Raw genomic sequence first — 72,089 nt, 5'->3', positions numbered from 1 at the left:
CGTCCCTGTTCCAAAGATATCAAGTGTGATTACGATAATAGAGGACTGCTAATGAAACAATAAACACACAAATAGAAGCCGGTCACCTTTGCAGTCTCTCTTAAGACTAACTAGTTGGAGAAGATTAGGCTCGGAGTTGGATGAGGAGGATAGAGCAAAACCAATCTCCCTTTCTGCAGTCGCACTGAAATGTAGAGACGTTTCCCGTGTGACATTTTAGTTCAACTGCACAAAACACTCTTAAGAAAAAAGTGATTTGTGCAGTTCACCAAAAGGTCGCAATAGCAACGAGGTGAAATGGATAGCCCTGTTTGCAAAAAAGAGGTAGAAAGGAAACAATTACTGGCCAGTAACAGTTGATGACACATGCGACGACAAAAAAGAAGCATATTCCTTGTCCTAAGGGAAGACAACAACACGGTTGTGTTTGTCTAAAATGGTGTGAGGACGAGAATGCAATATGGAAAGTACGCTGGACGAGCTACATTTTGGGCAAAGAACTATGGAAGATCCACATGCAGCGATGTGGGAAAATGGGCAGTGGAGCAAGGCCGGAGGGGATACCTGGAGGTCGTCGGGATGTAACTAGGTGAGCGGCGGTGGGTGGAATCTGCGAGCAGGTGGCGTAGGCCCTGCCGCGCCGGAGCTTGGTCAGAGACTATGGCGTGTACCACAGATCGGGACGTGCTACCTCGGCACCGTCGAACGGAGAAACGATGCACTTCCTTCCTTTCCCCCGGCGGACGGGATGCGTCCGAATCAGTGACCAACGGTGAGAGAGAGAGAGAGGCCACCGCACTCCCTTTCCCCCGGCAGACGGGATGCGGCCGGATCAGTGACCAATGGTGAGAGAGAGAGAGAGGCCACCGCACTCCCTTTCCCCCGGCGGACGGGATGCGGTCGGATCAGTGACCAATAGTGAGAGAGAGAGGCCACCGGAGCCTTGTGTGAGATAGTCTAAAGAGCGGACTACCTTTTCCTCCATAAAAATCATTTTATATTCTGTGTACATGCCATTGAGCGCTATAACTTTATTTAAAAATAACGCGGCAACGCGTCAAGTCGAACTTTGTTTCGTGTACGCGTGGTACACGACCTCCCTAGGTAAACAACCGCTACAGGCGTTCAAATTAGCATGTGGGCTGCCATTTCGTAAAGAAATGAGCTCCACCGCGTACCCGTGCGGGTGTGGCTGGGCACGAAGCATGAGTACGTGCACAGTGCACCTATTCTCTTCTTGTATATGTACACCACCTACGTGGGGTTGTGTGAGAGAGATACAAACCTAGAGAGATATAGTGTGTGGGTTCTTGAGAGTTTTTTTTGGGGGGGGGGTCAATCAAAAAATTTAACATATGCAATGTGTGTGAAATAGAGTCCTGGATATAACATATATATAGAGGGGGCGATCCACGAGAAGAGAGTGGAGGTATCATCGGCTTGAGGTGTCTATAGAATCGAAGAGAGGGATGATGTGTGTGTTTGTGTGTGCACGCACGATCGATAAAGAGTGCCATAGAATTTGTGTGTGCCCACGTCAAAGATATAGAGTGGCTGGCCTACTGGAATGTGAGATGGGACATGTGCAGTTTGTCTCTGTGGCATGGATACCTACCTGCAGCGCTCGACTATCGGTGTGTGGTGGGGGAAGAGGGAGGCCCAATTAACTATAGAGGTACAATGGCTGGTATATGTGTGGAGGAGGAGAGAGGCCTACCTCATGTATTAAGGAGATCGATCTGCCTCATGTATTAAGGGAGATCGATCGGCATCCATGCATATGTGCAGGAGATGAATAAGGTTGGGAGAGAGACAGAGCTAGAGTGTTGGAGGGGGTGGTAGTGGAGTTGCTTCTAACAAATGGTGGGATAGGCTTGCTAGACAAACGGAGGGCACGCCCGCAATATCAATAAGAGAGGAGATGGTTGCTTGTTGTCTGTGCACGTGCGTGTGAGAGACGGGTCAGGAGGCATGCACGAATGATGAGGGGGACGATGTGGCTGTGGTAAGCAGACGTAACTACATAGGAAGATCAATCGCCCTTTGTAAGAGAAAGGAGAGACATAACTTGTGAGGTACGTCGATCGATGGGGGGGTAGTTAAAGTCGATCTAGGTATATGTTGGGAGATCGATCGGTATACATGCATGTGTGTGTTAGAAGCAAATGAGGCACGAGGAGAAGGATAGAGAGAGAGGGATGCATGTAGGAGGTGGTACGAGAGGCATACTATATCGAGGGGGAGGAGTGTGCGAGTACGAGAACGATGAAAAGAGTGGTGGGAGTGAGGCATGGACGGTGACAAGAGAAGAGGGGAAGCTTGTGTTTGTGCTAGGCACACCTGGCTAGAGAGGCATATCGATCGATGTGTGCCGTAAAGAAGGAGCTGGGGGGCCTACACACACCGTGGGTGAACGACCTAAAGTGAAAACACGAATTTGCGCGATGGAGCTAGAGAATGCTGAGGGAGGGTGAGAGGGATGCGGGCGTGTGCATGCACAAGAGAAAGTTAGCGCTAGCTACAAAGATAAGAGGGTTGTGTGGGTGTAAAAGACGAATAGAGATCATATATACTTCATTATAAAAAGCGAATTCGGATATTTGAAGAATTTATCATAGTGTTTAAAACCGACGGATGTGTGAATATATATAACGGTGATAAACATGGTGTGGTTATGAACATGGTATACTACATTTAATATATTTTATCTCTACTCTTATAAAAAACGGAGTTGTTGATGATGGTGTGCCTGCCATCCTGCATTATAGGCCGTCTGATTTATATCTGGCGGATAGCAAGGAAACTTTGATGGTTGAAGTTGGCAACAATCATGATTGTAGATTCTTATTGAAATAGAGAAACGAATTCAAATTTAGTTCGAATTGCAGCGGTAGTATAGACATTTGGAATGCACTAAAATGTTGGTATGAGTAGGTTACATGCATTATACAGCAAGCGAAAAAATTTAATCGGACATAACATGGATTCATACTCCCTCCTTCCATCTATATAGGGCGTAATGAGATTTTTAAGACCGCCTTTGACTATTGACAAGATTAATAGTACATGACATGCACAATATGAAAATTATATCATTGAAAGAACCTTTCATAGACGAATTTAATGGTGTGCTTTGTGTAAGTTGCATGTCATATATCATTGCTCTAATATTTGGTCAAAGTTAGCATCGAAAAACCCATTAGGCTCTATATAGATGGAAGGAGGGAGTAGCTTTGAATAGCATTTGTATAGTAAAACGGGGCAAGACTCTCTCTTTGTGTGGTGTGAATAGTTCTATTTTTTCGTTTTCTTTTTGGTTGAGGGAAGTCCGAATTGATTTGGTATGTACAAGTACAATATTACGACACGTTAGGCTTGTCCCTGAAATTCAACCCGCATCTTGTTATATCCCGAAAATTCAGATATCGTGCTCCCAAAACTGGCGCCTTCACAACCCGCGCCTAGCTATCCTGAAATTACAACGCGCGCGAAAACTCCCTCCAGCTACCAAATCCCGACATGCGAAATCCCCCTTCTAACCCTGAGCCGAAAGCGCCGCTAGTTCAAATCGGTGGGGGGTAGTTTTGTAACACACCCTACATTCTGGACAAGCGCGTTCCTAAGTCATGCTTCACCCCCTCCCATCACCCCCTTTTCGCCATTCGAAATCCCAGGCTGCCGTAACCTCTCCGCTCCAGCCGCGAAACCCCACCCTCCTCCGTCCGCCACGTCACCGCTGCCCAGCTGGAGCCTCTTCTCCGACGACGTCGTCCACCGCAACAGCTCGACATCCCTCGTCCACCTCCCCGGATGAGGATCCGTCGCCCATCTCACCGTCCCGCTGGTTCAGCCGCCCCGTCCTCCACCTCCAAGGAGCTGCTCCGATGATCGCCTCATCTATCGTGGCTGCTCCATCCCCACAGCGCCGCCTTAACCTGCTCCACCGGAACCGCAGCATCCTCACCGACTCCTCGGACGAAGCCGAGGCCTACTCGGCGCCACCAAAGAGGTTGTACACTCATCGCATCGCACCTTCTCCTTAACTCGACCTCCCGGCGCCGACGGTGCTCCATCCCGCACCCCCATGGAGCGGCTACCTTGAAGCCGGCGCCGCGGGCGAAATCTCCACGGCGGCTCTCCCCCAGTGCGAGGCCCCTTCGGCGGTGGCGGCCATACTAGCCGGATCTGCTGCTGCTGCTCTGGCTCTCGCTCGATCGCTCGCTCGCCCAGCTGCTGCTGCTGCTCTCCCCCTCGCTCGTGTTGCTGCTCTGCTCCAATTAAGCCACACTTCAGTCAACTGAATCGACTTTTGGGTCAGTCGATTTTCAGGGGTTGGGGGGCTCGCCGGAGTTAAGGAAGAACCACCCGCAGCGGGGACGGGGGCTCTCCGGAGAGGTACCCCACTATCTATCTTAGGGTTCAGGGTGGGGGCGGGCGGCCTGGAGGGCTGGCCGGGGCGGCGGTGGCGAGTTGTTTCGGGGCGGCGAGGCGGCGCTCGGGCCGGCGGTTCGGCCGATGGTGGCTGGCGGCTCAGGGGGGTGCAGGTTGAAGATGAACTGCAGGCCCTCCCTAAGCTACATGTCAAGTGCCTCTCTGCTACCATTGCGTTCAGTTTCGACAGTAGCATTCAGATTCCACGGTAAATTTCAGTTTCGACAGTTAAGTTCAGAGTCAACAGTTTTTACCTCATCTGTTGTAGTCAGGTGGTTTTTGGTGATGTTAATTTTACATCCATTTTACATCATCTATTGGAAATGCTATTAGAATCCCACTTGAGATTGACGATGTCTATCTTGTGCTGCTTCAGCCTTGACGTCTTACGGCTCACCAGAGCTGCTCCAACGACAGAGCCATCCATCACAACAGAGCAGTGCCCTGGACGCCGTCTACAGATTCCTTAGATCTTCCTCCACACCTCCGACAGCCACCTCTGCCTCAACTGCTTCAGCAACCAACCAAATGATGCTGAGGTCAACACGGCTACGGCAAAGAGGTTGTACACTTGTTGCATCACTTATTACTATACATTCACATCGATCCATTAGGGCTATTTTGGTTCAACGGAAAAACATCGATCCACTGGTTGTTACCATCACTCTAAATTTCTGCATGCTCTCCTTACATAATCTCACCATATTTTTTTCGTATGCATGTCAGATATTGTACATAGTCATGCTGAACATGTAGAGAAAAAGAGAAGAGTTTTGCGCGGCAATACAATGTCATGCAGACGTCGCTCCATGGTGGGTTCAATGGCAAACCCTCCCCACCCCTCTCCAGATTGTAATCCAGAGGAAGATATCTGTTCTGAGGCGGATTCGGACGCCGCTGACCACTCCTATTTATCCCCCAAGGTGTTTGCTCTACCTTGGCATGATGATGTTAGTCATATCATGCATATGTTGCCTTGCAGTGCCTACTTTTGACATCATATATGTCATCTGCTTAGTTTAGACATGTTCTGTAATGCCACCTGTTTAGTTTCTATATCATATATGGGAATTATGCAGTCTCATGTCTTTTAGCCAGCCATAATATATGTGAAATGTGCAATGCCATCCTGTTTAACCAGGCATCATATATTTGAATGATATCTTGCCCATCCTTTTCTTCATTACATTTCCATTTGTCGACAATGTTTGTACATTAAACTACTCTTCCTGTGAATCAGCCATTTGGGTGGGAGATGGAAAAATCTGGAGTGAAAACAAGGCCTTCAGAGCAGACAGTGCTACCTGTCGAAGCAGATCTCTTGTTGGGTCCCGATAGCTCCTCAGAGATGGATTCAGAGACAGATGACCAGTCCTATTCCCCCACTGAGGTGTATGCTCTAACTTGGCACGGTTATACTGCTCATATCATGCATACGGTGTCTTGCATTGCATAGTTTAGACATCATATACACAATATTCAACACCATGTTCTTAGTTCAGACATCATATCGAATGCCCTCTATTTAGCATATAAATCATATATGTGAATTAAATGATGCGATCCTGATTACTTAGATAACATGTAGGTGAATTATGTCAGGCAATCCTGTTTAGTTATTCATCATATCTTTGAATTATGTTATGCTATGCTATCCATTTTAGATAGACATCATATATGTGAAATTATGTTATGCTATCCATTTTAGTTAAACAATATACATGTCAACTATTTCATGCCCTCTTTTTTCCACACTATCTATTGCATCTGTCTCTCATACAATGTCTGTACATTCAACTATGTTTCCTATTTATCAGCCATTTGAATTGGAGCGGGTGATGCCAGTATCTAGCAAACTAAAAACATGGTCTTCAAATAAAACAGTGCTACCTCTTGGTGGAGATAGCACCCCGGTTGTACATGCACAAGAACCAGCCCTACCACACATAACCCAAACTCCCGCAGATTGTACCCCTACTATGATGGACAGAGAACCAGCTTCACCCAATCTAACCCCAACCCCAGCCGATAGTAACCCAGTTCCTGTTGACACAGCACCATCTCCACCACAGAGCTCCCAAACAAGAGCAGTTAGTAAGGCAGCTCCAGTGCCCAAAGGGCCAGTACTATCACGGCGAACCCCAACTCCACCAGTTAGTACTCCTATTTCTGTGGAGGAAGCACAACCAGCTAGTCATAGTTTAGCATCTATCGCATTTGATGTTGTGAAATCTTATGTGCATATCTTCCCATCTTGGAAATATTACACTGAAGATTAAGGAAAATGCCAGTTGCATGTGTTTGTCCAGGAGTTATGTGTAAGTAATGTTATTCACGGCAATTACTTTGCTTTGTCCCATACATCCTACCTCCATGATGGTTATAATACATCAAATTTCCCCCTTTTTCTCTATAGAGAAGGACTGATTTGGAAACTCAGGATGAGGTAACCTGTGCTAATACCTCTACTATCTTCAAGAATGCTTGGTGGCAGTATCAGAATTACCTGAAGAAAACGTACTTCACCGGCAAAGAAACTCATCAAATTCCCTTACGTTCTCCTGAGACACATTTACTGGACAATGATTGGGAACACCTTGTTCTGTACTGGTCCTGAACCAAGAATGTGGTAAGGTCTATGAGCTCATTTTCTATTTTTAAGTATTATATTCTTGCGTCTTACTGTACTCTGTTCATGTAGAACAAGTGCCTAAACCTGAAGAACAACTGTTCTAATTTAAGATTCCATTGCTACCATAGGACATAGATATATGTTTGTTTGATGCTTTTATTATGTACTAGTACTTGGCAATAGAAGACTTGGTAGTTTAATCCTGTCCACCTTACTAATGAACTGGTTCACCGAAATGAGTTTCATATACTAGTACATGCTAAATTTGTTATGTGTCTGCTTGTTTCTTCTTTTAGAATGCTGACAGAATATTGGGGAAGAGTGCCTTATTAAGCAACGATAAAGGAAGTAATGCAGATAAGGTTTAGGATAGTGACACATCCTGTCTTGGTTTAGTGTTGGAGTTACTGGCCACTACTGCTTGCACAAGCTATTCAAACTCACTGTCTGAATCAGTTCGGTTTGTTTAGTCTCAACTACAAGATGAAAGACATCGATCAGCTATGCTGCGACAAGAAGCGGAAGGACTGCAGAAGTCCCTGGAGCATTCAGATGCATACTTTCTGGTGCAACATCAAGCGTTGGAGGATTTTAGCGCCAAACAGGACAAAGCTAATCAGCTTGCTAAGCTTATTGCTAGCATGGTGGATACCCAGGATAACGTTTCTTGAGCTCTTCTGAAGTTGTTTCAGTTATGCTCTTGTTTTGCTGCCACGTTTATTTGCACTGGTGGCCAATTTTGACGGCCAGTGTATATGATATGCTGCTTTGTTCCCTATATTTGCACTGGTGGCGAACTTTGATGCCCAGTGGATGTAATATGTGTAATAGCCGTGATAGCCTAGCGTTAGTTGCTGGCTTATTTATTTCCTTGTTGTCTTGTTTATTTGTTTGCTTGTAGTCATTGCAGTTCTTTTTCCGCGGTTAACTAGTGGCTGCAATAACCTATTTTTAAAACTAGGCCACAATAACCATGGGCTAATATTTACTGTAGTGACATTGGGCCTCCTACGGGCCGTAGAAACAGTGGGCCTTTTACGGGTCGTAGAAACAGTAGGGCTTCTACGGGCCGTAGAAACAGTAGGCCTTCTACGGGCCGTAGCAACAATGGGCCTTCTACGGGCCGTATCATCAATGGGCCTTATACGGGTCGTATGATCGATTGGCCAAACATGGGCCAATAATAGGCCGCATTATGGTCGTAAATGGTCTAGAGTTGGAATCGTCCGTTCATGGGCCAACCGTAATGGGCCATCGTTAATAGGCCGTATTTAATGATGCTATGAAAACGGCCCAACGTATTAACGGACCACAAACGGGCCGACTGTAACCACGGGCTGAATTTGGCCCACAAGCAGAAAATGGCAGTAACGAGCCGTAAGTAAACGAATGCTGGAAATGAGCCCAAGAATAAATGGGCTCTAAGAAGGCCGAAAGGTAACATGGGCTGGAAATGGCCCAACGGAATAACGGGCCGTTAATGGGTATAAAGTGATACACTATTCATTACGGGCCAGTTTCACCATGGGCGTTAATGGGTGTAAAGTGATACACTGTTCATTACGAGCCAGTTTCACCACGGGCCGTTAATAGGCCAAGAGTTCCATAGGGCCTCATATGGGCCGAAAGACGTCATGGGCCATACATGGGCCAGAAGTGAAAACAGGCTGGAATCATATTGGATGGCCCAGATGACGCTACTGGGCCTAATTCGGATAGGGCGTAACGAGCCTTGGGTTAGCGGGCTATAAATGGGCTATATGCGAACATGCCGTTAACAGGCTTTCCATGGGCCGGCCCGCCATCTTTTGACCAAGTCAAACGGGCCGGCCATTTCACAGGAATGGGCCTCTGTTGGGCCGTGCCACGTGTCGACGTATCATAGGCGCCTATCTGACCAACTGACGAGCTGACACGTGTTTCGTCCGGCCAATAAGAATTTTACATGTGGAAATTTCCCATTGGTCGGGGGTGTTAACGGGTTATCGGATCCAAAACCCAACTCGATAGCTTAACGGCGTTCCGTTACGGTGGATGCCACGTGTCGGTCACCCTTGACGAAAGCACTTCTGTGACGCGCGATTCATCGTCATGAAAGTGGACACTTTCCATGATGATAATTTTGGTAATGTCATGGAACACTTCTACGACAGCACAGGTATGACTATCTTGGTTTTGTCATAAATTTGTCATGGATGTACATGCATGACAAAAAAAGCGACCTACTGTGACAAACACGTATCATCACGGAAGTGTATTTTTTTGTAGTGCATCTTCACCTCTAAGTTCTGGGATTCCTTTCAGAAGGCCATGGGCACCAGCATTCACTTCAGCACAGCCTTTCATCCTCAAATCAGTGGCCAAGTCGAGCGAGTCAATCAAATTCTTGAAGATATGCTCAGGGCTTGTGTCATTTCTTTCGGTATGAAGTGGGAAGATTGCCTTCCATATGCCGAGTTCTCCTACAACAACAGCTTCCAAGCGAGTTCGGGCAAGGCCCCATTCAAGATTCTCTATGGCAGGAAGTGCCGTACTCCTATTAACTGGTCAGAGACTGGTGAACGTCAACTTCTTGGAAATGACTTGATCACAGAGGCTGAAGAAATGTGCAAAGTCATTCGTGATAATCTCAAAACCGCGCAATCGCGCCAGAAGAGTTACTATGATAGCAAGCATCATGACTTGGCTTTCGAGATCAAAGACCATGTCTACCTCCGCGTCTCTCCAATGAAAGGTACTCGTCGCTTCAGTATCAAAGGGAAGCTTGCCCCTAGATACGTGGGTCCTTTCAAGATCATTGGAAAAAGAGGCGATCTCGCCTATCAACTTGAGCTTCCATCCAACTTTGCAAACATGCACGACGTGTTTCATGTGTCTCAGCTTCGCAAGTGTTTCAAGACTCCTGACCGCACCATCAACTTCGAAGAGATTGATCTCCAAGAAGCCATGTCTTATCATGAGCATCCCATTGCTATTCTTGAAGAAACCGAGCGCAAGACTCGCAACAAGTCTATCAAATTCCTGAAAGTCAAGTGGTCACATCATTCCAACCGTGAAGCCACCTTGGAACGCAAAGACCACCTTTGTTCTGAGTACCCGGAGTTTTTCCAGTCCTAGATCTCGGGACGAGATCCTTTCGTAGTGGTGGAGTGTTGTAACACCCCGTATGTAACTTACCATATTTGTGTTCCAACTCTTGCCATTTCCGGCACTAAGTTATGATATTTCCTCGTCGTCGGGTTTTTGTCTTCGTCTTGTTTTTGTCTTTGTCATGCATCTCATATCATGTCATCATGTGCATCGCTTTTGCATACCTGTTCGTCTCATGCATCCGAGCATTTTCCCCGTTGTCCGTTTTGCATTCGGGCGCTCCTATCTCCTCCGGTGTCCCTTTCTACCGCTTTTCGTGTGCGGGTGTTAAACATTCTCACATTGGACCGAGACTTTCCAAGCGGCCTTGGGTTACTACCGGTAGACCACCTGTCAAGTTTCGTGCCATTTGGACTTCGTTTGATACTCCAACGGTTAACCGAGGAACCGAGAAGGACTCGTGTGTGTTGCAGCCCAACACCTCTCCAAAGTGGCCCAAATCCCACCTAAACCCCCTCCATCATCTAGGTCATTCGATCATGATCGCGTGGCCGAAAACCGTGCTCAATTTGGAGCCTCCTAGCTCCTACCTATAAAAAGGCATCTCCCCCGAAATTTTCGGATCAAACCCTAGTCTCTTCCTCTCCTCGCGCCGCCGGATGCGTCCGTCCGGGTCGGACGCGTCCGCCGCCGTCACCTCCAGCCAATCCGCATGCGCCACGTCACCATCGCCGACCCGCCGCTGCCGAGGCCCGCGGGGCCCAGATCCAGCCCCCGCGGCCCGTCCCTCCGCGCCGCCGCCCGAGGCTCGCGCCCGCGCCCGCCGCCTTCCTCCTCCTCGCCGCGCCGCCGCGCCCTTACCTCGCCGGCGACCGCCACCTCGCCGCGCCTCCTCCGCCATCCGCCGCCCGCCGCCTCGCCCCTGCTCGCCGCCGTCGTCTGTCGCGGCCAGGCAGGCCCGAGGATGCCGCCCCGCCGTCTCCCGCCTCCCCGACGAGCTCCGGCGAGCCCCGACTGAAGCTCTTCCTCAACTCTGGCGAGGGACCCGGCGAACCTCATTTTCCACACCTGCCCGATCCAGATCCAGATTCGGATTAGGGTTGACTTTTTGCCCTAACCCTAGTATTTTTTATGCATTGTTCATCATGCCATATCTCTGCATCTGTGACTCCGTTTTGGGTGTGTAGCATATCAAATTGTTCATCTCGACGAGTACTTCATTTCATCTCATTGCACCATGTTCATTTGAGATCATCTTGATGCCCTAAATGTTGTTGCAAGAGTGCTAGTTTATATTAGTTTCAGATTCTTATCAGAGATTGGACATTTGTCATTTTTTCCATGATTGCTGTGTGCCTTCTATGAACTTGAGCCCTACATGTGTTCTGAAGTATGCCATGCTCTCTTTATAGGGGTGTATGCCATGTATTTTTGCGATCTCTGTGGTGACTAGCACAAGCATGCAAAGCAGCCCTCGTAATGTTGCCAATTTCAGGGACTTAGAAATCTTCTAAGTCATTTTCCTGAGTATATTTTTATGTCATGTATTCATGTTGCTACAGAGTGATCCATGCCTCTTTTGAGCATGATCAGTAAGGATGTTTTGTAGATATTGTTGTGCTCTATCCATCCATGCCTTTGTTTGCAATTATGGAGCACCCTAGCTTGACTCAATCGAGCTCTACTTTTGCTATAAAATGTTCCTGTCAGAATGTTTACGTGTTAAGCATTTTTGCCGAGGTTGTTGTAGTTGATCCATGCATGCTATGATGTTGTTCTTGCCATGTTTAGCTTCTATGCCATGTCTACTTGCTGGGTGCATGCTTAGTTTGTCATGCAATGCCTTGTGGTGAGTGCATCAAGCTCGTAAATATGCCTACTTAATATTTGTTTTTCCAGTTTTCTACTAAGTCTGAATCTGTTAACGATAATTGCTATGTTCACATGGTTGCCATTGTATTTTCTGATCCCTTTTAGCTTAAGGTCAGTAAGGGACTTTTTTGTATGCTTTGAGTAGCTTCCAGCCATGCCTTGCTTTTCCATGATATGTTCCTGAAGCATGTTGTTATTGTGCTCTAAACTTTGCTTCCTGATGTTAAATTCCTGACATGTTATTTTCTCTAAGTCTGTAACCTGATATCTTTTGCACTTTTGCCATGCTTGTTTGAACCTGCTATTGAGTGGATTAGCCATAGCTTAGTGTTCATATTTTGTCAAGCATCTTGAGTGGATCCCTGCCATGTATATTTTTGCTATGTTAGAGTGTTGTAGCTTGTTGTTCTTGATGCATTTAGATGGCCTCGTGCTATTAATCGCAGACCGGTGTCATATTTGTTTTGCTTGCCATTTGCAATCCGTGCATCCGATTCCGGTGATCTTTATATCGATTTCGACCGAAATCAAGTCCTCTTTCCAGTGGCACTCTTGGATTTACAAGTTGAGTCTAGGTTCAATCTTTTATTTCCGAAACATGCATATGCATCACATGTCGCATCCCGCATATCATACCATGTTTTGCATCATGTTGTTTGTGCATTGCACGTGGTTGATTGTGTCTCCCTTTGCTTGTGTTCTTGCTTTGGGTAGAGACGGGAGACGAGTACGTGATCGAGGAACCCATTGAGTATGCTTACGAGGATCAAGCTAACGTCAACTCGGAGAACTTTGCAGGCAAAATGACCATACCCTCGAAATCACTTCTATCTTTGCTTGCTAGATGCTCGCTATTTTGCTATGCCTATGCTACGGTACCTACCACTTGCTTATCATGCCTCCCATATTGCCATGTCAAAACTCTAACCCACCTTGCCCTAGCAAACCGTTGTTTGGCTATGTTACCGCTTTGCTCAGTCCCTCTTATAGCATTGCTAGTTGCAGGTGAAGATTGGAGTTTGTTCCATGTTGGAACATGCTTATTTTTGGGATATCATTATTATATCTTGTCTACTTTAATGCATCTATAGACTTGGTAAAGGGTGGAAGGCTCGGCCTTATGCCTGGTGTTTTGTTCCACTCTTGCCGCCCTAGTTTCCGTCATACCGGTGTTATGTTCCTTGATTTTGCGTTCCTTACACGGTTGGGTTATAATGGGAACCCCTTGACAGTTCGCCTTGAATAAAACTCCTCCAGCAAGGCCTAGCCTTGGTTTTACCATTCACCACCTAGCCTCTTTTCCCTTGGGTTTCCAGAGCCTGAGGGTCTTTATTTTAAACCCCCGTGCCAGTGCTCCTCTGAGTGTTGGTCCAAAACAGAGCCACTTGCAGCGCCACCTCGGGGATACTTGAGGGTTGGTTTTAGTTGTACGTAGTGTTCATCCGATGTGCCCTGAGAACGAGATATGTGCAGCTCCTATCGAGATTTGTCGGCACATCGGGTGGTCTTGCTGGACTTTTATTACCATTGTCGAGATGTCTTGTAACCGGGATTCCGAGTCTGATCGGATTGTCTTGGGAGAAGGAATATCCTTCGTTGACTGTGAGAGCTTGTGATGGGCTAAGTTGGGACACCCCTACAGGGATTTGAACTTTCGAAAGTCGTGCCCGCGGTTATGGGAAGATGGGAATTTGTTAATGTCCGGTTGTAGATAACCTTAAACTTAACTTAATTAAAATGAATCAACAGAGTGTGTGGCCGTGATGGTCTCTTTTCGGCGGAGTCCGGGAAGAGAACACGGTCTCGTGTTATGCTTGAACGTAGGGTGTTCTAGGATCACTTCTTGATCGTAGTTTATCGATTGTGCCTTTGCCCTCTCTTCCCGCTCTCTTTTGTGTATGTTAGCCACCATATATGCTAGTGCTTGCTGCAGCTCCACTCATACCTTTTACCCTTCCTATAAGCTTAAATAGTCATGATCGCGAGGGTGTGAGATTGCTGAGTCCCCGTGACTCACAGATTACTTCCAAAACCAGATGCAGGGACCGATGATACCGCTCCAGGAGATTGGACTGAGCTCAAGTGGGAGTTCGATGAGGACTCAGGACGATACTACGTTTCCTTTTCCAGACGATCAGTAGAGGTGCCCAGTCGGGGCGATCAGGGACTTTGTTGCATTTTGGGTTGTTCTTATTTTGGTTCCGTAGTCGGACCTTGACTGTATCTGGATGAATGTAATGATATTTATGCTATTGTGTGACGTGGCGAGTGTAAGCCAACTATGTACCTCTTTTCCTTATTCATGACATGGGTTGTGTGAAGATTACCCCACTTGCGACATTGCTGACAATGCGGTTATGCCTCTAAGTCGTGCTTCGACACGTGGGAGATATAGCCGCATCATGGGCGTTACACTCGAAACAGGGGCTACGGATTAAGCGAAGATTGGCTAAGGACGAGGTGACGATGCCCGTGGGAAATGGTTCCAAAGTCGATGTGATCGCGGTCGGCACGCTACCTCTACAGCTACCTTTAGGATTAGTATTAGACCTAAATAATTGTTATTTGGTGCCAGCGTTGAGCATGAACATTATATCTGGATCTTGTTTGATGCGAGACGATTATTCATTTAAATCATAGAATAATGGTTTTTCTATTTATATGAGTAATATCTTTTATGGTCATGCACCCTTGAAGAGTGGTCTGTTTTTGCTAAATCTCGATAGTGGTGACACACATATTCATAATATTGAAGCCAAAAGATGCAGAGTTGATAATGATAGTGCAACTTATTTGTGGCACTGCCGTTTAGGTCATATTGGAGTAAAGCGCATGAAGAAACTCCATACTGACGGACTTTTGGAACCACTTGATTATGAATCACTTAGTACTTGCGAACCATGCCTCATGGGCAAGATGACTAAAACGTCGTTCTCTGGAACTATGGAAAGAGCAACAGATTTGTTGGAGATCATACATACAAATGTATGTGGTCCGATGAATGTTGAGGCTTGTGGCGGATATTGTTATTTTCTCACCTTCACAGATGATTTAAGCAGATAAGGGTGAAGTTCAAAGAATTTCAAAGTGAAGTTGAAAATCATCGTAACAGGAAAATAAAGTTTCTACGATCTGATCATGGAGGAGAATATTTGACTTATGAGTTTGGTCTTCATTTGAAACAATGCGGAATAGTTTCGCAACTCACGCCACCCGGAACACCACAGTGTAATGGTGTGTCCGAACGTCGTAATCGTACTTTACTAGATATGGTGCGATCTATGATGTCTCTTACTGATTTACCGCTATCTTTTGGGGTTATGCTTTAGAGACGACCGCATTCACCCTAAATAGGGCACCATCAAAATCCGTTGATACGACGCCTTATGAACTATGGTTTGGTAAGAAACCAAAGTTGTCATTTCTGAAAGTTTGGGGCTGCGATGCTTATGTGAAAAAGCTTCAACCTAATAAGCTCGAACCCAACTCGGAGAAACGTGTCTCCATAGGATACCCAAAGGAAACTGTTGGGTACACCTTCTATCACAGATCCGAAGGCAAGACATTTGTTGCTAAATTCGGAGTTTTTCTAGAGAAGGAGTTTCTCTCGAAAGAAGTGAGTGGGAGGAAAGCAGAACTTGAAGAGGTAACTGTACCTGCTCCCTTATTGGAAAGTAGTTCATCACAGAAACCAGTTTCTGCGACACCTACACCAATTAGTGAGGAATTTAATGGTGATGATCATGAAACTTTAGATCAAGTTGTTACTAAACCTCGTAGGTCAACCAGAGTAAGATCCGCACCAGAGTGGTACGGTAATCCTGTTCTGGAAGTTATGTTACTAGACCATGACGAATCTACGAACTATGAAGAAGCGATGGTGAGCCTAGATTCCGCAAAATGGCTTGAGGCCATGAAATCTAAGATGGGATCCATGTATGAGAACAAAGTGTGGACTTTGGTTGACTTGCCCGTTGATCGGCAGGCAATTGAGAATAAATGGATCTTCAAGAAGAAGACTGACGCTGATGGTAATGTTACTGTCTATAAAACTTGACTTGTTGCAAAAGGTTTTCGACAAGTTTGAGGGATTGACTATGATGAGACCTTCTCACCCGTAGCGATGCTCAAGTCTGTCTGAATCATGTTAGCAATTTCCGCATTTTATGATTATGAAATTTGGTAAATGGATGTCAAAACTGCATTCCTGAATGGATTTATGGAAGAAGAGTTGTATATGATGCAACCAGAAGGTTTTGTCGATCCAAAGGGAGCTAACAAAGTGTGCAAGCTCCAGCGATCCATTTATGGACTGGTGCAAGCCACTCGGAGTTGGAATAAACGCTTTGATAGTGTGATCAAAGCATTTGGTTTTATACAGACTTTTGGAGAAGCCTGTATTTAAAGGAAATATGCCCTAGAGGCAATAATAAAGTTATTATTTATTTCCTTATATCAGGATAAAAGTTTATTATTCATGCTAGAATTGTATTAACCGGAAACATAATACATGTTTGAATACATAGACAAACAGAGTGTCACTAGTATGCCTCTACTTGACTAGCTCATTAATCAAAGATGGTTATGTTTCCTAACCATGGACAAAGAGTTGTCATTTGATTAACGGGATCACATCATTAGTTGAATGATCTGATTGACATGACCCATTCCATTAGCTTAGCACGCGATCATTTAGTGTGTTGATATTGCTTTCTTCATGACTTATACATGTTCCTATGACTATGAGATTATGCAACTCCCATTTGCTGGAGGAACACTTTGTGTGCTACCAAACGTCACAACATAACTGGGTGATTATAAAGGAGCTCTACAGGTGTCTCCAAAGGTACATGTTGGGTTGGCGTATTTCGAGATTAGGATTTCTCACTCCGATTGTTGGAGAGGTATCTCTGGGCCCTCTCGGTAATGCACATCACTGAAGCCTTGGAAGCATTGCAACTAATGAGTTAGTTGCGGGATGATGTATTATGGAACGAGTAAAGAGACTTGCCGGTAACGAGATTGAACTAGGTATGGGATACCGACGATCGAATCTCGGGCAAGTAACATACCGATGACAAAGGGAACAACGTATGTTGTTATGCGGTCTGACCGATAAAAGATCTTCGTAGAATATGTAGGAGCCAATATGAGCATCGCGGTTCCTCTATTGGTTATTGACCAGAGACGTGTATCGGTCATGTCTACATTGTTCTCGAACCCGTAGGGTCCGCACGCTTAAGGTTACGATGACAGTTATATTATGAGTTTATGCATTTTGATGTACCGAAGTTTGTTTGGTGTCCCGGATGTGATCACGGACATGACGAGGAGTCTCGAAATGGTCAAGACATAAAGATTGATATATTGGAAGCCTATATTTGGATATCGGAAGCGTTCCGGGTGAAATCGGGATTTTACCGGATTACCTGGAGGTTACCGGAACCCCCGGGAGGTATATGGGCCTTAGTGGGCCTTAGTGGAAGAGAGAAGAGGTGGCCAGAGATGGGCTGCGCGCCCCTCCCCCCCTTGGTCCGAATAGGACAAAGAGAGGGGGTCGTCCCCCCTTCCTCCTCTCTCTCCTCTTTTCCCCCCTCCACGAATCCTATTCCAACTAGGAAAGGGGGGGAGTCCTACTCCCGGAGGGAGTAGGACTACTCCTGGCACGCCTCCTCTTGGCCGGCCGCCCCCCCTTTTTTGAGCCTTTATATATGGAGGCAAGGGGCACCCCTAGAGACACAAGTTGATCCACGTGATCATATTCTTAGCCGTGTGCGGTGCCCCCTTCCACCATAGTCCTCGACAATATTGTAGCGGTCCTTAGGCGAAGCCCTGCGACGGTAGTACATCAAGATCGTCACCACGCCATCGTGCTGACAGAACTCTTCCCCGACACTTTGCTGGATCGAAGTCCGGGGATCGTCATCGAGCTGAACGTGTGCTAGAACTCGGAGGTGCCGTAGTTTCGGTGCTTGATCGGTCGGGCCGTGAAGACGTACGACTACATCAACCAAGTTAACGCTTCCGTTGTCGATCTACAAGGGTACGTAGATCACACTCTCCCCCTCTCGTTGCTATGCATCATCATGATCTTGCGTGTGCGTAGGAAATTTTTTGAAATTACTAAGAAACCCAACAGTGGCATCCGAGCCTAGGTTTTATGTGTTGATGTTATTTGCACGAGTAGAACACAAGTGAGTTGTGGGCGATATAAGTCATACTGCTTACCAGCGTGTCATACTTTGGTTCGGCGGTATTGTTGGACGAAGTGGCCTGGACCGACATTACGCGTACGCTTACGCGAGACCGGTTCTCGCGACGTGCTTTGCACAAAGGTGGCTAGCGGGTGACAGTTTCTCCAACTTTAGTTGAACCGAGTGTGGCTACGCCCGGTCCTTGTGAAGGTTAAAACAGCACCAACTTGACAAATTATCGTTGTGGTTTTGATGCGTAGGTAAGATTGGTTCTTGCTTAAGCCCGTAGCAGCCACGTAAAACTTGCAACAACAATGTAGAGGACGTCTAACTTGTTTTTGCAGGGCATGTTGTGATGTGATATGGTCAAGACATGATGCTAAATTTTATTGTATGAGATGACCATGTTTTGTAACCGAGTTATCGGCAACTGGCAGGAGCCATATGGTTGTCGCTTTATTGTATGCAATGCAATCGTGCTATAATGCTTTACTTTATCACTAAGCGGTAGCGATAGTCGTGGAAGCATGAGATTGGCGAGACGACAACGATGCTACGATGGACATCAAGGTGTCGCGCCGGTGACGATGGTGATCACGACGGTGCTTCGAGGATGGAGATCACAAGCACAAGATGATGATGGCCATATCATATCACTTATATTGATTGCATGTGATGTTTATCTTTTATGCATCTTATCTTGCTTTGATTGACGGTAGCATTATAAGATGATCTCTCACTAATTATCAAGAAGTGTTCTCCCTGAGTATGCACCGTTGCGAAAGTTCTTCGTGCTGAGACACCACGTGATGATCGGGTGTGATAGGCTCTACGTTCAAATACAACGGGTGCAAAACAGTTGCACACGCGGAATACTCAGGTTATACTTGACGAGCCAAGCATATACAGATATGGCCTCGGAACACGGAGACCGAAAGGTCGAGCGTGAATCATATAGTAGATATGATCAACATAGTGATGTTCACCAATGAAACTACTCCATCTCACGTGATGATCGGACATGGTTTAGTTGATTTGGATCACGTAATCACTTAGAGGATTAGAGGGATGTCTATCTAAGTGGGAGTTCTTTAAGTAATATGATTAATTGAACCTAAATTTATCATGAACTTAGTACCTGATAGTATCTTGCTTATGTATGTTTGATTGTAGATAGATGGCCCGTGCTGTTGTTCCGTTGAATTTTAATGCGTTCCTTGAGAAAGCAAAGTTGAAAGATGATGGTAGCAATTACACGGACTGGGTCCGTAACTTGAGGATTATCCTCATTGCTGCACAGAAGAATTACGTCCTGGAAGCACCGCTGGGTGCCAGGCCTGCTGCTGGAGCAACACCAGATGTTATGAACGTCTGGCAGAGCAAAGCTGATGACTACTCGATAGTTCAATGTGCCATGCTTTACGGCTTAGAACCGGGACTTCAACGACGTTTTGAACGTCATGGGGCATATGAGATGTTCCAGGAGTTGAAGTTAATATTTCAAGCAAATGCCCGGATTGAGAGATATGAAGTCTCCAATAAGTTCTATAGCTGCAAGATGGAGGAGAACAGTTCTGTCAGTGAGCATATACTCAAGATGTCTGGGTATTGTAATCACTTGATTCAACTGGGAGTTAATCTTCCGGATGATAGCGTCATTGACAGAATTCTCCAATCACTTCCACCAAGCTACAAGAGCTTCGTGATGAACTATAATATGCAAGGGATGAATAAGACTATTCCCGAGCTCTTCGCAATGCTGAAAGCTGCGGAGGTAGAAATCAAGAAGGAGCATCAAGTGTTGATGGTCAACAAGACCACTAGTTTCAAGAAAAAGGGCAAAGGGAAGAAGAAGGGGAACTTCAAGAAGAACAGCAAGCAAGTTGCTGCTCGAGAGAAGAAACCCAAGTCTGGACCTAAGCCTGAAACTGAGTGCTTCTACTGCAAGCAGACTGGTCACTGGAAGCGGAACTGCCCCAAGTATTTGGCGGATAAGAAGGATGGCAAGGTGAACAAAGGTATATGTGATATACATGTTATTGATGTGTACCTTACTAATGCTCGCAGTAGCACCTGGGTATTTGATACTGGTTCTGTTGCTAATATTTGCAACTCGAAACAGGGACTACGGATTAAGCGAAGATTGGCTAAGGACGAGGTGACGATGCGCGTGGGAAACGGTTCCAAAGTCGATGTGATCGCGGTCGGCGCGCTACCTCTACATCTACCTTCGGGATTAATATTAGACCTAAATAATTGTTATTTGGTGCCAGCGTTAAGCATGAACATTATATCTGGATCTTGTTTGATGCGAGACGGTTATTCATTTAAATCAGAGAATAATGGTTGTTCTATTTATATGAGTAATATCTTTTATGGTCATGCACCCTTGAAGAATGGTCTATTCTTATTGAATCTCGATAGTAGTGACACACATATTCATAATGTTGAAGCCAAAAGATGCAGAGTTGATAATGATAGTGCAACTTATTTGTGGCACTGCCGTTTAGGTCATATCGGTGTAAAGCGCATGAAGAAACTCCATACTGATGGACTTTTGGAACCACTTGATTATGAATCACTTGGTACTTGCGAACCGTGCCTCATGGGCAAGATGACTAAAACGCCGTTCTCCGGTACTATGGAGAGAGCAACAGATTTGTTGGAAATCATACATACAGATGTATGTGGTCCGATGAATATTGAGGCTCGTGGCGGATATCGTTATTTTCTCACCTTCACAGATGACTTAAGCAGATATGGGTATATCTACTTAATGAAACATAAGTCTGAAACGTTTGAAAAGTTCAAAGAATTTCAGAGTGAAGTTGAAAATCATCGTAACAAGAAAATAAAGTTTCTACGATCTGATCGTGGAGGAGAATATTTGAGTTACGAGTTTGGTGTACATTTGAAACAATGCGGAATAGTTTCGCAACTCACGCCACCCGGAACACCACAGCGTAATGGTGTGTCCGAACGTCGTAATCGTACTTTACTAGATATGGTGCGATCTATGATGTCTCTTACTGATTTACCGCTATCGTTTTGGGGTTATGCTTTGGAGACGGCCGCATTCACGTTAAATAGGGCACCATCAAAATCCGTTGAGACGACGCCTTATGAACTATGGTTTGGCAAGAAACCAAAGTTGTCGTTTCTGAAAGTTTGGGGCTGCGATGCTTATGTGAAAAAGCTTCAACCTGATAAGCTCGAACCCAAATCGGAGAAATGTGTCTTCATAGGATATCCAAAGGAGACTATTGGATACACCTTCTATCACAGATCCGAAGGCAAGACTTTTGTTGCTAAGTTCGGAAACTTTCTGGAGAAGGAGTTTCTCTCGAAAGAAGTGAGTGGGAGGAAAGTAGAACTTGACGAGGTAACTGTACCTGCTCCCTTATTGGAAAGTAGTGCATCACAGAAAACTGTTTCTGTGACACCTACACCAATTAGTGAGGAAGCTAATGATAATGATCATGAAACTTCAGAACAAGATACTACTGAACCTCGTAGATCAACCAGAGTGAGATCCGCGCCAGAGTGGTACGGTAATCCTGTTCTGGAAGTCATGCTACTAGATCATGATGAACCTACGAACTATGAAGAAGCGATGGTGAGCCCAGATTCCGCAAAATGGCTTGAAGCCATGAAATCTGAGATGGGATCCATGTATGAGAACAAAGTGTGGACTTTGGTTGACTTGCCCAATGATCGGCAAGCAATTGAGAATAAATGGATCTTCAAGAAGAAGACTGACGCCGACGGTAATATTACTGTCTACAAAGCTCGACTTGTCGCAAAAGGGTTTCGGCAAGTTCAAGGGATTGACTACGATGAGACCTTCTCACCCGTAGCGATGCTTAAGTCTGTCCGAATCATGTTAGCAATTGCCGCATTTTATGATTATGAAATTTGGCAGATGGATGTCAAAACTGCATTCCTGAATGGATTTCTGGAAGAAGAGTTGTATATTATGCAACCAGAGGGTTTTGTCGATCCAAAGGGAGCTAACAAAGTGTGCAAGCTCCAGCGATCCATTTATGGACTGGTGCAAGCCTCTCGGAGTTGGAATAAACGCTTTGATAGTGTGATCAAAGCATTTGGTTTTATACAGACTTTTGGAGAAGCCTGTATTTACAAGAAAGTGAGTGGGAGCTCTGTAGAATTTCTGATATTATATGTGGATGACATATTACTGATTGGAAATGATATAGAATTTCTGGATAGCATAAAGGGATACTTGAATAAGAGTTTTTCAATGAAAGACCTCGGTGAAGCTGCTTACATATTAGGCATTAAGATCTATAGAGATAGATCAAGACGCTTAATTGGACTTTCACAAAGCACATACCTTGACAAAGTTTTGAAGAAGTTCAAAATGGATCAAGCAAAGAAAGGGTTCTTGCCTGTGTTACAAGGTGTGAAGTTGAGTCAGACTCAATGCCCGACCACTGCAGAAGATAGAGAGAAAATGAAAGATGTTCCCTATGCTTCAGCCATAGGCTCTATCATGTATGCAATGCTGTGTACCAGACCTGATGTGTGCCTTGCTATAAGTCTAGCAGGGAGGTACCAAAGTAATCCAGGAGTGGATCACTGGACAGCGGTCAAGAACATCCTGAAGTACCTTAAAAGGACTAAGGATATGTTTCTCGTATATGGAGGTGACAAAGAGCTCATCGTAAACGGTTACGTTGATGCAAGCTTTGACACTGATCCGGACGATTCTAAATCGCAAACCGGATACGTGTTTACATTAAACGGTGGAGCTGTCAGTTGGTGCAGTTCTAAACAAAGCGTCGTGGCGGGATCTACATGTGAAGCGGAGTACATAGCTGCTTCGGAAGCAGCAAACGAAGGAGTCTGGATGAAGGAGTTCATATCCGATCTAGGTGTCATACCTAGTGCATCGGGTCCAATGAAAATCTTTTGTGACAATACTGGTGCAATTGCCTTGGCGAAGGAATCCAGATTTCACAAGAGAACCAAGCACATCAAGAGACGCTTCAATTCCATCCGGGATCTAGTCCAGGTGGGAGACATAGAGATTTGCAAGATACATACGGATCTGAATGTAGCAGACCCGTTGACTAAGCCTCTTCCACGAGCAAAACATGATCAGCACCAAGGCTCCATGGGTGTTAGAATCATTACAGTATAATCTAGATTATTGACTCTAGTGCAAGTGGGAGACTGAAGGAAATATGCCCTAGAGGCAATAATAAAGTTATTATTTATTTCCTTATATCATGATAAAAGTTTATTATTCATGCTAGAATTGTATTAACCGGAAACATAATACATGTGTGAATACATAGACAAACAGAGTGTCACTAGTATGCCTCTACTTGACTAGCTCGTTAATCAAAGATGGTTATGTTTCCTAACCATGGACAAAGAGTTGTCATTTGATTAACGGGATCACATCATTAGTTGAATGATCTGATTGACATGACCCATTCCATTAGCTTAGCACCCGATCGTTTAGTATGTTGCTATTGCTTTCTTCATGACTTATACATGTTCCTATGACTATGAGATTATGCAACTCCCGTTTGCCGGAGGAACACTTTGTGTGCTACCAAACATCACAACGTAACTGGGTGATTATAAAGGAGCTCTACAGGTGTCTCCAAAGGTACATGTTGGGTTGGCGTATTTCGAGATTAGGATTTGTCACTCCGATTGTCGGAGACGTATCTCTGGGCCCTCTCGGTAATGCACATCACTGAAGCCTTGCAAGCATTGCAACTAATGAGTTAGTTGCGGGATGATGTATTACGGAACGAGTAAAGAGACTTGCCGGTAACGAGATTGAACTAGGTATGGGATACCGACGATCGAATCTCGGGCAAGTAACATACCGATGACAAAGGGAACAACGCATGTTGTTATGCGGTCTGACCGATAAAAGATCTTCGTAGAATATGTAGGAGCCAATAGGAGCATCCAGGTTCCGCTATTGGTTATTGACCGGAGACGTGTCTCGGTCATGTCTACATTGTTCTCGAACCTGTAGGGTCCGCACGCTTAAGGTTACGATGACAGTTATATTATGAGTTTATGCATTTTGATGTACCGAAGTTTGTTCGGAGTCCCGGATGTGATCACGGACATGACGAGGAGTCTCGAAATGGTCGAGACATAAAGATTGATATATTGGAAGCCTATATTTGGATATCGGAAGCGTTCCGGGTGAAATCGGGATTTTACCGGATTACCGGGAGGTTACCGGAACCCCCCGGGAGGTATATGGGCCTTAGTGGGCCTTAGTGGAAGAGAGGAGAGGTGGCCAGAGATGGGCCGCGCGCCCCTCCCCCCCTTGGTACGAATAGGACAAGGAGAGGGGGCCAGCCCCCCTTCCTCCTCTCTCTCTCCTCTTTTCCCCCCTCCGCGAATCCTATTCCAACTAGGAAAGGGGGGAGTCCTACTCCCAGAGGGAGTAGGACTCCTCCTGGCGCGCCTCCTCTTGGCCGGCCGCCCCCCCCCTTTTGAGCCTTTATATACGGAGGCAAGGGGCACCCCTAGAGACACAAGTTGATCCACGTGATCATATTCTTAGCCGTGTGCGGTGCCCCCTTCCACCATAGTCCTCGATAATATTGTAGCAGTGCTTAGGCGAAGCCCTGCGACGGTAGTACATCAAGATCGTCACCACGCCATCGTGCTGACAGAACTCTTCCCCGACACTTTGCTGGATCGGAGTTCGGGGATCGTCATCGAGCTGAACATGTGCTAGAACTCGGAGGTGCCGTAGTTTCGGTGCTTGATCGGTCGGGCCGTGAAGACGTACGACTACATCAACCAAGTTAACGCTTCCGTTGTCGATCTACAAGGGTACGTAGATCACACTCTCCCCCTCTCATTGCTATGCATCACCATGATCTTGCGTGTGCGTAGGAATTGTTTTGAAATTACTACGAAACCCAACAGTATTTACAAGAAAGTGAGTGGGAGCTCTGTAGCATTTCTAATATTATATGTGGATGACATATTGTTGATTGGAAATGATATAGAATTTCTGGATAGCATAAAAGGATACTTGAATAAGAGTTTTTCAATGGAAGACCTCGGTGAAGCTGCTTATATATTGGGCATCAAGATCTATAGAGATAGATCAAGATGCTTAATTGGACTTTCACAAAGCACATACCTTGACAAAGTTTTGAAGAAGTTCAAAATGGATCAAGCAAAGAAAGGGTTCTTGCCTGTGTTACAAGGTGTGAAGTTGAGTAAGACTCAATGCCCGACCACTGCAGAAGATAGAGAGAAAATGAAAAATGCTCCCTATGCTTCAGCCATAGGCTCTATCATGTATGCAATGCTGTGTAGCAGACCTGATGTGTGCCTTGCTATAAGTCTAGCAGGGAGGTACCAAAGTAATCCAGGAGTGGATCACTGGATAGCGGTCAAGAACATCCTGAAATACCTGAAAAGGACTAAGGATATGTTTCTCGTTTATGGAGGTGAAAAATAGCTCATCGTAAATGGTTATGTTGATACAAGCTTTGACACTGATCCGAATGATTCTAAATCGCAAACCGGGATATGTGTTTACATTGAACGGTGGAGCTGTCAGTTGGTGCAGTTCTAAACAAAGCGTTGTGGCGGGATCTACGTGTGAAGCGGAGTACATAGCTGCTTCGGAAGCAGCAAATGAAGGAGTCTGGATGAAGGAGTTCATATCCGATCTAGGTGTCATACCTAGTGCATTGGGTCCAACGAAAATCTTTTGTGACAATAGTGGTGCAATTGCCTTGGCAAAGGAATCCAGATTTCACAAGAGAACCAAGCACATAAAGAGACACTTCAATTCCATCTGGGATTTAGTCCAGGTAGGAGACATAGAAATTTGCAAGATACTAATGACCCACAAGTATAGGGGATCTATCATAGTCCTTTTGATAAATAAGAGTGTCGAACCCAACGAGGAGCAGAAGGAAATGATAAACGGTTTTCAGCAAGGTATTCTTTGCAAGTACTGAAATAAGTGGTAACAGATAGTTTTGTAATGAGATAACTTGTAATGAGCAACAAGTAACAAAAGTAAATAAAGTGCAGCAAGGTGGCCCAATCCTTTTTGTAGGAAAGGAAAAGCCTGGACAAACTCTTATATAAGGAAAAGTGCTCCCGAGGACACATGGGAATATCGTCAAGCTAGTTTTCATCACGTTCATATGATTCGCGTTCGGTACTTTCATAATTTGATATGTGGGTGGACCGGTGCTTGGGTGCTGTTCTTATTTGAACAAGCATCCCACTTATGATTAACCTCTATTGCAAGCATCCGCAACTACAACAAAAGTATTAACGTAAACCTAACCATGGCATGAAACATATGGATCCAAATCAGCCCCTTATGAAGCAACGCATAAACTAGGGTTTAAGCTTCTGTCACTCTAGCAACCCATCATCTACTTATTACTTCCCAATGCCTTCCTCTAGGCTCAAATAATGGTGAAGTGTTATGTAGTCGACGTTCACATAACACCACTAGAGGCTTGACAAGATACATCTCATCAAAATATCGAACGAATACCAAATTCACATGACTACTAATAGCAAGACTTCTCCCTTGTCCTCAGGAACAAACATAACTACTCACAAAGCATAAACATGTTCATAATTAGAGGGGTATTAATATGCATAAAGGATCTAAACATATGATCTTCCACCAATTAAACCAACTAGCATTGTCAGTGTACTAGAGTAGGGGTACCCTAGTATCCCGAACTTGTGCACGGGCAGTCGTAGCATCCCGCGGCAAGGCTTGCCGGGTGACCGCTAAGGTCCTCCGTGGTTCCTTTGGAGCCATTCAAGAACAAAGTATCCGAACAAAGACACCACAAGACCCCGGCAAGAGGAGCTTGCCGGGAAGGCCAACCAAGGCAAGGCGCTTAAGGAGACAAGACCCCGGCAAGAGGAGCTTGCCGGGAAGGCCACCCAAGGCATCTCAAGGAACTTGCCGCGGCGCGCCTCGCGTCCCGGCAAGGCCCGGTGAGCGACAAGCTCCCGGACGCGACAAGACAATGACCGCGGCAAGGCGCTTGCCACGGCAAACCACCACTCTGTGCCCGCGCTCCAGCACATCCACCAACGTGTCGCTCTGGGACCCTTCCAGGCGTGCATGGCGGGAGGCTGTGCAGCCAGTGGTGCGCAGTGGCGAGTGGCGCTGACAAGATTGCCATCGTGGTGAGCGGTGGCGTCCCTAACGGTCCCTTTTGCACTTTTTAGGCGACACAGACGGGCATTTAATGCCCTTGTCCCCTGCCGTCAGGGTTAGGTATGATACACTGTAGCAGGTAGCTGTACCTACCGCAGCACCTTTCCATTTTTACCCTTTGTCTCCGTTGCCACCTGTCGGTGACCCCTTGAGCATATAAAAGGAGGCCCATGTGCAACGTAGAGGGGGGTTCGGAAAAAAGAGAACACTCAGGCTCGGTCTCGTTAGCCGCTGGTGTGTACTGTAGCACTCCGCACTCCCGAGCAAGAACTCAATACAAACCACAAAGCAGCAGGAGTAGGGTTTTACGCATCCGTGCGGCCCGAACCTGGGTAAACTGCTCATGTGCTTTGCCTCGATCCGCTCTTCGTGCGACCTCCGCCCCCGCCGAACCGAAAGGGACTCGGTCCGCCGGTCCCATAGGTGTTCGTGGATTAGTCCCCCGACATCTTTGGCGCGCCAGGTAGGGGGCGTCGAGGTTGTGTGAACCAGATCCGGCGTTCACACGAGCTAGATCTTTATCATCTTCATCAACATGCCGCCGAAGAAGAAGGCTTCAGAGGCAGCTGCTCCGTCCGCGCCGAGCCCACCACTGCCGGAGCAAACGGCTGGTGGGGCAGACGCCGGCGGAAGAACGGGCGTCGACGGAGGAGCTCACGGTGTTGCCAGGTCCAAGGACAAGGCTGCGCTGCCCATCGGTGGCGTAGCCGGTTCCCACAACGACCGGGCGCACTCCAAGACCTCGGCGTCCGTACATGCACCGCGCCCATCTCAAGAGGCGCAGGACCGGCAACGTCATGGTACTCACAGTACCATGCATTTGCTGGACCAAGATCGAGCTGGTGGATCCCAGAGTGCTCAAGACCAGCATGCACGCGAACATGCTGGCACGAGCGAGGTACGGTCGCCTGGACGGGATACTGCTCCTTCTAACATAGTTAGAAGTCCGAGCATATCCCGCTCCTCGCACCGTTCGCCACCGCCACCCGCCACTTGCAGCAGAGCAGAAGCTTGAGAGCGGCGAGGCTCAAAACTGCTCTTGGACTAGCCCGGTCCAGACGGCATAGGACCAAGACAATCCGACGGACTGGAAGGGCCACCATTCAGAGTACTCAACGGCTTCGCCAACGGCGACACTCAACAGCAGCCGAGCAGATGTCCGCAAGACCTGCGGCAAGCCAGGCCAGGCACGAGGACCTGCCGGTTGGCACACCAAGACCGCGTGGGCAGGTTGCGACAGCCAGGATGTGCCATACCTCCGGCCCTGGAAGGCCAAGATCCCAGAACTCGGCCGGTCGCACACCTCGACACGCGAGCAGTCCTAACCGACGTCGCATCAGAATCCACGAGCTCGCCAACAGAGTCAGCGCGCCAAGTTCTTCATAATTGGTCGAGACGATAGCAGTAGAAGATCGGCAAGGTCGTCCCGGCTTGGAGCGCAACGGAAAGAAGAAGACCGCGACGCCAAATCGAGCCACTGGCCAGACACCTTTCGCTCTAGTCTATGGAGCAGAGGCAGTTCTCCCACGGAACTCATATATGGTCACCTCGAGTGCTCGCTTATGATGAGCTCGAGCAAGAGCAGCTGCGACAAGATGACGCGCTGCTCCTTGAGGAAGACCGTCTTCAGGCTGCTGTGCGAGCTGCTCGCTACCAGCAAGCTTTGCGCCGCTACCATAGCCGCAAAGTTAACGCCAGAAGTCTCGAGGAAGGCGACCTTGTTCTTCGGCGTGTTCAGTCCGCCAAGAATTCCAACAAGTTGACGCCAAAGTGGGAAGGCCCTTACCGGGTGAAACGAGTCACTAGGCCTGGCGCTGTCCGCCTTGAGACCGAAGATGGCATTCCGGTGAGCAACTCCTGGAACATTGAGCATCTTCGTAAGTTTTACCCGTAAGGCGCGGTTGCCGGAACCTGTTCCGGCAACCACCTTTTGTACAAGTCTTGCCGCTGTTGCATGTAATCCTTTGTACAAAGCCGGGCGCAGACCCCGTGCATAAGTAAAGCTCATGTGCTCCGCACATTTTGTCAATTTCATGCTCTCTATTTTTTGGCATATATGATCTGACACTTTGTGCAGCACCTACTCCACGGTAAGCAATAACGAGCCGTAAGGCTCCGTATCTTTATTTTCTCTTCTTTCTTTTTTCTCAAGGAAAGGAAGGTTCCCTCGCCCACAAGTTTGCCGGGGAGGAAAGGAGAAGATAATGGTATGGACCAGGCGTCGTTCAAGAAAATTTTGCCTTACCGGGAAGCAAACAACAGAAAAGCTAAGTTGCCAAAGTTTGAGCAATCAGATTTTTTAAATTTTAAGTTATCTCCCTTGAACGACCGCACTTTGTATGGAAAACCTGTGCGCGGAGGAACCAACTCGTAGCTAGTTGCGCCCTTACTTTGTTTCGAGTCCGCTCAACAACTTAAGTGAGCTGCAACTAGTTGCGACAAGGTTTCTTGTCGGTAGCGGCACCGCCAGCAGGCTGCTGACGTCCCGCACTCAGCGCTCGCGGCTCAGGTGCCTGCACCAGCAAGTTCCCTAAAAGCGTAGGGTAAAAACATACAAAGGGAGGAATCAAGTAAAGGGAATAACATTGCAATCATTACCCAGAATAGAGTTATATTACAAAGATAGCTTGTCGCGGCTCTAACAGATTGTTTTCATAGCATGACAAACAGCGACAAGAAAAGAAGAAATGGGCGGCCTAATCTACGCGATCGCCCTCGATCCTCTTGATCCCGCTCACCTTGTCCACAATGGGTGCGACAAGGGCCTTGAGCGCCTCCAGATCGGCATCCGGCGGCAGGGTCTTGAGGACGTTGGTGAGGTTGAGGCCCGGATTGCGGAAGGCCACCTTCACCAACACTTTCTGAAGAGCTCCCGCGCAGATCTTGCGCGACTCGTCGGCCAGCTGCTTTGGGATCCTCTCCCGGAGTCGCTGGAGGGCCGTCGCCACGCCCTTGAAGAACAAGACGAGCTTGGCGCTGGGTTGGAGGTTCTCGTCGGAGGGATACCCGAGATCCTCCATCCCCAGCTGCGCCAACTCCCTGTCAATATCTGCGGCAGCGCTCACGAGGCTCTCCGTCCAGTGCTCCACATTTTCCCTGAAAGCATTCTGGGTGGCGGCAACACTCTCCAACAGCGCCTTGTCGGCCTTGATCTCTTCTTTCAAGGCCGTCTCCTGCTCCTTGGCGCCGTCCAGCGTCTTGGTCAAAGTGGTCAGCTTCAACTCAAGATCCGCGTTGGAGTCTTTGGCGGCGCTGAGCTCTTTGCCCTTCTCGGCAAGATCGGCCTCCAGCTGCACCACCTTCATCTCCAGCTCCTTCTTGGCGGCCTCGGCAACTGCGGCAGCATCCTCTGCTTGCTTAAGGGCTCCGCCGAGTTTTTCCTCGCGCACGGCAAGCTCCTCCTCGTGGGCGTCAAGATTGACCTTCCGCTGCGCCAGCTCGCCCTCCTCCGCGGATAGCTTCACAGCGGCAAGTCGCTGTTGCTCTTCGACTTCAGCCTTCTCGAGGAGGAAGGCCTTCTGCGCTTCGGCGAGCTGCTCCCGCTCCTCCGCCAGGGACCGGAGGGCTTCCTGGTGGAAACCCCCGAGCTCTTCCGCGCGCTTCTCGATGTCTGCTCCCGCCTTCGCGACAAGCGCCTCGCGGGATTCCAGCTTGGCTTGCCGCGCGCGGTAGAGCGACAACAACTTCCGCAGCAGCCGCTCCTTCCTCAGGCTCGTTGCTGCTGCTGCTCGGCGCGTCAACCAGAGTCAGCCCAGCGGAGGCAAGCACCTCCCCGTCGAAGATCTCTCCCTCGACCGGCGCCCTGGAGCTCGATGCCCAGGGAAGGTTGATGAAGACGTCGTCGCCGGCCTTCAAGTAGACGCCTGGCTGGGGCTCTTCGGAGCCTGGCGCTGCGGCAGCGGCGGACGGGTCGGCGGTCGGTGTAGCGCCTGGCGCTCCTGCGGCCTCAGGGCCGTCAGTGCGATCGCCAGACCCCTCGCCAGTTGCCGCGGCGGCAGCCTTGGCGGCCTCTGCGCCGGCGGGATCGTCAGCACCGGCCGTTTCTTCGGCGGCAACCTCGGTCTCCATCGGCTCCGTAGCAGATGGGTCTGACAGCCGGGAAAGGGAGAAGAGTCAAGCAAAAACCCAAGAAGATCAAAAGAAGAAGAACCCAAGGAAAGTTTTGAAGCGAAAGGATTACCTGTGCCGGGTTCTGCAGTCGTGGTCTCCACCGTCGGGGGGCCGCTGGTGCTGTCCCTTGCCGGAGAACCCTCCCTTACCGGAGACTTCTCCCTTACCGGAAAGCCCTCCCTTGCCGGAGAGCTCTCCCTTGTCGGGGGATTCTCCCTTGGCTCTTGGTGGGGCTGCTCTGCTCCTACACAAACCAGCAGTAAGATATCAGCAAAGACAGAGTATCCATGCGCATCTCACAGCGGAAAGCAAACCATATACTTACGCTGGGGCTGCTCTGGAGAAAAGTTGCCGGGTCCGGCAAGGTTGTCTCGGGCGCACCCCCTGCTATCGCAGTAGGTTCGTCCTCGATGACAATCACCGGGACTTTGGCTCTCTTTGCTGCTCTCTGGGCCAGAGTCCTAAAAAGGAACAAGTTCAGAGTCAAGCAAATGAGATACAAGACAAACAGCAAGGATTGAAGAACTACAAGTACAACAAGGGAGTCTTACTCTTCTTCTTCTTCCTCGTCGGAGCTGAACACGGAGAAGTCGAAGTCTGGCTCACGTCCGGCGCGAGGAGGCGGAGGAGTAGCTTCCCTTGGCCGCTTGGCGGGAGCAGTGGCGGCGGTCTGAGACGACCCCGCTCCGGCTGTCGCCGCGGCGTGAGAAGCGGCAGGAGTAGAAGCGGTGGTCCGGGAGGGCCCCGCTCCAGTTGCCGTCGCAGCGTGAGGCGCTCCCGCGGTAACAGTGCTTGCCGCGGTGGAGCGTGTCACGCGGCGCGGCGACTGTTGCCTCGCCTGCCGCTCCGCTACGTCACCGACCTTGCGGAGACGCCTTCTTGGTGGGGATGGAGGCTCTGCTTGCGGCGAGCTGTCTGAAGATGAGGAGGAAGACGAGTTGATCTCCAGCGAGCCGCTCGTATCCTTGGCGGGCTCGCTCGACTCGATGTTATGCCCGGCAAGCTCTTTCTCGCCGGCAGGCTCCCCTCGCTCGGCACGGCTTGCCGCCTCTGCTGCCTCTGCCTCCTCCACGGTGAATCCAAATTCGCCCGCGGCTGCGGCTGCCGCCGCCTCTTCTAGCCTAGTGGCGATGAGTGCCATCTCCGCATCGGTGGTGTCGCGGGTGAGGCTATCTTTCTCGTCGGAGCGGATCGGCACTTCTACCAAGTCATCGAAGAATTGCTGCACGACGTCGTCTGCAGGCTCTTGCCAAGTTGGGACAATTCCATGCGAGTCGCACAACGGCATCATTGCACGGATGCGGTCGAGCGCGGAGTTGTTGCACAGCGGAACGACCCCCCCCCGGCAACCTGAAAACTTCGGGGTGTTGAGGGTCGTACTTGAACAGCTCCTGGAGCATCGCGTTGAGCTCCAGAACTGTGAAGTTGAAGTTGAGGCCCGGCCGCAGCCTCATGATATCTGCCGCATTCTTGAACTCCCAAGTGGGTCTCCCCCGTTCCTGCAGGGGGGCGATGCGGCGGCGAAGAAAATCCGCGCCAACAGCGCCTACAGTGAGCCCGGCAAGCCTGAGGCGTAGGATCCGGGTGACAGCAATCTTCAGCCTGTCGTCTTCCGGGGCCACGTCACTCCAATCGCTGCCGCGTGCTACTGGGGTTTGGCGCCGGGTGGTGAATGGCTGCGGGTTCTCCTCGTCAATCCAGCACCAGTCTGCTCTCCACTCCTCCCACTTGCCGCGGAATTCTCCCTCCAGATAAGTTTCCTTCTTGCCGGCCCTTGAGATCCAGGCGATTCCGCCGGATAAAGGCTCTCCTCTCTCTACTCGGGGTATAAAGAAGTGGCGAAAGAGGGCTACATTGGGATGGACTCCGACAAAGTTTTCGCAGAGATGTGCGAAAACTGCCATGGTCAGAACGGCATTGGGGGTGAAGTCGAGGAGATGGAACCCGTAGGTGTTCATGATATCGCAGAAGAATTCAGAGAAAGGCGGGCAGAGCCCGCAGTAGAAGAACAAGGCGAAGAAAGGGTATCCGTTTGGGGCCTTCTTCCAAGCGGCGGCGGGAAGTACCTTCGTGCGCGGATGCGCTCGTGTCTCCGTCGACCAGAAGAGGTAGTAGTTCTCCCTCAGCTCCCTCGCGGCAAGCTTGGGGGGGAAGACTGCCCGCTCCTTTCGCAGCGCCGCAAGCCGCTGCGCCTCGGTCGACTTCACGACCTTCCCCTTGTCGGCTTTTGGAGCCATGGCGGAAGTGGTGGAGGAGGTCGACGGCGTTGGTGGTGCTGGTGGCGATGGGGGGCGGAGCGCTGCTCTCTTTCGGCTTTGGGAAGACGAGGGAGCGGCGGAGATTTTTGAGATTGGAAGCAGCAACGGGCGAATGGACGAACTACCCCTGTTTCCCCTGCTTATAAAGAGGGAGGGGGCGGACGTTCCGCATTTCCGAATAAAGAAACCACCCACGATCTCTCCCACGACGCCGCATTCAACGCGTGCCGTTCGGGGAGGGCGCGGTGGATACGGAGAGAGATACGGCGTAACCTAGGCCGCGCGTGCCCGTGCCCTGTTTTGGGCCTGGCCCAACAGCGCTCGGCACCGTGTATGGCCCAGGCCCGGGGGCTCCTGTCGGTGTACTAGAGTAGGGGTACCCTAGTATCCCGAACTTGTGCACGGGCAGTCGCAGCATCCCGCGGCAAGGCTTGCCGGGTGACCGCCAAGGTCCTCCGTGGTTCCTTTGGAGCCATTCAAGAACAAAGTATCCAAACCAAGACACCACAAGACCCCGGCAAGAGGAGCTTGCCGGGAAGGCCAACCAAGGCAAGGCGCTTAAGGAGACAAGACCCCGGCAAGAGGAGCTTGCCGGGAAGGCCACCCAAGGCATCTCAAGGAACTTGCCGCGGCGCGCCTCGCGTCCCGGCAAGGCCCGGTGAGCGACAAGCTCCCGGACGCGACAAGACAACGACCGCGGCAAGGCGCTTGCCGCGGCAAGCCACCACTCTGTGCCCGCGCTCCAGCACATCCACCAACGTGTCGCTCTGGGACCCTTCCAGGCGTGCGTGGCGGGAGGCTGTGCAGCCAGCGGTGCGCAGTGGCGAGCGGCGCTGACAAGATTGCCATCGTGGCGAGCGGTGGCGTCCCTGACGGTCCCTTTTGCACTGTTTAGGCGACACAGACGGGCATTTAATGCCCTTGTCCCCTGCCGTCAGGGTTAGGTATGATACACTGTAGCAGGTAGCTGTACCTACCGCAGCACCTTTCCATTTTTACCCTTTGTCTCCCTTGCCACCTGTCGGTGAGCCCTTGAGCATATAAAAGGAGGCCCATGTGCAACGTAGAGGGGGGTTCGGAAAAAATAGAACACTCAGGCTCGGTCTCGTTAGCCGCTGGTGTGTACTGTAGCACTCCGCGCTCCCGAGCAAGAACTCAATACAAACCACAAAGCAGGAGTAGGGTTTTACGCATCCGTGCGGCCCGAACCTGGGTAAACTGCTCGTGTGCTTCGCCTCGATCTGCTCTTCGTGCGACCTCCGCCCCCGCCGAACCGAAAGGGACTCGGTCCGCCAGTCCCATAGGTGTTCATGGATTAGTCCCCCGACAAGCATCAACTACAAGGAGTAATTAACACTACTAGCGACCTACTAGCACCAATCCCGGACTTGAAGACAAGAATCGGATACAAGAGATGAACTAGGGTTTTGAGATGAGATGGTGCTGATGAAGATGTTGATGGAGATTGGCCTCTCCCGATGAGAGGAGCGTTGGTGATGACGATGGCGATGATTTCCCCCTCCGGGAGGGAAGTTTCCCCGGCAGAACAGCTCTGCCGGAGCTCTAGATTGGATCCGCCAAGGTTCCTCCTTGTGGCGTCGGAGTTTCGTCCCAAAAGGTTGCTTCTTATTTTTTTCTCGAAGAAAGACTTCGTATAGGAGAAGATGGTCATTGGAGAGCCACCAGGGGGCCCATGAGGCAGGCGAGTGCGCCCTAGAGGGGGGGGGGGGCGCCCCCCACCCTCGTGAGAAGGGTGTGGGCCCCCTGGTCTTCATCTTTAGCGAGGATTTTTCATTATTTATTATAAGGTGTTCCATGGAGTTTTAGGACTTTTTGAGTTGTGCAGAATAGGTCTCTAATATTTGCTCCTTTTCCAGCCCGGAATTCCAGCTGCCGGCATTCTCCCTCCTTATGTAAACCTTGTAAAATAAGAGAGAATAGCCATAAATATTGTGACATAATGTGAAATAACAGCCCATAATGCAATAAATATCGATATAAAAGCATGATGCAAAATGGACGTATCAACTCCCCCAAGCTTAGACCTCGCTTGTCCTCAAGCGAAAAGCCGAAATCGAAAAATTTGTCCACATGTTTAGAGATGAAGGTGTCGATAAAAATAAAATACGGACATGAGGGCATCATGATCATTCTTATAACAGCAACTTATATAATTTTTGTCATATGATCTCTAATGCTATAGTAATAATTCAATCACAATATTAGGTATGAATCATAAACTTCATTGAAAACTAACAAACTACAATCTCGGTCATTGAAGCAATTGCAATTTATCATAACATAGGAAAGAGTCAATGTATAAGAGCTTTTCAGCAAGTCCACATACTCAACTATCATATAGTCTTTCAAAATTGCTCACACTCGCGCAATACTTATTGGTATGAAGTTTTAATCGGACACAGAGAACGATAGGGGCTTATAGTCTTGCCTCCCAATGTTTTACCTCAAGGGTAATGTCAACAGTAATAGTTCATGAAAACTCACATCCAATTAGACATATATACCAGGATCTTTCCAACATACTGTGCTTGCCAAAGGATAAAGTGTAAAAAGGAAGGGTGAAAATCACCATGACCCTTGCATAAGGTAGAAGATAATGATACAAGATAGGCCCTTCGCAGAGGGAAGCAGAGGTTGCCATGCACTTTTATGGTTGGATGCACAAAATCTTAATGCGAAAGAACGTCACTTTATATTGCCCCTTGTGATATGAACCTTTATTATGCACTCCGTCGCTTTTATTACTTCCACATCACAAGATCGTATAAAGCTTATTTCTCCCACACCAATCAATCATACATATTTAGAGAGAAATTTTTATTGCTTTGCACCGATGAGAACTTACTTGAAGGATCTTATTCAATCCATAGGTAGATATGGTGGACTCTCATGGCAAAACTGGTTTAAGGGTATTTGGAAGCACAAGTAGTATCTCTACTTGGTGCAATGAATTTGGCTAGCATGAGGGGGAAAGGCAAGCTCAACATGTTGGAGGATCGAAGACAATATAATTTATCTCAGATGTAAGAAAACATAACCCATTACGTTGTCTTCCTTGTCCAGTGTCAACTCTTTAGCATGTCATATTTTAATGAGTGCTCACAATCATAAAAGATGTCCAAGATATTATATCTATATGTGAAGACCTCTCTTTCTTTATTACTTCCTACTAATTGCAACGATGACCAAAACTATGCTTGTTAACTCTCAACAACTTTTATTCATCATACTTTTTGTATGTGAGCTCATTACTCTCCATGAGATCCATATGATCTCTTTGTTTATTTTTATTTCTTTCTCTTTTCTTTTATTCACTTAGGATCATGGCAAAACAATCAAGCCCTTGACTCAACACTAATCTTTATTATATAGCTCACGCACTCAATTACATAGAAGGATAGTAAAGCAAAACTCACAACTAGATCACACTAAGAACTTTTGTTCTACTAGATCAAGATACTACTAATAAGATCAAACTAAGGAAAATGATAAAGATAAAAGTGATGGTGATACGATACCGGGGCACTCCCCCAAGCTTGGCAGTTGCCAAGTGGAGTGCCCATACCCATGTGATTATGTCTCTCTTTTTGAGGATGGTGATGTGATTTTTTTGGCGATGATGACCTTCAAAATACGATTCTCCTCCTCAAGCTTGTTGACTTGCTGCTTGAGATCCATTATTTCCTTTCGAAGTTTCCCAGTAACAGCCAAAGCTCCCTGCACCCAAGGGTGCGGCATAGCTGCGGGAGAACCAGTGATACTCTTTTTCATATTCTCATAAGAAAGAAATCTAACATTGGAAGGGATAACCAAGTTTGGAATAGCTGAGCTCTGCACTTCTTCCATTGGGAATCCATCTTGGAAGCGAGAGGTGACTTCTTGATCCTCCATGGCATCTACCCTCATTAGGTCAGCCTCCATCTCTTCCTCCGTTGCTGGCCCAAAGTGGTCAGGGTCACTGTTTGCCCTTGGTTCCATCGTCGGATTAGATACTCGGCTCTCCCCGACTGACTCTTGAGAAGACATCTTGCTCTAATCTGCAGCAGCAATAGCTCAAAACAAAAACAGAGGATTTTTGCGTGATACGGGAGTCAAAACCCCGGGGAGATTATATAATGAATTTTTACCGACCAAAATACGTATTGTGCAAGAAAACGGAGTCCAGAGGGCACACGAGGTGCTCACAAGGTAGGGGGGCATGCCCAGGGGGTAGGGCGCGCCCTCCACCCTCGTGTGGCCCTCGTGTCCTTCCCGGACTGCTACTTAATTTTCTATTTTCTAAATATTCCAAAATGGAGTAATATTGCCTTAAAAATTGTTTTGGAGTCGGTTTACTTACTGTACCACATACCTATTCCTTTTCGGAGTCTGAAACGTTCTGGAAAGTGTCCCTTATGTATTCCTCTGGGGTTACGGTTTCAATAATATTGGTTTCAACATTTATGGGATTACCTGAGATATAATGTTTGATTCTTTGACCGTTTACCACCTTCGGATCTGTGCCTTCGAAATTGTTGATTTTTATGGCACTGGAACGATAGGCCTCCTTGATAACATAGGGGCCTTCCCATTTAGAGAGAAGTTTCCCTGCAAAAAATCTTAAACGAGAGTTGTATAGCAATACATAATCACCTACATTAAACTCACGCTTTTGTATCCTTTTGTCATGCCATCTTTTAACCTTTTCTTTAAACAACTTGGCATTTTCATAAGCTTGGGTTCTCCATTCATCAAGTGAGCTAATATCGAATAAGCTCTTTTCACCGGCAAGTTTGAAATCATAGTTGAGCTCTTTAGTATCCCAATATGCCTTATGTTCTAGTTCGAGAGGTAAGTGACATGCTTTTCCATATACCATTTTATACGGAGACATACTCATAGGTTTTTATATGCAGTTCTATAGGCCCATAATGCATCATCAAGTTTCTTGGACCAATTATTTCTAGACCTATTGACAGTCTTTTGCAAAATTAATTTGAGTTCTCTATTACTCAATTCTACTTGACCACTAGACTGTGGGTGATACGGAGATGCAATTCTTTGATTGACGTCATATTTAGCAAGCATTTTACGGAAAGCACCATGAATAAAATGTGAACCACCATCAGTCATTAAATATCTAGGGACTCCAAACCTCGGAAAAATAACTTCTTTAAGCATTTTAATAGAAGTGTTATGATCAGCATTACTAGTTGGAATAGCTTCTACCCACTTAGTAACGTAATCAAGAGCAACTAAAATATGTGTATATCCATTAGAGGAAGGAAAAGGTCCCATATAATCAAAGCCCCAAACATCAAACGGTTCAATAACAAGTGAATAATTCATAGGAATTTCTTGACGTCTACTAATATTACCAATTCTTTGATATTCATCACAAGAAAGGACAAACTTACGGGCATCCTTGAAGAGAGTAGGCCAATAAAAACCGGATTGCAATACCTTATGTGCAGTTCTATCTCCCGCGTGGTTTGCTCCATAAGTTTTGGAGTGGCACTTGCGTAGGATCTGTTCCTGTTCATGCTCAGGTACACAACGTCTAATAACACCATCTACTACTTCTTTATAAAGATGTGGGTCATCCCAAAAGTAATGTCTCAAATCATAGAAGATTTTTTTTCTTTTGTTGGTATGTGAAGCTAGGTGGTATAAATTTAGCAACTATGTAGTTAGCATAATTAGCATACCAAGGTGTCGGTGTCAAAACCGGCAGATCTCGGGTAGGCAGTCCCGAACTGTGCGTCTAGGCGGATGGTAATAGGAGGAAGGGGACACGATGTTTTACCTAGGTTCGGGCCCTCTTGATGGAGGTAAAACCCTATGTCCTGCTTGATTGATATTGATGATATGGGTAGTACAAGAGTAGATCTACCACGAGATCGGAGAGGCTAAACGCTAGAAGCTAGCCTATGATATGATTGTGTGTATATATGTATGATCTATCGACTAGCCTGGCCCTAGTTTATATAATGCACCAGAGGCCTAGGTTAACAAGAGTCCTAGCTAAATACGCCGGTGGGGAGAAGTCCTTGTCTTGATCGCCAAGTCTTGTGGAATCTTCCTTGTATGCGGCAGCTGTCTGAACTGGCCCATGAGTATACGACCACGGGGGTCCTCGGCCCAATCTATCAGATTGGGAGATGACGTGTTGAGTACCCCCTAGTCCAGGACACCGTCAGTAGCCCCCTGAACCGGTCTTCAAGTTAGGGACGCTCCTCGATTCTTCTGAACTGTTCTTCATCTTCGGTCATCGGTCTTGAAAACTAGTTCAACAAATCTTCTTTATCTTCGATCTTGAGGATCGCCGAAATGCATTCGACGAGTTTACACATTGGGTATTCGAGGAGCCCCTTTAAGTTTCCGGCCTTTATCAAAGCCTTGTTATTTTTATGCCACACCTCGGGTTTGAAGTTGTTCCCGGGCGGCAGCGTCCTCTTGCATCCAAATTCCAACGCCGGACTGCATTCGAGGTATCTTTTGTAGCCGAGCACCAACGCCGGACCGCTTCCCAGCTCTAATGCCGGAATGTATCCGAGCTCCAACGCCGGACTATGTATCCGAGCTCCAACGCTGGACTGTATCCGAGCTCCAACGCCGGACTGTATCCGAGGTGTCGTAAATCACCTTGGTTCAAAGAAGTTTGAAGGAGTTTAGCCGAGCTTAATGCCGAAAATGCCCTCTATGGAGCCAGCCACTAGAGCCCGAGCTTTATGCCTGACTGCTTCCGAGGTGGCACACCACCCCGAATGTGGGCCGATTTTTGTCAATATTTTTTATTGGTGCAATTTCTTCTCTGCCGAGATATATAGCCAGTAGCCCTCAAGGTGGGTATCGGTCTAAAACCCGAGATGCACATGAAGGATGACATAAGACCACTGATCCTAGTAGCCACTAAGACTCAGGTTGATTTGCAAAATCGGCCTGAGGATCAAGTCCAAGCTCGGCAGAATACTTCGGGACACTAAAAGCGGCGTGCTCAGTCCTCGAGACTCAGGTTGGGTGCGGCCGACCAACCTGAGGATCAAAATCTCCTCGGAAACTATATTGCACATAAAATTTTCTGCATTGGACAAGCAATGCAGTAGCCCCCGAGACACTGGTCGGGTGGCAACACCAGATCAGGGGATCAATGTGCCCCTTTAATATTTGTAAATAATAAGCCCGAAGCCCAGTAGCCCCCGAGCCTTAATGCGGGCACGGGTGGCCGAATTAAGGATCAATATCCATAGTAAAATCACAAATTATGTGTAATGACTCTATGTATCCAAGTACTTTACGTCATTAATGCTCGGATCCGCATTGTACAAAACTTTGTTGACCGACCATCGGCTTCCACCTCCTCGGCCAGTAGCCGAGGAGTGTTTGTCCTACTTTATAAAGCCTTTATGAGGGCAAAGATTTACAACAAACAAGGCAATCTGGCCATACGGTTTTATAAACAAAGGTACGCAGAGAGATATGTTATATTACTGTTTAACAGAAGAAATGTCTTCCAAAGAAAATAGTCCCGCTATCGGTTCCTTTCTTTGGGTTGTCATGCTAAGCATGATCATTAAACCTCAGCTCTAATGTAAGAGCAAAATATCGAGGATTTAGTTTGGGAGGCCAGTTAATAGCCCCCGGTAGTGTTCGGCGACAGTCGGGGTCAAGCCGTAAACACTTCGGCCAATGTTATGAACGGCCGTCATTTAACATAGTCATCGGATCGCTGACCAGTTTACGCTTATTGTGACAGTCAGTTTTCGGCTTTCTCCACTGAGGTGCTTAACCATGTGAGCTGGAAGCACAATCGCAGTGGTTCTCCCTTTGCACGCCTAGCCGAACAAAACGGAACGTAGGAAGCAAGTGCAGGAGCCGGGCAACCCAACTATTGACCGAAGACACAATTCGAAACCGATGCATATATAGCAATATCTGAGAATGTTTTTGCCGAATCCCTAAAGGTGTCCGGCGTTGCACTGCGAGACTAATGCTGGAAAAGCACAAATAGTTTAAAAGTGCCAAAAAGCTTGGAAAACCAAGAAACGTCAGTAAAAACATGACGTCCGAACAAGATCAAGTGTTCGGTGCCAATCCGAAAATTGGTCTTAGAAAAAAGAAGTGCTTCTGTCGTGCTTTAACATGATACGTCCTATCTCAAGACTTCGAGCGGGTCAGCCTACGGCTTCAACCTCCTATCCCGAGGGCGGAGTACTTCTCATCAGGCCAGTTTAGCAAACTAAACTCTAGCGGCTTTGAGAGAGAAATTAGGCTCCCCGGCTAGTGACCGCACACTCGTGTCGAAAAAAGGAGTGAGAAATAATAATAATAAAACTTTGCAACGACTAAGAAGAAGAACACTTATTATAAAACGGCTCAAATAAACTTAATAGCCCCCAAGTGACTTGGGTAGAAGAATGATTGCATGTACCAAAGTACTTATATCATATCTATGTTCAACCGAACTTTAAACGCGTCTTAACCGACCATCGACTTCTCCCTCTTCGGTCAAGGACCAAAAAGTGTTATGTACTCCATCGGTCGAGAATATCGACGGTGTTTCCAATAACCAGGCAATCAGGCCATAAGCCTGTAACAGACAAAGAGCGCTCAGGGAACTTATGCTATATTATTGCGAAGTGTAAGAAGCATCTTCGAAGAAAATAGTACCCCCACCGATACCTTTATTCGGTGCTCATTGTTATTATGAGACTTGTGCAATAGATTTTTTGTACTCATGAGTTCCGTTGTGTGCCGACCATTATTGAAAACTACAAGAGCGCTAGCTTTCGGCTTCACCGAGTCTGAGGTCCGGTCGGGTGACACGATCATGACAATCGTAGAGGTGCTCCCTTTACTCCCTAGCCGAACAATCGGGAACGTAGGGGTAAACACAGGAGCGAGGCAACCCAGGTTGCAAATCGCTTAAGTCAATATGGTGCGTATTGTGGCTTAATACACGAACAAGCAACGAATCCATACAAGTATAATCATATGCAAGAGGAAAAGCTTCATAAAGGAAGCCCCCAAGTAAACGGGGTATTTGAATTTATGCGTCATAAACAAAGTTTGGACAAGGAAAATTTTTACAAGTAACTTTTTTCCAAAAAAGTATAATGCTTGGTCGAACCGAACACAAGTTAGAAATTAAAGCTTTGAGCCTGAAAGCGACTTAGCTGGTTAATGTGTTCGGTATTGATGACGCGGTCCGAGCTTGATGCGGGGCAAGGTTCCATCCCCCAAGCTGGTCCCGAGGTGGCGGCGCTGAGAGCTCGACACGCCGAAGTGGTGACATAGCACGGTCAACGCAGAGCGGCAAAGTGACGCCGAAGTCCCCGGATCATTTTCCTATGCACAAAAAATAGTGCAAACCGGAGATAATAGTAATAATGATAATTAAAAAAACATTGCATAATAAATAATTTATGAAAAGTGAGTAATAAAAGAAATATGGCCTGGCGCCAAAGTCAATGTCGATGCAGGGCGTCGGCATGATGCGGTAAAGGCGTGGCAAAGCCTGAATTCGCAGGTCGGCCCGAGCTCCGGATGCGGCGTTCGCCGGACTATGTACGGAAACTGACCGAACCACCATGCGACTGTCGTTAATGCGGCCACCATTTGATAGACCTGTGTACATATGATGGACAAACCAGAGTAATAATTCCTTGGGAAAAATGAACCCAAGCAAGCAAAAAATACTGGGATTGATAGCACCTGGTTTATTTGTCGTAGCCATCCGAAGGAAGGTGATTCCCAAATTGGGACTCGATCCGCACACCCATTGCCTGATGGGCGATAAAATGACGGCATGGAAATGCTGATAAATGTTGGCTCGCCGAGGCAAAGCCCTCGGCCCAGCTAACGTGACGGAGCTGGTTGGCTAGTGACGCCGAAGTGTCCGGAGTAGGTTGATGAAGAGATGGCGAAGCCCCAGGTCCAGCCGATATGTCGAAGCCTCGATGTCAGCCGATGAGTCGAAGTAGGTCGGCGTGATGGACACTAGCTTGAAGAAGCAATAGTGCGGCCCTGTCGATGCAGGTCGTGATGTGGTCGATGCCGGCTTGATGAAGCGACCGTGCGGTGATGCCGGTATGCCCACTCCGTGTAATCCGTGGGGCGGCGATGTTGGTGATGATTTATCCTTCGTGATGCCGGACTCTTGTTCAGCTTGCCGAGATGATGATCCGAAGAAGTTGAGCTCGGCTCAACAAAGTGACGCCGTGTCTAGCGCAGGTCGGTAGCTGTGGAGTAATATTGCCGGACTAGTTTGACACCAGCATGATGTTGAAAATCATGTTCAAAAGATCTTAAAGTTAGTGGGATGTGTTCAGGAACAAAAGACAATACCCCATACAAAACTTCCTTCAAAAGGGATGTCCGAAATCCCGTTCATAAAAAAGATGAACTCGGGTCGGATTCGTTTTCGCGCAGAAAACAGATCCGAAAAGTGATGCACTAATCGGAAAGTTCCCGGAGTTTGGACGGTAGGATCGAGCTGAAATTTTGAGAGGTGGTAGATATAGGAATTACGCAGCCGATCAACGGTTGGATCTTCCAAAGGATGTCCAAGCTAGAAGCTGGACACCACGCCCTAAACTCATCCAAATTCCCGTCCAGATTAGACAGGGCTCCGATATATCGTGGATTGCCAGAGATTCCTCCATCGAAACTCGAGGAAATTTTCCAGAGTTGTTATAGACTCAATTCCGCACAATTCCACCAAAGAGATCGTCAAAGCGATACTCGAGTAGGTGGTGGCGGCAGATACGAGTTTGCTGTCCAAAAAAAAACAGCACGGTCGCTTGAGGGCAATGTTGACGTCGAGCCCTCAAGCTCCATAGATGATTCCTCCGTGATCTTGATAGAGATCGGAGTTGATGTTTGATGAAGTCCCTCGTTCGAACATGGTGATCCGAACACGGGGCGCAATTCTTGGTTGGACCAAGGTGACCAGTCGAGCTAGTGACGAAGATGCCGAAGTCGTAGTTGATCTGCAGGCGAGCCATCGATCCTTTTGTCGATCACACAACGGAACTGTCACTGAAAGCACCAATGTCGGTGTCAAAACCGGCGGATCTCGGGTAGAGGGTCCCGAACTATGCGTCTAGGCGGATGGTAACAGGAGTCAGGGGACACAATGTTTTACCTAGGTTCGGGCCCTCTTGATGGAGGTAAAACCCTACGTCCTGCTTGATTGATATTGATGATATGGGTAGTACAAGAGTAGATCTACCACGAGATCGGAGAGTCTAAACCCTAGAAGCTAGCCTATGGTATGATTGTTTGTATATATGTATGATCTATCGACTAGCCCGGCCCTGGTTTATATAATGCACCAGAGGCCTAGGTTAACAAGAGTCCTAGCCGAATACGCCGGTGGGGAGAAGTCCTTGTCTTGATCGCCAAGTCTTGTGGAACCTTCCTTGTATGGGCAGCTGTCCGAACTGGCCCATGAGTATACGGCCACGGGGGTCCTCGGCCCAATCTATCAGAAGGGGTACTACGAGAAGTACTTATGACATTTAATTGTTCATCAGGAAAGCTATCATCAATAGGTAGTGGGTCATCAAGAACATTCTCTAACCTAGATAAGTTGTCTGCAACGGGGTTCTCAACTCCTTTTCTATCAACAATATGCAAATCAAATTATTGTAGCAAGAGAACCCATCTAATAAGTCTAGGTTTAGCATCTTTCTTCTCCATAAGATGTTTAATAGCAGCATGATCAGTGTGGATAGTTACTTTAGAATCAACAATATAAGGTCTGAACTTATCACAAGCAAATACAACTGCTAAAAGTTCTTTTTCAGTAGTAGCATAATTTCTTTGAGCATTGTCTAGAGTCTTACTAGCATAATGGATAACATTTAATTTCTTATCAACTCTTTGCCCTAGAACAACACCTACAACATAATCGCTAGCATCACACATAATTTCAAAGGGTAAATTCCAATCAGGTGGCTGAACAATAGGTGCAGAGACTAATGCTTTCTTAAGTATTTCAAATGCTTCTACACAATCATCATCAAATACAAACGGTATATCTTTTTGTAATAAATTAGTCAGAGGCCGAGAAATTTTTGAGAAGTCCTTAATGAACCTCCTATAAAATCTGGCGTGACCAAGGAAACTTCTTATACCTTTGATGTCCTTGGGACATGGCATCTTTTCAATAGCATCAACCTTGGCTTTATCAACTTCAATACCTCTTTCAGAAATTTTATGCCCCAAGAAAATACCTTCATTAACCATAAAGTGGCACTTTTCCCAATTCAAGACAAGATTAGTTTCTTCACATCTCTGCAAAACTCGATCAAGATTGCTCAAGCAATCATCAAAAGAAGATCCATAGACGGAAAATTCATCCATGGAGACCTCACAAATCTTTTCACAAAAGTCAGAGAATATAGCCATCATGCATCTTTGAAAGGTAGCAGGGGCATTACATAAACCAAAAGGCATACGTCTATAAGCAAAAGTACCAAAAGGGCATGTAAAAGTAGTCTTTGATTGATCTTTAGCCGACATAGGTATTTGAGAGAAACCAGAATAACCATCTAGAAAGCAGTAATGTGTATGTTTGCATAATCTTTCTAGCATTTGATCGATAAAAGGTAAGGGGTAATGATCTTTCTTAGTAGCCTTATTTAATTTGCGGAAATCAATTACCATCCTATAACCGGTAATAATTCTTTATGGAGTCAATTCATCTTTATCATTAGGAACAAAAGTAATACCTCCCTTCTTAGGGACACAATGAACATGACTTACCCACTGACTATCAGCAACGTGATAAATTATACCTGCCTCTAGAAGCTTTAGTATTTATTTTCTTACCACTTCTTTCATTTTAGGATTCAGACGTTGTTGAGGATCACGAACTGGTTTGGCATCTGCTTCCAAATTTATTTTATGTTGACATAGAGTGGGACTAATGACCTTAAGATCATCAAGACTATATCCAATAGCAGCACGGTGCTTCTTCAGAGTTTTCAATAATCTTTCTTCTTCATGCTCTGAAAGGTTATCACTAATAATAACAAGATATATCTTCTTTTCATCAAGATAAGCATATTTAAGATTATCAGGCAACGGTTTAAGCTCAAACACGGGATCACCCTTAGGTGGAGGAGGATCCCCTAGGATTTCAACTGGCAAATTGTGTTTTAGCATAGGTTCTTGTTTAAACAATACTTCATCTATTTCCCTTCTTTCATTCATAAACATATCATTCTCATGGTCTAGCAAATATTGTTCTAAAGGATCATTAGGAGGTACGGCAACAGAAGCAAGACCAATAATTTCATCCTTACTAGGCAATTCTTCTTCACGATGTTGTTTACTAAATTAAGAGAAATTAAACTCATGAGTCATATCATCCAAGACAATAGTAACAACATTCTTTTCGCAGTCTATCTTAGCATTAACAGTGTTCAAGAAGGGTCTACCAAATATAATGGGACAAAAGCTATCTTGTGGGGAACTAAGGACAAGAAAATCAGCAGGATATTTAGTTTTCCCGCACAAGACTTCAACATCTCTAAAAATTCCCATTGTTAAAATAGTACCTCTATTAGCAAGTTTAATTGTGACATCAATATCTTATAACTCAGCAGGTGCAATTTCATGATTGATTTCTTTATACAAGTCATAAGGTATAACACTAGCACTAGCACCCATATCACATAAGCCATGATAAAAATGATCTCCTATTTTAACAGAAATAACAGGCACGCCTACCACATGTCTATGTTTATCTTTAGCACAAGGTTTAGCAATTCTAGCAGTTTCACCGCAGAACTGAATAACATGCCCATCAATATTATCAGACAAGAGCTCTTTAACAATAGCAATATTAGGTTCAACTTTAACTTGCTCAGGAGGTGTATATGTTTTAATATTGCTTTTACGAACTACATTTGAAGCTTGAGCATGATCCTTTATCCTAACAGGGAAAGGTGGTTTCTCAACATAAGAAGTAGGAACAATAGGATCATTATAAGTGACAGTCTTTTCTTCAACTTTAATAGGTGCAACTACTTTTACTTCTATGGGAGGATGATATTTAAACCACTTCTCCTTAGGGAGATCAACATAAGTAGCAAAAGATTCATAGAAAGAAGCCACTATCTCAGAATCAAGTCCATATTTAGTGCTAAACTTACGGAAAATATTGGTATCCATAAAAGATTTAACAAAATCAAACTTAGGTGTCATACCTGACTCCTTACCATTGTCGTGGTCCCAATCTTCAGAGTTGCGTTTAATTCTATCCAATAAATCCCATCTAAATCCAATAGTCTTCATCATAAAAGAGCCAGCACAAGAAGTATCAAGCATGGTGCGATTGTTATCAGAAAGCCGAGCATACATTTTTTGAAGAATTGTTTCTCTTGGAAGCTCATGATTGGGGCATGAATATAACATTGATTTAAGCCTCCCCCAAGCTTGAGTGATGCTTTCTCCTTCGTGAGGCCAAAAATTGTATATATATAAAATTGCGATCACGATGAACAAGATGCATAGGGTCATACTTTTGATGAAATTCCAATTTCAATCTTCTATAGTTCCATGATCCCATATCATCACATAGCCTATACCATGTCAGTGCGTCTCCCTTCAAATATAATGAGAAGACATTCTTCTTAGCAACATCATCAGGAATACCTGCAAGCTTAAATAATCCACAAACTTCATCCACATATATTAGGTGTTCATCAGGATGCTTTGTTCCATCTCCTGTAAAAGGATTAGCTAGCAGTTTTTCTATTATACTCGAAGGATACCGATGAGGAATTTCATTTTCAATAGGTTCAGTAGGTTGAGGAGCAACTCTTTGCTCTACTGGTCGGGGTGAAGATACCCCAAACAAGCCCCTTAGAGGATTACTTTCCATAGTAACAAGTGACAGTAAATTTCAGCACACTATATAAATTTTTCCTTACCAAGTTCCACCTACCAAAGGCGCTTCACTCCCCGGTAACGACGCTAGAAAAGAGTCTTGATGACCCACAAGTATAGGGGATCTATCGTAGTCCTTCCAATAAGTAAGAGTGTCGAACCCAACGCGGAGCAGAAGGAAATGATAAACGGTTTTCAGCAAGGTATTCTCTGCAAGTACTGAAATAAGTGGTAATAGATAGTTTTGTAATGAGATAACTTGTAACGAGCAACAAGTAACAAAAGCAAATAAAGTGCAGCAAGGTGGCCCAATCCTTTTTGTAGCAAAGGACAAGCTTGGACAAACTCTTATATAAGGAAAAGCGCTCCCGAGGACACATGGGAATATCGTCAAGCTAGTTTTCATCACGTTCATATGATTCGCGTTCGGTACTTTGATATTTTGATATGTTGGTGGACCGGTGCTTGGGTGCTGTTCTTGCTTGAACAAGCATCCCACTTATGATTAACCTCTATTGCAATCATCTGCAACTACAAAAAAAGTATTAAGGTAAACCTAACCATAGCATGAAACATATGGATCCAAATCAGCCCCTTAGGAAGCAACACATAAACTAGGGTTTAAGCTTCTATCACTCTAGTAACCCATCATCTACTTATTACTTCCCAATGCCTTCCTCTAGGCCCAAATAATGGTGAAGTGTTATGTAGTCGATGTTCACATAACACCACTAGAGGCTAGACAACATACATCTCATCAAAATATCGAACGAATACCAAATTCACATGACTACTAATAGCAAGACTTCTCCCTTGTCCTCAGGAACAAACGTAACTACTCACAAATCATAAACATGTTCATAATCAGAGGGGTATTAATATGCATAAAGGATCTGAACATATGATCTTCCACCAATTAAACCAACTAGCATCAACTACAAGGAGTAATTAACACTACTAGCAACCTACTAGCACCAATCCCGGACTTGAAGACAAGAATCGGATACAAGAGATGAACTAGGGTTTTGAGATGAGATGGTGCTGATGAAAATGTTGATGGAGATTGCCCTCTCCCGATGAGAGGGGCGTTGGTGATGACGACAATGATGATTTCCCCCTCCGGGAGGGAAGTTTCCCTGGCAGAACAGCTCTGCCGGAGCTCTAGATTGGATCCGTCAAGGTTCCGCCTCGTGGCAGCGGAGTTTTGTCCCGAAAGGTTGCTTCTTATTTTTTTCTCGACGAAAGACTTCATATAGGAGAAGATGGTCATCGGAGAGCCACCAGGGGCCCACGAGGCAGGGGGGCGCGCCCTAGAGGGGGGGGGCGCCCCCCACCCTCGTGAGAAGGGTGTGGGCCCCTGGTATTCATCTTTGGCGAGGATTTTTCATTATTTATTATAAGGTGTTCCGTGGAGTTTCAGGACTTTTGGAGTTGTGCAGAATAGGTCTCTAATATTTGCTCCTTTTCCAGCCCATAATTCCAGCTACCGGCATTCTCCCTCCTTATGTAAACCTTGTAAAATAAGAGAGAATAGCCATAAGTATTGTGACATAATGTGAAATAACATCCCATAATGCAATAAATATCGATATAAAAGCATGATGCAAAATGGACGTATCATGATAAATGTTTATTATTCATGCTAGAATTGTATTAACAGGAAACCTAATACATGTGTGAATACATAGACAAACAATATGTCACTAGTATGCCTCTACTTGACTAGCTCATTGATCAGAGATGGTTAAGATTCCTAACCATAGACAAAGTGTTGTCATTTGATTAATGAGATCACATCATTAGGAGAATGATGTGATTGACTTGACCCATTCTGTTAGCTTAGCACCCGATCGTTTAGTATGTTGCTATTGCTTTCTTCATGACTTATACATTTTGCTATGACTATGAGATTATGCAACTCCCGTTTACCGGAGGAACAATTTGTGTGCTACCAAATGTCACAACATAACTGGGTGATTATAAAGGTGCTCTACAGGTGTCTCCGAAGGTACTTGTTGGGTTGGCGTATTTCGAGATTAGGATTTTTGTCACTACGATTGTCGGAGAGGTATCTCTGGGCCCTCTCGGTAATGCACATAACTTAAGCCTTGCAAGCATTGCAACTAATGAGTTAGTTATGGGATGATGTATTACAAAACGAGTAAAGAGACTTGCCGGTAACGAGATTGAACTAGGTATTGAGATACCGACGATCGAATCTCGGGCAAGTAACATACCAATGACAAAGGGAACAATGTATGTTGTTATGCGGTTTGACCGATAAAGATCTTCGTAGAATATGTGGGAGCCAATATGAACATCCAGGTTCCGCTATTGGTTATTGACCGGAGACATGTCTCGGTCATGTCTACATAGTTCTCGAACCCGTAGGGTCCGCACGCTTAACGTTTCGATGACAGTTATATTATGAGTTTATATGTTTTGATGTACCGAAGGTTGTTCGGAGTCCCGGACGTGATCCTGGACATGACGAGGAGCCTCGAAATGGTCGAGACATGAAGATTGATATATTGGAAGCCTATGTTTGGATATCGGAAGTGTTCCGGGTGAAATCAGGATTTTACTGGAGTACTGGGAGGTTACTGGAACCCCCTGGGGGATTAATGGGCCTACATGGGCCTTAGTGGAAATAGAGGGCAGCAAGGGGAGTGTGGGGCACGCCCCCCCCCCAAGGCCCAAACCGAATTGGTTTAGGGCAAGGGGGGCCGGCCCCCTCTTTCCTTCTCCCCCTCTCCCTTTCCTTCCCCCTCTCCTACTCCTACTAGGAATAGGAGGAGTCCTACTCCTAGTGGGAGTAGGACTCCCCCTTGGCACGCCTCTCCCTGGTCGGCCGCCTCCTCCCCTTGCTCCTTTATATATGGGGGCAGGGTGTCACCCCATAGACACAACAATTGATCGTTTGATCTTTTAGCCGTGTGCGGTGCCCCCCTCCACCATAGTCCACCTCGATAATACTGTAGAGGTGCTTAGGCGAAGCCCTGCGTCGGTAGAACATCATCATCGTCACCACGCCGTTGTGCTGATGAAACTCTCCCTCAACACTCGGCTGGATCGGAGTTCGAGGGACGTCATCGGGCTGAACGTGTGCTGAACTCGGAGGTGCCGTATGTTCGGCACTTGATTGGTCGGATCGTGAAGACGTACGACTACATCAACCGCGTTGTGATAACGCTTCCGCTTTCGGTGTACGAGGGTACGTGGACAACACTCTCCCCTCTCGTTGCTATGCATCACCATGATCTTGCGTGTGCGTAGGAATTTTTTTGAAATTACTACGTTCCCCAACAGTCTGGCTGTAGGATGCCCTAGCCCGCGCGAACGTTAGAAAGCGGTAGTATAGACCCCAGTTGGTTTGTTGCACTTGATTGTTGCATTTGTTTGTCGGATATCATGCATATAGATTATTATTTTGTCACTAACGGTTAATGTTGTGAGTATAGGTGGCATCGTTTTCGGTCCACCGCCTGCACCATCTTTCTTAGCATGCCTGCCCTTCGGTGTGATTCGACCACATCATCATCCATTGCCCTCCATCTCTTTCTTTTGGCAACCCTTGCCGATCTTTGTTATCAGAAAAGGGCAATGCCATTAAACCCAGTCTTCCACTGTTATCTTGCCTGGTCATTTCATTCTTTGGACGGGTACAATTCCCTTCGTATGCTTCATGATGAGGTGGTCGTGACTTTTGTGTCTTGCTATTTGATCGTCAAGTCCGTCCTCACCTGTGTATCCATCCAGATCCAGCCACTGTTCAACCAATGCTTGGTGTCGCTTCGGTTACACCAACTCCTTCCACACATGGATATAATGTTCGTGCACACCGCCACAACATATTAGACCGTAATACCGGAGTTTCCGCGTGATTTGTGTGCTTAGGTGTGCATGCATATTATGGTGTGAGTAGCAGTAATATGTGATGATTGCTTGATTAATTATATTAGTAGTATGCTTGTGTGCTTTTGTTTTAGTCCTTTCTTTTGTTTCTTTCTTTGGGCCTTCGGTGTTACAAATTTTCCCCTATTAAATTTGCTCATCAGCCGACACCTGACCCAAAGAGTCAGCAAGAAATGCATATATTTGGAAACGCGGCTATAGAGGATGGAATTGGCAGCAGACTGCAGTGAAATTGGAAATAGCTCATCTGAATACAAAAGAAATCCTGGATGGAATGTCATTATAAAGTTTGCATAAACGTGCACTCCTCATAATAGAAATGATCAGCAAGAAGATAAATTGTGTGCAAGGTTGATAGAATATTGTCAAAGGTATGGCTCAGATACAAGCTTAATTTTTCGTGAGGATGATTTTGGAACTCGATGTACCTGGAAGCAAGCAAAAATATGGCATGTACTCAGAAAGGAGGATAGTCCTACAAAACCCTGTTTCATACAAGAAATCAATAAAAAAAATTTTTAAGATGATTATATATGTGGAAATCGGTCCGCATATCACAATAAGAAGCTTCTCGTGTAAGCAACCCAATCTTCCCTCGCAAGATACCCGAGAAGCTTCCAAGGCAAGATTCATCTATCTTCCTCAGTATGATACATGGATAATTCCCTATACAAGGTACTCTGCCTTCTTCAGTAGGCAACCTGAAAAGCTTCCGGCATAAGGTACTGCGTCTTTCCCCAGTAAAGTCTTTAAGGGGGTAAGCTTCTGAAGCACGATACCCAGTCTTCTTCAGCAAATTGTCTGATGAAAGTTTCGAGCACAAGTTAGCCAATCTTCCTCACTAAGACATTGGTACAAGGTAGTACGCTAGCATATGGCAGTGAATCCCAAGAATCAGATCCGCAACATTTTGGTCAGAAGCAAGCATCAGTCAGAATACACGTCTATCTCGGGAACCAGATTCTCATATATATGCAGTTGGCATACCACCAAGATCTTACAAGTCACTCAGATGAGGATCTGACAACCACGTGAGGATGGTTAAGAGAAGAAAGCCATTATACACCGTAGTGTGACAAAGGATTATGAGGATTGACGACATCAATGAGCTCAATGCAAGTACCTGTGAACCTGGAAAATGATCCTGATGAGCCCTTGTCCCCTTTTTCTCCAATGACGGCACCGCGCCTGTGATCTAAGATGTTTTTAGCTATCCTGGGTGGATGCCGATTTTTATTTCTCTCTTCAACGACTGTCATGATTTCCGAGCTGCTTTTTGGCCGTCTCGAACAGCTATTCAGTTTCTTTTTGTGACAGTAGCCCTATAGCTGCTTTTTGGCTATTTTAGGGAGCTGCCACATTCTTCTTATCAACCTGGTCTCATGTTCTGAGCTGCTTTTCGGCCGTCTTGAGCCGTGGTTGAGTTATTTCAGTAATGTCCCAAATCTGAGTTGTAAAGACCGGTCAGCTGGCTACTGATTTATTTGCCGATTTCTTGCAAAGGTTTGGATTATCATTTTTCTGCGGTTAGAACTTGAGGGTGTTGAACCTGCCATTTAATGGGGTACCCTATCAGAAAAATGAGGATAAACTGCAATCGCCGAAAAATTGCACCGACAGTACCTATGGTGATACGAGGAAGCAATATGACCCAACTCTTTCAGCTAAGGATCCAGGTCAAGAAAACAATAGTGACGGAGCAAGACCAGTGATGCAGGTGACAATCAAATATTTGGTACGGATCCGATAATCAAGATAGTGGAACCAGTTAAGATGATTCAGAAATTTCCGAGATAAGCCGGGATTTGTCAGGAAAGCGGTTATGACCCAACTCACTATTTGGAACCCGAAGGACCTGCATTTAGTGGAGAAGCCCAATGCAAGGAGTTAGAGCTTGGGTGTCCACTAGAAAAATATGATCATCATGTCATGAAATATTGTTAGTGCCGGATGACACACCCAGCGGAAATCACTCTTGGATTTGTGAGACCAACATATATTTCAGTCGCGAGAATCAATCACAGTCAGCTAAGTCAGCAGATCTAAAAAGAAATAGGAGCCTGGATAAGCATGAACAAGCAAGGTAATATCTGTCAGAATATGGATATATTAAAGCAAACCACCCTAGGGCCAGTCAGATAAAAATTTAGTGGGAACAAAAATAAGAAAAAGCATACCCGAGTTGGAAACTGTTTCCTTAAGTCAGTATCTTCATACTTGTTCCCTGAGCAACCAAATCTCGAGGACAAGATTTCTTTAAGGGGGTAAGGTTTGTGACAGCCTGATTTTTGGCCCTTTCTCTTTCTTTTGTTTTTCCGAGGTTTTTGCTTGAGTTTTCTTTTTCTGTGGCTTTGTGGTCTGGAAACTGAAGAAGATGCCCTCTTCATTGTTTCCAGAGTGGCTTGTTATTCCCAAATCCTTCCCTAGACCCTGTCATTTTCATCCTGGCCCAAATCCCAATATTCCTTATATTGGGGATATTCCTTTTCTATTAGAGGAATAACTCAAATTGCCCTAGGTTGTGAAGCAACCTATATTTCCATCACTCCTAAAATTCCCAAATAATTCTCATAAATTTTTTGGGTCATATCTTTCTCAAATATGGCAAAATATTTAATTTTCCATGTTTCCCATCATGCTCAATTAATTTATTTCCTATTCTGTCCCGAATGGCAGAATGTGAAGCAAGTGCCATTTATATTTTCCCAATTGACCTCAAACTTGTTGGACACCTTTTCATGTCCATATAATTGCCTCATACCAAAATTCAACTTAATTTGCCTAGTAAATATTCCTGAGCAATTTTTCAAAGTTCCTGTCTGAGGGAACTGGTTGTGAAGGAAGTACAAGCTAGGCATATCCAAATGAGTTTCAATTTTGCATGGTCCCTCATATCATAATATCATAGCCCTCCACCAAAGTAGAGCTCATGTCATGCCTCCATGTGAGGTCACCTTCAATTCTTTGATTCTGTCCAAAATTTCAGTTTGTGAAGCAAGTATATTTTATATTGCTCCATTATGGCTGCCAATTTTTATAGGCCTTCTATTATCCATATAACCTACCTCCACCCATTTTGGACATGTTTCATCAAGCCATTATTCCCCTAGAATTTTTGCAAGTTTCTGTCCAAAGGAGATGTTTGTGAAGCAAGTACCAGTTTGGCTTGGCCAATTGGTATGAAACTTTTTGAGCATCTTCATAGGACCAAACGACTTTGCCTTGACCAATTTCAGCTCAATTTGACACTCCATGTGAGTGCATCATCCTAATCTAGTTTCTGGACCAGTTTATGTGGTTGTTAAGCAACTACATTAAATCTTGATCCTAATCCTCTCCAAGTTACCAGGATGAAAGCTCTTCTTTACCTCATCCTCCCAGATAACTCCATTTGACCCAATCCCTCTCCTGTGGATTGCCAGTGCTCATCAAAGTTTACTGCAGTAAACTTCAGAGGTGGGTTACCATTTAACCATGTCACTTTTAACTGAGCTACCACCACAGTTACAACCTACTTTGGAAGGACTATCCGCTAGACAACATTTTGGGTGTTGTTGAGCATTGAATGCCCTCGTTCATGTGGTGACCACGACAATGGCGTGCCTGTGCACATGCTCTGTGTGCTGTGGCGTGTCGAGAGCACCGTTTGTGCTTTGGCACCGCTCCCACTCGTCGTCTTCGCGCGCGTGAGCATGTCCAGTGGTTGCATCTCGTCATCGTCGTTGCCATGGACCCCTCTCCCCCTCTGTACAATTCTTTACTGACGCAAACCGCCGCGTGACCACGGGCGAACAGTGGCCATTTGGTTCTGTTCGTCGCCGTCTTCTTCCTCCTCGTGCTCCGTGGGCTCCTCCCTGCGTCTCCCCGTCGCCTTCCCCCAAGCTCGAGCACGCGCACACGCGTCCGCGGCGCCGGCCACGCGTCCGCGGCGACGCCAGCGCGATACTCCCTTGTCCGGCTATAAATAGCCATCCCCGAGCCTCTCCGAGCTCACCACTCGCCTCACCCACCTCCCAGTGCCCCGCCTAGCTACTTCCCCGAGCTCGAGGAGCTCTCATTCCCTCCCATCGCCGCATCAGCCGCCGCCTCGGGTCCCTCCGATTCCAGCGACCCTGACCTTCTCCCTCCGCCCCACCACTTCCCGAGGCCTCCACCACCACTACCGAACCACCTCTTCACCTCTCCTCCTCCTCTAGTGGCTTGTAGCCACGAGCCCACCGGTGGCCGACGGCATGCTTCATGGCGGTCGAGACCTACATGGGCGTGCGCGCCTCGGTCTCCAGAACCCGCCGGTAGGTCGAGCGCCATCTGAGGTGACCTGTGCCGCCGGCGAGTGCCGGCGGGGCCGGCTCTGCCTCGGAAAGGCGCGGGCGAGATCGAGGAGAAGAAGGAGACGACCCCCTCCCTGCCAGCTAGCCGCGGGCCCCGCGTGTTAGCGAGACTAGGCCGGGCCCCGCCCCTGCTAACTGGATTAAGTGAAGGCGTAAACACGTGAGTACGTTTTCGTTTCCGCAAAGCGTATTTTCCCTCTGCTTCAGCTCAAAGTACGCTTTGTTTTACTAACAGCGTATTTCCACTCTTTTTCAGCCCAGAATGCGTTTTCTTAATCAGAAACCGTATTTGTAACTTTGCGCTTCTGTCTTATCCAATCAGGGACTTGTTTGTGATGATATTTTTTTTGCAGAGAAGTCCCTGAACTTCGTCAGGCTATAACTTTTTAACCATAACTCCAAAAGAGGTGAATCCAAAGCCCACTTCTTTGTTTCGTTGAGCCCGTTCTGTTGGTTTCATTTTCACGATGGTTTGACACTATGAAAATGACCTTTTTGCCCTTGCACGTAAAAAGCGCCTCCGAGAGAGAACTATTTCCGGCAAATCTTTCCGTGGCTTCACCGCACTTCTTCCCGGTGTTTTCTTCATCCCAGGCAAGCCACAACACCCATTAGCATGATAGTCATGCATTAGCCATGGTTTTTAACTTGAATATTTATTAAATGATTGCTTGTTTAAAATATGGTTATCATTGTTTTGGTAATATTTCTGGGTTAGTGCTTACTTGCTTGCTATGTTGTTATGCACCTGGTTATCATGCCCTGCTAGTTTCTAGTATTACTTTCATATTGCCCTGCTTGATAGTAGTACATGTTGGGTTGATCATGTTCTTCAGTGCATGACTAACATCGGTTACCGAGTACTGTTAATATGCATTGTTCCTTTACTACTAGTTGGTTAAGTGTTTACTCGGTAATGTTATTGATGAGTTCTTGCATGTTATTTATGGTTGGTGATAATAGTCATGTTATACTATGAGTACCGTTGCACCTGTAATATTTATGCTCATCATTATGCCATGCTCAGTTGGAGATTATTCATAGTTGATATGGTGGATATTAATGTTGCATCCCGTGCTTATTTTGATATCCCGCTCATGGTTTGTATATGCATCATGTTATTTTATCATGGCTCAACATATTGCATTCAAGTTTAACCGGATTTAATTGACCTTGAACAACGGTTGGCTGAGTCATGGTGCCACCATATTGAAACTGACCAGTGCAACCACGCTTACCTTTTTTGGGAAGGTCCTAATTGGGTCTATTGTCGTGCCTCTCGCAGGTGCCTCCAACGAGGGAAGGTTATGGGCGCGCGCTACCCTGATCAGGTAGGCGGACATAACCTTGTGTGCCCGTTGTTGTCATGGATCCGGTCCGCGTGAGGGACGTTTTGGCCACGACGGTGGTCGGTGTGTCTTTGGTAGACACGAGGCCACCCAGGACTAGCCCGTTGGGGATTGGGTCGGAGTAGCCGGGAGAGTGTCATGGCAGTAGATCGGTTCTGTCGGAACGCCATTGGTCCACCCGAATGGGAGTGCGAGGCCATGGGTTCCGTGGTGTGGGTACAGTGTGCTACCTCTACAGAGTGTATATTAAATCTATTGATAGCCGCGCCCACGGATAAGGGCCCAGTTCATGTCGGTCACACCGTGAGTCAACAGTAATAACAATAAGGTGCTTAATAACAACCACTGTTCGATGATGAGATAAGATGGTTGTGATCGCCGGAAAGATCACCGTTTGAGACCAAGTGTTGGTCATGGTTGTGATCGCCGGAAAGATCACCGTGGTATCGAGGATACTGAGTTGTTGGATATTCGTGAAGTTGTGCAAGAATCATGGGTAAAGATCAAGCTCCTTGTGGTCATTTAATTATTACTATGGTATTGTTTGTACCAAGCTTGATTTGATCCTGAGATGATCGTGTAATGTTCGAGGTTGGTAAGTGATGCATGTGATGGTTACGAGGTAACCCGAATAGAATAAATGGTGCATGTAGTGTCATCAGGTTTCATGCTAGTATCGTCAGATTCATATGTTCACGCCATGCTCATATTGTTCTAGCTGTATCATATTGTTGATGCCATGTTCTCCTGAGGACTTCATGATAATTCCTTCTTAACCTGTAATTGCCATGTTGTCGTTTGTCTTGAATGCTTCTGGTTATTGTGAGCTTGCAAGTACATTCAATGTACTGACCTGGTGTGTCATGCCAGTTTGCAGGTCGTGCCTGGATTGCTTGCTTGTTTGGTGTTGTTCCTTTGTTCACGAGCTAGGATAAGCGTTCCAGCCAGAGTCCCTGTGGAGTGGAGTTCACCACCATTGTCGTTGTTACGCTGCTAGAAGTTTTTTCGCTGCTTCGAGTTGTTCTGCTACTTTTGCATAGAGCAACTAAGGATGGTGTAGTGTCGCCGTGCCGATGTTATTCATTGTAATATTGGAGAACTTGTATTCATATCGTGTAATAATAGAAAGCTGATTTGTTCTATGCTAAGCAGTGTCGTATTCCAGAATACTTCTCCTCGATCTCTAGGCTGGAATACGAGGCGTTCCGGTTTCTTTGAGCCGGGGTGCCACACTCCAACTAGGGAAGGGGGAATCCTACTCCCAACGGGAGTAGGACTCCCCCCGTGGGCACGCCATGAGAGGACCGGCCCTCCCCCACCTCCACTCATTTATATACGGGGGAGGGGGCACCCCATAGACACACAAGTTGATTGTTTAGCCGTGTGCGGTGCCCCTCCACAGATTTCCACCTCGGTCATATTGTTGTAGAGCTTAGGCAAAGCCCAGCGTTGGTAACTTCATCATCACCGTCATCACGCCGTTGTGCTGACGAAACTCTCCCTCGACCTCAGCTGGATCTAGAGTTCGTGGGACGTCACCGAGATGAACGTGTGCAGATCACGGAGGTTCCATACCTTCGGTGCTAGGATAGGCCAAATCGTGAAGACGTACGACTACATCAACCGTGTTGTCATGACGCTTCCGCTTACGGTCTACTTGGGTATGTGGACAACACTCTCCCCTCTCGTTGCTATGCATCACCTAGATGGATCTTGCGTGTGCATAGGTTTTTTTTTAATTACTGCGTTCCCCAACAAGGGGCCACCCAATGTCCATGAGGGTGGAGGGCGCGCCCTACCCCCCTACCTCGTGGGCCACTTGGAAGCCCTCCCGATGCCCATCTACTGGTATAAGGTGTCTTTTGCCTTGAAAAAAATCATAAGGAAGCTTTCGGGATGAAGCACCGCCGTCTCGAGGCGGAACCTTGGCGGAACCAATCTAGGGCTCCGGCGGAGCTGTTCTGCCGGGGAAACATCCCACTGAGAGGGGGAAATCGTCACCATCTTCATCACCATCGACCATCTCATCGGGAGGGGTTAATCTCCATCAACATCTTCACCAACACCATCTCCTCTCAAACCCTAGTTCATCTCTTGTATACGATCTTTGTCTCAAAACCTCAGATTGGTACCCGTGGGTTGCTAGTAGTGTTGATTGCTCCTTGTATAGTTGATACTAGTTGGTTTATTCAGTGGAAGATCATATGCTCAGATCCTTTATGCACATTAATACCCCTCTAATTATGAACACGAATATGATTTGTGAGTAGTTACATTTGTTCCTGAGGACATGGGATAAGTCCTGTTATAAGTAGTCATGTGAATTTGGTATTCGTTCGATATTTTGATGAGATATATGTTGTCTTTCCTCTACTGGTGTTATGTGAACATCGAGTACATGACACTTCACCATTGTTTGTGCCCAAGGGAAGGAATTTGGAATTAATAAGTAGATGGTGGGTTTCTAGAGTGACAGAAGCTTAAACCCTAGTTTATGCGTTACTTCGTAAGGGGATGATTTGGATCCATATGTTTCATGCTATGTTTAGGTTTACCTTAATTCTTCTTTCGTAGTTGCGGATGCTTACGAGGAGGGTTAATCATAAGTGGGATGCTTGTCCAAGGAAGGGCATTACCCAAGCATCGGTCCACCCACATATCAAATTATCAAAGTAATGAACGCGAATCATATGAGCATGATGAAAACTAGCTTGACGATAATTCCCATGTGTCCTCGGGAGCACTTTCCTTTATATAAGAGTTTGTTCAGGCTTGTCCTTTGTTACAAAAAGGATTGGGCCACCTTGCTGCACCTTGTTTACTTTTGTTACTTGTTACCCGTTAGGAATTATTTTAACTCAAAACTATCTGTTACCGATAATTTCAGTACTTGCAGAGAATACCTTATTGAAAATTGCTTGTCATTTCCTTCTGCTCCTCGTTGGGTTCGACACTCTTACTTATCGAAAGGAATCTGATAGACCCCTATACTTGTGGGTCATCAAGACTCTTTTCTGGTGCCATTGCCGAGGAGTGAAGCGCCTTTGGTAGGTGGAATTTGGTAAGGAAAAATTTATATAGTGTGCTGAAATTTACTGTCACTTGTTACTATGGAAAATAATCCTTTGAGGGGCTTGTTCGGGGTATCTTCACCCCAACCAGTAGAGCAAAGAGTTGCTCCTCAACCTACTGAACCTACTGAAAATGTTTACTTTGAAATTCCTTTGGGTATAATAGAGAAACTACTAGCTAATCCTTTTACAGGAGATGGAACATTACATCCCGATATGCACCTAATCTATGTGGATGAAGTTTGTGGATTATTTAAGCTTGTAGGCATGCCCGAGGATGTTATCAAGAAGAAGGTCTTCCCTTTATCTTTTAAGGGAAAGGCATTGACATGGTTTAGGCTATGTGATGATATTGGATCATGGAACTACAACTGATTGAAATTGGAATTTCATCAGAAGTTTTATCCTATGCATATGGTTCATCGTGATCGTAATTATTTATATAATTTTTGGCCTCGCGAAGGAGAAAGTACCGCTCAAGCTTGAGGGAGGCTTAAGTAAATGTTATATTCATGCCCCAATCATGAGCTCTCAAGAGAAAATATTATTCAAAATTTTTATGCTTGACTTTCTCTCAATAATCGCTCCATGCTCGATACTTCTTTTGCTGGTTCTTTTATGATGAAGACTACTGCATTCAGATGGGATTTATTGGAAAGAATTAAATGCAACTCTGAAGATTGGGAACTCGATGAAGGTAAGGAGTCAGGTATAACACCTAAGTTTGATTGTGTTAAATCTTTTTATGGATACTGATGCTTTTCGTGAATTTAGCACTAAATATGGACTTGACTCTGAGATAGTAGCTTCTTTTTGTGAATCATGTTAATCTCCCTAAGGAGAAGTGGTTCAAATACCATCCTCCCATTGAAGTAAATGTAGTTGAACCTATTAAAGTTGAAGAAAAGACTATCACTTATAATGTTGATCGTATTGTTCCTACCGCCTATATTAAGAAACCACCTTTCCCTGTTAGAATAAAGGATCATGCTAAAGCTTCAACTGTGGTTTGCAAGAGTAATGCTAGAACACCTACACCCTCTGAACAAATTAAAGTTGAACCTAGTATTGCTATGGTTAAGGATCTCTTGGTCGATAATATTGATGGACATGTTATTTACTTCTGTGATGAAGCTGCTAGAATTGGTAGACCCAATACTAGAAATAAACATAGACCTGTTGTTGGCATCCCTATTGTTTCTGTTAAAATAGGAGATCACCGTCATCATGGCTTTTGTGATATGGATTATAGTGTCAATGTAATACCTTATACTTTATATAAAGAAATTATGCATGATATTGCACCTGCTGAGATAGAAGATATAGATGTTACTATTAAGCTTGCCAATAGAGATACTATTTCACTAGTTGGGATTGTTAGAGATGTTGAAGTCTTGTGTGTGAAAATTAAATGTCCTACTGATTTTCTTGTTCTTGCTTCCCCACAAGATGACTTTTGTCCCATTATATTTGGTAGACCCTTCTTGAATACTGTTAATGCTAAGATAGACTGCGAAAAGGATATTGTTACTGTTGGTTTAGGGGATATGTCTCATGATTTTAATTTTGCTAATTTTCACAGACAACCCCATGATAAAGAATTTCCTAGTAAAGATGAAATTATTGGTCTTGCTTGTATTGCCGTGCCTCCTAATGATCCTTTAGAACAATATTTGCTAGACCATGAAAATGATATGTTTATGGATGAAAGAAGGGAAATAGATGAAGTATTCTTTAAACATGGACCTATTTTGAAACACAACTTGCCTGTTGAAATTCTAGGGGATCCTCCTCCACCCAAGGGTGATCCCGTGTTTGATCTTAAACCATCACCTAATACTCTTAAATATGCTTATCTTGATGAAAAGAAGATATATCATATTATTATTAGTGCTAACCTTTCAGAGCAGGAAGAAGAGAAATTATTCAAAACTCTGAAGAAGCACCGTGCTGCTATTGGATATACTCTTGATGATCTTAAGGGCATTAGTCCCACTCTATGCCACCACAAAATAAAATTGGAGAAAGACGCTAAACCGATTGTTAATCACCAATGACGGTTAAATCCTAAGATGAAAGAAGTGGTAAGAAATGAAATACTAAAGCTTCTGGAGGCAGGTATAATTTATCCTGTTGCTGATAATCAGTGGGTAAGTCCTGTCCATTATGTCCCTAAGAAGGGAGGTATTACTGTTGTTCCTAATGATAAAGACGAATTGATCCCACAAAGTATTGTTATAGGTTATAGAATGGTCATTGATTTCCGCAAATTAAATAAAGCTACTAGAAAGGATCATTATCCTTTACCTTTTATTGATCAAATGCTAGAAAGATTATCCAAACATACACATTTTTTCTTTCTACATGGTTATTCTGGTTTCTCTCAAATACCTGTGTCGAAAGAGGATCAGGAAAAGACCTCTTTTACTTGCCCTTTCAGTACCTTTGCTTATAGACGTATGCCTTTTGGTTTATGTAATGCACCTGCTACCTTTCAAAGATGTACGACTGCTATATTCTCCGACTTTTGTGAAAAGATTGTTGAGGTTTTCATGGATGATTTCTCCGTGAATGGAACTTATTTTGATGATTGCTTAAGCAACCTTGTTCGAGTTTTGCAGAGATGTGAAGAAACTAATCTTGTCTTGAATTGGGAGAAGTGCCACTTTATGGTTAATGAAGGTATTGTCTTGGGGCATAAAATTTCTGAAAGAGGTATTGAAGTTGATAAAGCTAAAGTTGATGCTATTGAAAAGATGCCATGTCCTAAGGACATTAAAGGTATAAGAAGTTTCCTTGGTCATGCCAGTTTTTATAGGAGGTTCATTAAAGACTTCTCAAAAATTTCTAGGCCTCTAACTAATCTCTTACAAAAAGATGTTCCTTTTGTCTTTGATGATGATTGTGTAGAAGCATTTGAAATACTTAAGAAAGCCTTGAGTTCTGCACCTATTGTTCAGCCACCTGATTGGAATTTACCCTTTGAAATTATGTGTGATGCTAGTGATTATGCTGTAGGTGCTGTTCTAGGACAAAGAGTTGATAAGAAATTAAATGTTATCCAATATGCTAGTAAAACTCTAGACAGTGCCCGGTGAAATTATGCTACTACTGAAAAAGAATTTTTAGCAGTTGTGTTTACTTGTGATAAGTTCAGACCTTAGATTGTTGATTCTAAAGTAACTTTTCACACTGATCATGATGGTATTAAATAACTTATGGAAAAGAAAGATGCTAAACCTAGACTTATTAGATGGGTTCTCTTGCTACAAAAGAAATATGCTAATTACATTGTTGCTAAATTTATACCACCTAGTTTCACATACCATCAAAATAAGAAGTTTTTCTATGATTTGAGACATTACTTCTGGGATGACCCACACCTTTATAAAGGAGTAGATGGTGTTATTAGACGTTGTGTACCTGAGCATGAACAGGAACAAATCCTACGCAAGTGTCACTCCGAGGCTTATGGAGGACACCACGCTGGAGATAGAACTTCACATAAGGTATTGCAATCCGGTTTTTATTGGCCTACTCTTTTCAAAGATGCCCGTAAGTTTGTCTTGTCCTGTGATGAATGTGAAATAATTGGTAATATTAGTAGACGTCATGAAATGCCTATGAACTATTCACTTGTTATTGAACCATTTGATGTTTGGGGCTTCGATTATATGGGACTGTTTCCTTCCTCTAATGGGTATACACATATTTTAGTTGATGTTGATTATTTTACTAAGTGGATAGAAGCTATTCCAACTAGTAGTGCTGATCATAACACCTCTATTAAGATGCTTAAAGAAGTTATTTTTCCGAGGTTTAGAGTCCCTAGATACTTAATGACTGATGGTGGTTCACATTTTATTCATGGTGCTTTTCATAAAATGCTTGCTAAGTATGATGTTAATCATATAATTGCATCTCCATACCACCCACAGTCTAGTGGTCAAGTAGAACTGAGTAATAGAGAGATTAAATTAATTTTGCAAAAGACTGTTAATAGATCTAGAAAGAATTGGTCCAAGAAACTTGATGATGCATTATGGACCTACAGAACTGCATATAAAAATCCTATGGGTATGTCTCCGTATAAAATGGTTTATGGAAAAGCATGTCACTTACCTCTCGAACTAGAACATAAGGCATATTGGGCCATTAAAGAGCTCAATTATGATTTCAAACTTGCCGATGAGAAGAGACTATTTGACATTAGCTCACTTGATGAGTGGAGAACCCAAGCCTATGAGAATGCCAAACTGTTTAAAGAAAAAATTAAAAATGGCATGACAAAAGGATACAAAAGCGTGAGTTTAATGTAGGTGATTATGTTTTGTTATACAACTCTCGTTTAAGATTTTTTGCAGAAAAACTCCTCTCTAAATGGGAAGGTCCTTAAGTTATCGAGGAGGTCTATCGTTCCGGTGCCATAAAAATCAACAACTTCAAAGGCACAAATCTGAAGGTGGTGAACGGTCAAAGGATCAAACATTATATATCAGGTAATCCCATAAATGTTGAAACCAATGTTATTGACACCATAACCCCGGAGGAGTACATAAGGGACACTTTCCAGAACGTTTCAGACTCCGAAAAGGAATAGGTATGTGGTACGGTAAGTAAACCGACTCCAAAACTGTTCTAACAACAATTTTTCTCCGTTTTGGAATACTTAAGAAAATAGTAAAATAAGAAGTAGTCCGGAAAGGACACGAGGAATCCACAAGGGTGGAGGGCGCGCCCTACCCCCTGGGCGCGGCCCCTGCCTTGTGGGCACCTCGTGTGCCCTCCGGACTCTGTTTTCTTGCTCGATACTTCTTCTGGTTGGTAAAAATTCATTATATAATCTCCCAAAGGTTTTGACCATGGTACCACGACAAAATCCTCTGCTTTTGTTTCGAGCTATTTTTCTGACAGATCTAGATCACCATGACGTCTTCAAGCGCCCCCAAGGACAAATTTTTCGAGAAGGTCATCAACCCCTACCTCGTGGAGGTGCTGCAACACCCTCAAACCATTGAGATGCGTGAGGGGGTGTGCTACCTCTTGAGCATGCGTTGGTTTTCCCTTGAAGAGGTAAGGGTGATGCAACAAAGTAGCGTAAGTATTTCCCTCGGTTTTGAGAACCAAGGTATGAATCTAGTAGGAGACACCGCACAAGTCACCTAGTACCTGCACAAACAACCAAGAACCTTGCAACCAATGCGATAAAGGGGTTGTCAATCCCTTCACAGTCACTCGTAAAAGTGAGATCTGATAAAGATAGTGAAGTAAATATTTTTGGTATTTTTGTTATATATATTGGAAAGTAAAGATTGCAAAATTGTAAACGAGTTGTAATGTAAATAGAGGAGATGCAATATAATAAGAAAGAGACCCGGGGACCATAGGTTTCACTAGTGGCTTCTCTCAAGATAGCATGTATTACGGTGGGTGAACAAATTACTGCGGAGAAATTGATAGAAAAGTGCATAGTTATGAGAATATATAGGCAATGATTATGAATATAGGCATCACGTCCGTGTCAAGTAGATCCAAACGATTTTTCATCTACTACTATTACTCCTCACATCGACCGCTATCCAGCATGCATCTAGAGTATTAAGTTCATAAGAATAGAGTAATGCATTAAGCAAGGTGACATGATGTAGAGGGATAAACTCAAGCAACATGATATAAACCCCATCTTTTTATCCTCGATGGCAACAATACAATACGTGCCTTGCTGCCCCTACTGTCACTGGGAAAGGACACCGCAAGATTGAACCCAAAGCTAAGCACTTCTCCCATTGCAAGAAAGATCAATCTAGTAGGCCAAACTAAACCGATAATTCGAAGAGGCTTCCAAAGATATCAAATCACGCATATAAGAATTCAGAGAAGAACCAAATAATATTCATAGAAAATCTTGTTCATAAACCCACAATTCATCGGATCTCGGCAAACACACCGCAAAATAGTATTACATCGAATAGATCTCCAAGAACATCGATGAGAACTTTGTATTGAGAATCAAAGAGAGAGAAGAAGCCATCTAGCTAATAACTATGGACCCGAAGGTCTGTGGTAAACTACTCACGCTTCAGCAGAGAGGCTATGGTGTTGATGTAGAAGGCCTCCATGATCGATTCCCCCTTCGGCAGATCGCCGGAAGAGGCCCCAAGACCCCAAGATGGGATCTCACAGGTACAGAAGGTTGCGGCGATGGAAAAGTAGTTTCATGGCTCTTTGCGATCGATCTAGGGTATAAGAGTATATATAGGCGAAAGAAGTACGTCGGTGGAGCTACGTGGGGCCCACGAGGGTGGGGGCATGCCTACCCTCCTTGGCGCGCCCTCCTGCCTCGTGGCCGCCTCACGGAGTTCCAGACTTCCACTCCAAGTCTCCTGATTTACTTTCGGTCCAAGAAAGTTCATCGCGAAGGTTTCATTCTGTTTGTATTCTGTTTGGTATTCCTTTTCTGCGAAACTCTAAAATAGGCAAAAAAAATAAACTGGCACTGGGCCTCCTATTAATAGATTAGTCCCAAAAATAATATAAAAGAGCATATTAAAGCCCATTAATGATCCAAAAAAGATAATATAATAGCATGGAACAATAAAAAATTATAGATATGTTGGAGACGTATCAGGGTGCTGCACATCCGCGATGTTGAGGGACCAAGGAGGACCGGAAGCGTGGAGACAATACTCGACACAATGGAGCAACAATTTTTCAAGTGCCAGGGGATGGTGGAACGCGGACTCAACGCCAACCACACAATGATCGCGGAGTTCACACTACAAAAAAAAGACACATCTGTGACATTTTGGGCCGAACGAATTTTTTTTTCATACTTATGACACTTCTATGACGATAATTGTGACAAAACCCAGTATCATCATAGATGTGGTGGGCTCCTACTTCTATGACAAAAAATCATGACAGAAAATGGGCTTTTCATCCTGGGCGGGCCGGAGACGCGGCTGCAAGACATTCTTTGGGCCGTCCATGACGGAAAAAACCATGGTAGAAGCGAGGTCGAGGAAAATATTGGGGTGTTCCCAGTTACGGTGGGTGGTCGGGGCCGAGCGATGCAGGGAGGTTTGCGCGTTTCTCTCGTACATGCATGTGCCTGGGTGAGGAGCGTTTGGCTCTAACTGAACCCGAGCGAGGCGTTCGCCTACTGAACCCGAGCGATTGCACTGCAGGCTACACATTATTGAACCCGAGCGATCGATCGATGGCTGTTAACTGAACCCGATCGAGCAATTCCTTTGCTACTGCCGCTAACTGAAGCCGATCGATGCTGCCTCTGGATGAACAGTGAGCATTGTTGGGGGGGGTTGGATGAACAGTTCCCGGTGGGGGAGGATGAACATGACCCCGTGGTGTTGCCTCTGGACGAACAGGACCCCAATTGATCGAGCCAATTGGGGCTGGATGAACATGACACCATGCAGGGCTGGATGAATAGGACCACCCCATGGAGGACTGGATGAACAGTAGACGGTGGAGGGCTGGATGAACAGTAGCCTGTGGAGGGGTGGTTGAATAGGAGCCCGTGGAGAGGGCTGGTTGAACAGTAGCCGGTGGAGTAGCTCACGGTGGAGGCTGGATGAACAGGCGCTCGTGGATGAACAGTCGCAGGTGGAGGCTGGAGAAGGTCGACGGTGGATGAATAGTAGCCTGTGGAGGCTGGAGGGGGTTGACGGTGGAGATGAACAGTATCCCGTGGAGTCCCGTTTTGCGGTACGCCACACCCCTCCCGATGAACAGGACCCCCGTTTCGACCGTAGTGCTCCAACACAAGTCTGTTTCCTCCGTTTTGCGGTACGCCACACCCCTCCTGATCAACAGGACCTCGTTTCGGCCGTAGGAGGTCCGTTTCCTCCGTTTTGCGGTACGCTAGACCCCTGCCGATGAACAGGATCCCGTTTTGAACGTGGCCGGTCGAACACAAGGCTGCTTCCTCCGTTCCGCGGTACGCCAGGCCTCGTTTCCATCGGCTATTCCGTCCAAGCCCTCCCGATGAACACGACGATGCATTTCGTTCCGACCCAGCCGGTTGGCTCCCCATGAACACGACGATGACGCAGTTTCTTCGTTCTGACCCAGCCATGTACACGATCCTTGCTGTACACATGCGCGAGTAGGCGTTCGAGACCTCGTCCGTATGTACGTACATGACCGTATTTCCTTTCTTGCACACTGGCCGATGTATGTACGTGTACATGCTACGTGCACACCTCTAATATGACACGTGCGCGCCTCTACATCGACCAGTATGTATGTACACGTAAGCGACCATAATGACAAGGCTACATACGCTTCGACCAGGTGGGTCCCGACTATCAGGCACTTCCTTGCGTGCGAAGATGTAGCTAGTGGGTCCCATCAGTCAGGGGGCGAATCGTTTTTTTGCCTGGACGCACTTCCTTGTGTGCGAAGATGTAGCTAGTGGGTCCCAGCAGTTAGGGGGAAACATTTTTTTCGCGAAATACGGTGGCCCGTCCGGTGGGTCCCTGCTGTCAGGTGGAGGAATAATTATTTTGCGCGTAATAAGGAGGCACTTCCTTGCCGCGGACGTGGAACCAGCTGTCAGTGATGAAGCTATGTACCTAGGGTAGGGTCATGGACCTGTCCTAACTGCCCTACCCAAGGACATCTCTAGGAGAAATCATCTTTCAATCGACTTGGAGGTATTCCACTCGACAGACTCGAAGACACTCGACCAAGAAGCAATCACTCGACCAAGATCCAACCACTCGATGGCTAGGAGAGCTAAAGTCACTCCACATGCTAATGGTCGGTCATTAAGTAGCTTTTATGGTCATCATAGCACTTTATTACTAGCGTTACCAGTAACGCCCTGCCTGAATGTACATTGAACCCTTAGTAACATGGGCTGGCGGGGTCCTGGCGCACTCTATATAAGCCACCCCTCCTCCGAGACAAGGGTTCGCACCTCTTTAACTCATACTCACATAATCCAGTCGACCGCCTCCGGGCTCCGAGACGTAGGGCTATTACTTCCTCCGAGAAGGGCCTGAACTCGTAAACCTTGTGTGCTTACAACTTCTCCATAGCTAAGATCTTGCCTCTCCATACTTACCCCCCTGCACTACTGTCAGACTTAGAACCACGAGAGTTGGAGCCCACCATGGGGCAGGTGTTTTAGCGTTTGTTGGAGGAGTTGCGACCTTTTCCGACCCGAATCATCATGGTTTTCGGTGGAGTTTCGGTGGAGGGCCGCAAGATACGTCTCGGCGCGCTCACGTTCATCGTCGACGACTCTGCTTGGCTCCAGGAGGCTCCGCTCGACGTGGACGCACTCCCTGCTCGCGGGGCAATGCACTTTAGCGCGTGCGTCCGCGGCGTTCTCCTATGGCAACCGTCGACCCCCTACCGGTCGACTCCTGTGTTATCCTCCCTCCCCGTTTCCCGCCGGCGCAAGCGCTCCGGTCGGTCGAGACTTCAGTGGTGGGTGAGGCACGCGGTGGCACGTCAGTCGGCCACCCCTCAAGTTGCGGCGATCGAGGCCGACGAATCCCTCTACGTCCTGTTCGACCTGTCGACTGGCTCCGCAGAGATCACATCTGAGTGCGACAGCAGCGATCCGGCAGCGGAGGTTCTGATGGTCGATGGACCACCCAGTCCTCCCGGTTTTCGCCGCACCGACGGAGGCGCGGGTGGAGGCGACCCGTCGCGTCTCCATGAGGAGTATCTTCCCGAGCCTCTCACGTCGCTGCAGAGAGAAGAACTTCGCCGCCAGAACATGGATGCACTGCACACTCCTACCGTTGGAGAAACCCCCGAGCCTCGCGCCTTGGAGGACGTGCGCCTGGCAAACTTGGCCGAGCGCACTCGACTGGAGAACCTCCAGCGAGCTCTCGACGAGCATGCGTGACAACGGGTTCCCGAATCTAGTCGACGTCAGCTCTTCCCGCCCCCGCAGGTATATCGAACTCTGATTCAGAATTTAGCAGCTGCGGCCCATATAGCGGAGTCGATTCAGCCTTCCCAGTCGGAGGCTGGCAGAGGCTTACTGCAGATCAGAGCATTACTCGAGATCAGAATTCCGCTGTTTCTCAGTCGCGGAACAGGATTCACAGCAGATCCGTTGCTGCGGACATGGTCCAGTCGGCTCACAGCCCAAGATCGCCCCCGAGGCATGAGGGACGTGGAGACCGGCGTGACCAGTATGGGAACCATGAGCAGTATGATCACCGTGTCGACCGTGACGGTCGACGTTGAGTGCCCACGCCTCCCCCAAGGAGCGGGTCATACGTGCCTCACCGGCAGGATGACAGACGCCCTCATAGCGGTGGGCAAAGGATTCCAGTCGACCAGAGAGGGCCAGGCTTTGACGCGAGATCCATTCTCGTCCAAGGTTTGGTCGACAGGAACATGGCTCACCGAGAAGGTCACGACAGAGATGCACCTACCAGCAGCAGAGTACATGTTTCAGGGCCAGAGTGCTTTAGTAGAGCCATCAGGGCCGCTGTGATTCCTCCCAACTTCAGGTTGGCGACTGGAGTCAGTAAGTTCACTGGCGAGTCCAAGCCCGATACTTGGCTTGAGGACTACTGAGTGGCCGTCCAGATTGGTAGCGGCAATGATGAAGTGGCCATGAAGCACCTGCCTCTCATGTTGGAGGGCTCGGCCAGAGCGTGGCTGAACCAGTTAGCACCTAGCAGCATTTACACTTGGGAGGATCTCTCCCAAGTGTT

Source organism: Triticum aestivum, chromosome 2A, assembly GCF_018294505.1.
Source record: "Triticum aestivum cultivar Chinese Spring chromosome 2A, IWGSC CS RefSeq v2.1, whole genome shotgun sequence".
NCBI lineage: Eukaryota > Viridiplantae > Streptophyta > Magnoliopsida > Poales > Poaceae > Triticum > Triticum aestivum.
The sequence above is the reverse complement of the archived record's forward strand: the minus strand, read 5'-3'. Positions refer to the sequence as shown.